The 63,510-nt window shown below is 37.1% G+C and overlaps 1 protein-coding gene across 1 annotated transcript; it reads left to right on the top strand.

Moving 5' to 3' along the window:
• The first annotated feature begins 4,428 nt into the window (after positions 1 to 4,428).
• Positions 4,429 to 51,963, top strand: vegfba (vascular endothelial growth factor Ba). The gene is made up of 8 exons (XM_056472975.1): positions 4,429 to 5,291; positions 18,067 to 18,109; positions 22,119 to 22,315; positions 29,218 to 29,291; positions 35,547 to 35,579; positions 40,534 to 40,617; positions 45,969 to 46,172; positions 48,320 to 51,963. Exons 1-8 carry the CDS (start codon positions 5,208 to 5,210, stop codon positions 48,339 to 48,341), a joined length of 741 nt encoding a protein of 246 aa, XP_056328950.1. The 5' UTR covers positions 4,429 to 5,207; the 3' UTR covers positions 48,342 to 51,963.
• The last annotated feature ends 11,547 nt before the right edge of the window (positions 51,964 to 63,510 follow it).

The raw sequence follows: 63,510 nt of genomic DNA, 5'->3' as shown, positions 1-63,510 counted from the left end.
ATTTGATTGGTAAAGCACAAAAAGTGACGAAATACTGTTTAAACCCAGGCGCCATCATTAGCAGCAGGCTATTGAAACTCTATTAAAAATACTGAGGTAAAATGAATTTCCATATTTTAAAGACATGGCGCGTAAAAATTTTATTTAATGCAGTGCTTCTTGTTAGGTCTGATACCCACTTTATATCGTATCTCAGCCAGGCAGTGAAGATCGCTGTTTTTTTTAAAGAAATTAGATCTTAAACGCTGCGATTTTGTATGGGATGACAAATAAATGGAAGCATGGGCCTGGCTGACTGAAATTAAATATGTGTGCATATAGCTCATTTGGATCAAAGCCTAAAAGGGACAGTTTCAAAGGGTTATACAAATTGATTTGTGGAGTATTTTGCGCTGAAACTTTACATACACACTCCAGGTACATATTGTGACTTATTTTATATAGGGTCCCCTTTAAACTTTGTCATTGAGGTGATAAAAGTGGGCGGTAAACAGACAAAAAGATTCCATTAGTCTTCTTTAATGGTCCACTTTTTAACTTCTCTCATCAAACAAAAATGTCTGTAACGTCAATCCCAATAAGTGATGTACTTTCCTGACATTCTAGAATCCACCGCGGTTTGACACGTCACGGAAACCTCACATTCCCTAACCTTGTTCAGATGTTGATGATCTGGGCTTCTCTGTGACTCCACAGCCAGGGACTCAGTCTGATGTGGTTTCCTGATATCGCGTGGGCCCATATGCAGGTGCTCCTCTCCGCTCAGGACTGATCTTGGAGATACCAGCTTTCAGGAATCAGGGACTATTTCGTTAGTGGTTTTTTTTTCTGCTTGTCTGTCTGTATAAGTGCGCCTTCTTTCATTTTGACATTTAACTAACTAAACCCTTTCGTCTGGGGAGACTTCACAGAAATGCTAACAACATGGGCCACAGTTCAGCAGTATCATGGTGAAATCTTGTGACCTTGGCCTAGTTTGTTTATTTGGATATGCGATGACTGGACCTTCTCTCCTGACCACTCTGGGCTTTCCAGAAACTCTTTAAATGGTTGTATTCTGAAAGGACTCTTTGCGGTTGTCAGCTTTAATGCTGTTAGCAGTCTTTGAGAGATAGAACAGCCCGCATTCCTGCAGCCCACATGATCTTTTTTTTTTTTGGCTCAGTATAACCCAAACATACCTGTGGATGATGTTGAGGGTCTTCACATGCAAGCAAAGTGGGGTGGGTTCAATTGAGCTATGGCGAGCTTGCTAGATTATTTGAACCTTCTAATCAAAATTAAACTACTCTTCAGCTGTTTTGAATGCACTTTTAAAGATAAAGTATCTGTAGTGACTAATGAGGCTATGTTATGTTGAAAATATCGGCATGGTTTTCTGTAGTAGGATCTGCGCCATATTCGTTGTGTTAACCTTACATTGCTGTGGCAAGCATATGGTGTGTGAAACAATCAAATGGGATATATGCACCAGCGCTTTGAAATGAAAACTATCATGGACACCAAATTGAAGTGTCTTTCCAAATCAAAGTGGCCACTTTGAAGGGACCTTCTGAATGAAGATTTTCAAAGGGTGATGGACACTTAACTGATAGACACTCAATCAGACCCCCTAGTTTTTCGCGATTCCGCGATCGCTGAATTCAACTCAAAATCAACAAAAAGTCGCACATTTTTACAATCTTGCAAAATTCCTAATTTAAACAAAAAAAAATCACAAACAAATGTAAATAATATCATAAAACATCTAATTCCAAACCATATAATCAAATTGTATGCATTTCCAGCCTGATCTCACGAGAAAACGTAAGTATTTTACGTTTTGTCAGTTTAGTGGCTAATTTGTGCGAGTTCAGTCGTGCGAAATTGTACGATTTTAAAAAGGAGCCGTGGCACCTAACCCCGCCCCTAAACCCAACCGTCATTGGGGGATGAGCAAATCGTACTGAATTGTACGAATTAGATTGTACGAATTAGCCACTAAATCAAAAAGTTACGAATTGCCATGAGATTGTGTTGGTATTTCTGTTTGCAATTTATTGCGGTTTATTTCGAATGTGGTTGGGTGGGGGTGTGGGGCGGGGTGAGGTGTCTGAATAGGGAGGGCGGGGGGGGGTTGTGAAATTACGGGAGTTTTCCGGGAGAAATAATAAAACGGGAGGGTGGCGGGAGATGGGTCTGAAATACGGGAAACTCCCGGGGAAAAAAGGGAGTGTTGGCAGGTATGAAGTAAGTTCCTGGATAAAAATAAGAGTTATACATCCTTCCTTTGGCTTAATCCCCACCATTTTAGATGCTTTTTAGATTTTGTCTTTACAAGAGACCAAAATAAAGAAGCTTTATTTTCATGATTTATGCATTGTCATTGTGTCAGATTGCACACCTAACAGTAGGCTACCTGATATGGTAAATAAGATATCATGTAATTTTTTATATTTACATATAAATTTTTTATCACAAAATTGTCCGCAAATCTCTGGAAATTATCACCACAAAATCAGTCATTTTTATCGCAAAAAATCACAAAAATATGCTTTACGTAGAGAAGTTTCGTGTTGCATGCTCATCCCTATGCCCTTATCCCTTATAAGAGGTCACTTCGAACAACAAATAGAACGCAGTGAACTTAAAAATTGAGAATTTCCTGAGAGTTATAAATTGTACCACGTGATCACAGTACCACCTGACCACCAACTGATTTAGGCAGATGTTTAAATATTGAAATTACTGTAGTTTAAAAAGGATGTAAATTAAAATGTTACAATGCTTAACAATAATAATAATAATGCCTGAATAATAAGCCCAATGGGCTATATGCACATCTAGTGTTTTTCAGCCAATGATGAACTACAGGTGAAAGGTTTATGTGACTATTTTCGATTTTATGAGATTGCTTTTACAACATAGATGTTATGTAATTCAAATATAATCATCTAAATAGACTTAAGCATACATACAGCGCAGAAATTTCATTGAAAATAATGGGGTAAAATTAATTTCCATATTTTAAAGACATGGCGCGTATAATTTAATGCAGTGTTTGGTTTGATACCCACTTTATATTGCATCTCAGCCAGGCAGTGATGATTTTTTTTTTTTTTGAAGAATTCAGATCTTAAACGCTGCGATTTTTGCATGGAATGACAATCTACCAGACGCCCTGGGGCTGGCTGACTGAAATTAAAAGTCTGTGTGCATATAGCCCATTGGAATTTGTGCCCACAAAACTAAAAAAATAAGATTTCATTGATTCAGTTTTTATATTAATTTGAGCAATATTATTGAATAATAAGCAAATGTTTAGATTATTTATGTATAATTCAGTTTATAAAGTAATATTTTCTGTATTTTAGACGATATATGAAAGACTTACTGCTTTAAGTGGTTCTAATTGGAATTGAAATTAGCATTGAAAACTTGAAATAAAAAGTGATTAGTTTTTATTTTAACGTGTTAAGTTTTTAATTGCTAAACTCTCATTCCAGATCAATCCACAGATTTTTATTTTTTATTTAAGATAATTCTGCAGAGAAATGGAAAGAAAGTAAGCAGATTCTGAATACTTGAAGTGTAGAAGTTTCTCAAAGAAATAGTTGAAAGAAGTTTACTCGTGGTAAAAAGAAAAACCTTTGTCAAATTTGTTTTATGGATTGAAATATAAAAAAATTGTTATAACATTTAATATGTTATTGAAACATGCCTGTTCACATTTACTTTTATCATGAAAATAGCTCTTAATTCGCTAAATTAACTAATTATTATATTATTATTATTATTATTATTTGTAATAAAGAATAAACGTATTTTAAACTACAACTTGAATGAGCTAGGGCAGAATTCTCACTTTTTAGGCGAACTGTCTCTTTAAGTTCCATCCTTCCGCAGGAAAATATAGTCCCTGGGTGACAGTTGGTCTCTATGGGTGATGCGCAGTGAAATGTACAGTAGCTACGTGAACAGGTGTTTCGCGTCATAACCGTTTCTACGCTGCAAATATGTTTTGTCAGGTAACTTCAAGTTGCTTCATGTGGTAACTTGTTTTATAAAATGTAAATATATTATTAAATATTACTATATATAATAGTTAGGAACTACCCAGGTGCTGTATATGATAGGCAATGATAATATAATAGCGCAGTTTCGCTTTTATTTGTGTATCGCCGATACTAACCAATCCGCATCGAGGACCGAAAGTAGATCCGATTTATGATTATCATCTTTAATATTTGTAACAGATAAATTCCTTGAAAAGTGCACGTCTCCTTTAAAAAGGAACCCAAAACACTCTCACAGGGGAAAAGGGAATCAAAATAGTGAGGGGGAGTCGGTTAATAATTGTCCACCTCACTATACGCGATCATTACACCTGTGCGGGTTTGCGCGCGAGCAAAGTCTGCGCGTCAGGAGGAGAAAAAAAAGTTCCACGAGCGCGACGGTGACGCGCACCGAGAGTTGCGGAGCGTGAGTCCTGAAGGGCAAATAAGAGACTGGAGAAAACGACCTTAATCAAATCAAGGTGGATTTCCCTCATCCCTATTTCCACATAGTGGACATGGTAGATTACACAGCGCATGTTGTCAGAATTATGTGTATGGCGAACATGTTAATGAATAAGATCTTGTGTCTGACAAGCATAAGCGTCATCATAGGTTTTGGTGGGCATGATTTCACTGGTGACCTACAGTAGCACGGGATGCGCCGTACAAAGCGGGACTGAAATGCCAGACGGGAGAGGCAGAGACCTTCAGGACGCTCGGGACATCGATTCTTGAGGATATATTTATTTGTTACCGGATATACATCTCTCTGGAGCATAAGGACGTACTCTATTTCCACCGGGAATTCTGCTGCGAGGGAGCCGGTATAAATGAAATGCACGGAATGCGCGGAAAACTCCTATAAAATATCATTTATTAAGGATTAGTTATAGCTAATTAGTAATAAATGCGCCCGATTCTATCCTGAAGGAGCTTTGAAATTTACGATATATATTTTTTTGGTTTTGGCTTTACTTAAACCATGACGGGAATTACAATTGCTTTGTTTTTTGAGAATCTGCTGAGTAAATTGTCCCTGTTTGGATTAAAGATGTTGGATTCGGACGCGAATGTGGAATAATCATTCATAGAGAATTAACAAGGACTGGACGTTGGACCTGGTGTATTATTTACATAACTATTTCAGACTTTTCTTGGCCAACTTAAACAATGGGGATCAAGCTGAGGATTATTCTGGGAATGTTTCAGTTCGTCACGCTTACTAGAATACCCACGCAATGTGCCAGGACACAGGTAAGAACGTTTCGTTATTATTTTCATATTTTAAATATTATTTGAAAACTTAATACTTATTAGCTGCTGTTAATTTCTCATTATACTTTCTTAATCATCCAGTTAAAATTGAAATAACTTCTAATCTAGTCTTTCGCGCACTTGATAAGTATCTTTTATTATGGGAGATTATACAATATTGCTTGTAAAATGCACTTTATAGCTGAGTTAATGCACGGCATTTTTATGTGTTGAAATAACCTGCCGGTCATTGACGTCTGGCAGGATGGGAAAAGGTGCTGCTTTTAAAGATGTAGCTGTAAAACTGATAAAACCCACCGGTTTATTAGTGATCACTACTACGGAGGTGTTTTTGTGTATAGTGTTGTCTGAAGCCACATTTAAGTGAAGTAAGAGTGTTAAAGAGCACATCATGGGGGTGTGGCCTATGATCAATATTAATATGCTAATAACACTACTGCTAAAATATACTTAATTAAAGTTGTTTTACTTAAATTAATATTACATTAATTGATTGTTAACCATCAGTTTGGACATATTTTATGTTATTAATGTTTGTATACATATATGTGTTTATATATTAATGTTAATATATATATATATATATATATATATATATATATATATATATATATATATATATATATATATATATATATATATATATATAAAATAAAAAATTATATATTTAATAATATATATATATACATTCACAGTTGAAGTCAGAATTATTAGCCCCCCTTTGATTATTTTTTTCTTTTTAAATATTTCCCATATGATTGTTAAGAGAGGAAGGAAATTTTCACAATATGTCTGATAATATTTTTTTTTCTATAGAAAGTCTTTGTTTTTGAAAGTATTTGTTTTATTTCGGCTACAATAAAAGCAGTTTAAAATTTTTTTTAAAACAATTTTAAGGTCAATATTATTAGCCCCTTTAAGCTATATTTTTAATAGCCTACAGAACAAAAACCATTGTCATACAATGACTTGCCTAATTACCCTAACCTGCCTAGTTAACCTAATTAGTTAAGCCTTAAAATGTCACTTTAAGCTGAATACTGTTGCCTTAAAAATATCTAGTAAAATATTATGTACTGTCATCATGGCAAAGATTAAATATATCAGTGATATATATATATATATATATATATATATATATATATATATATATATATATATATATATATATATATATATATATATATATATATAGTTTACTGTTTATAGGCCAATCTTTAACACTCCTATTGGTTTTTAAAAGTATTTTGTGTTGAATTCTATTTTAATAGCATCCTATATGCATGTATGTTTATTTACTTCAGACACTATATTGACTATTGTTTTATATTTTTATTTTATTTTTGGCTGGGTCCCAGAAGGATAGACCGTGACGCACGTCTTTTCTTATCGTTATCTTCACTTACCCAAGCCAGTCAGTGTATACCACCTATTGTTAAGCACCATCCCCGTGGCGAGTCGCTGGCAGAACGCACTGAATCTGCGCATGCATCTCCGTTATTCTTAATCACAGCGGTATGTGGTCGGTGTACGTGTGACCGGAGCTCCGCTTTATGGATGCATATCATAAGTCTTCATAATGATGCAGCGCCGCTCGTCGTTTGTCCTGTTGTGTTTAGCCGAAAGTTCCTTTATTTATTTTAGACAGCAGTTTGGCTTGAGTATATTTAATTTGATGATGCTGTGAAATGTAAACCTAGAATGACCGTATTAAATTGCATGCTGCCAGTATTGGTGTTAGGGCACCTTAAATGAATGGTAGTGGATGATTTTTTTACAAGTCTAACCTTGTGACCTTTAGGTTTCACTTTGTCACGTGTACAGTGATGGAGAAGTCACTCTTGGCAGGTGGGCAGTGTGATGACTAGCAATTTTGATTATTTATTTTTTCATTTATTTAGTATTTATGCAGTCCCAAAAGTCTGAGAGCACAAGTGAATAAGCTTTAATTGTGTATGATTCACAATCAGCATAAAAATTTAAAATATACACTCACCGGCCACTTTATTAGGTGCACTGTCCAACTGCTTGTTAACGCAAATTTCTAATCAGCCAATCACATGGCAGCAACTCAATGCATTTAGGCATGTAGACATGGACAAGACGATCTGCTGCAGTTCAAACCGAGCATCAGAATGGGAAAGAAAGGTGATTTAAGTGACTTTAAACATGGCATGGTTGTTGGTGCCAGACGGCTGGTCTGAGTATTTCAGAAAATGCTGATCTACTGGAATTGAGTTTGAGACTATTGGTTTACAGAGAATGGTCTGAAAAAGAGAAAATATCCAGTGACCGGCAGTTCTGTGGGCGTAAATGCCTTGTTGATGCCAGAGGTCAGAGGAGAATGGCCAGACAGGTACCAGCTGATAGAAAGACAACAGTAACTCAAATAACCACTCGATACAACCGAGGTATGCAGAAGGGCATCTCTGAACACACAACACGTCCAACACGTACAGCAGCAGAAGACCACACTGGATGCCACTTCTGTCAGCTAAGAACAAGATACTACAATTCGCACAGGCTCACCAAAATTGGACAATAGAAGATTGGAAAAACGTTTCCTGGTCTGATGAGTCTCGATTTCTGCTGTGACATTCGGATGGTCAGGTCAGAATTTGGCATCAACAACATGAAAGCATGGATTCATTCTGCCTTCTATCAAAGGTTCAGGCTGGTGGTGGTGTAATGGTGTGGGGGATATTTTCTTGGAACACTTTGGGCCCATTAGTACCAATTGAGCATTGTGTCAATGCCACAGCCTACATGAGGGTTGTTGCTGAACATGTCCATCCCTTTATGACCACATTGTACCCATCTTGTGATGTCTACTTCCAACAGGATAAGGCATCATACTGTGCCAATCATTTTTAGAATGGTTTCTTGAACATGACATTGAGTTCACCACAGTCATAAGGCCTCCACAGCAACCAGATCTCAATCCAATAGAGCACCTTTGGGATGTGGTGGAACGGGAGCCAACAAATCTGCAGCAACTGTGTGATGCTATCATGTCAATATGGACCAAAATCTCTGAGGAATATTTCCTGTACCTTGTTGAATCTATGCTGAGAAGGATTAAGGCAATTCTAAAGGCAAAAGAGGGTCCAAACCAGTACTAGTAAGATGTACCTAATAAAGTGGCCAGTAAGTGGATATAGATATATTTTTGTAAATATTTTAACACTTGGTGTGACTCTATTTGGTTTAATAATAAAGCAGTGCAGTTGGCATGAATAAGCATTAATGGTGTAATGGATACAAATCTCACGGTTTGGATCACATTATGGTTTTTTAATCATGGATCAGATCTTTATTTTGGATCAGCCAAAAAGAGACAAATGTAATTTGATTTCCATTTATTACAGAAACAGTACTGCAAGAAACTTTTGGTTTCAACAAACAGAACTTAGAACCTGTTATTTTATTAAAAATAAAATAAATAATCTGCTGTATAAAAATTAACTGTAAAATATTCCGTACTGTGAAAATAATCACTGTTACTACTACTGTTGCTGATAACACTTAATGTATAAATCTAATCTTATTTATTTTGAGTCTCATTTTCAATAAATGATTCAGTGATTCACTCATAAAACTTCCACCAACATCACGGTGGCACAATGGGTAGCACGATCGCCCCACAGCAAGAAGGCCACTGGTTCGAGCCCTGGCTGGGTCAGTTGGCATTTCTGTGTGGTTTGCATGTTCTCCCCATGTTTGCGTGGGTTTCCTTCAGGTGCTCCGCTTTCCCCCACAGTCCGAAGATATGCGCTATAGATGAATTGAATCAGCTTAATTGGCCATAGTGTATGTGTGTGAAAGAGTGTGCATGGGTGTTTCCCGGTGTTGGGCTGCAGCTGGAAGGGCATCCACTGTGTAAAACATATGCTGTTTAGTTGGCGGTTCATTCCGCTGTGGCGACCCCTGATTAATAAAGGGACTAAGCGGAAAAGAAAATGAATGAATGTATAATTTTTAAATTATTCAGTGGCATATTTCTGATGGGTGGTTATCGCCACCTATTGGTTAAAGAATGTATTTGCGGCCTACAACTTTCATTTTTGAGCATCATTAAATGCATATGATGGTTATTTTAATCTTTACCATAAACATCAGTGGTTTTATCTAAACTATAATGCCAGTGCCAGTACTTCTGTGTTATATGACTGTTTGTAACTTTACAACTAACGCAAAAAAAAACGTTTTTCAAACACAGATTTGAATGCAACACTTCGAAGTACCCGATCTTTTACTGATTAATCAAGCAGCTTACACTGAAGGCATTAATGCAGGCTAAACAAGTAGTGACAGAAAACACGTTTAATAACCTAAGAAACCCAACACATCCAGAATAACCTACCACAACTTCTTCCATCATCATTATATTTTACAGCAAAGCCTAAATGCTTTCATACATTTGATTTGAATGGCGTGAGAGGCGACCTCTCTGCGATCGTTAGAAAATTTAGGATTAGTCTACAAGTAAAAACTAATTATTAATACGAGGGTCACGTGTGCTCTGAACCGTGGGTTGTGATCTGTACGAATCACGGATCAACCGTGATCTGTTACCCCACTAATAAGCATGATGTTTCTGCATGAGGTTTCAAAGATTATCTTGTGTTTGTATGTATGATAAGAGCTCAATGTCACTGATTTGGTCACATTAGATAAGTGAACTGTAACATTTGAAGTTATTTTTCACATTTCTTTGTAATTACTTGAGAAATTTACTGGCAAATTCGTTTAAGTGTAAACCTACACCATTCTTTCAGTGTTGTCCAAAGGAATGAATTTGAGTTAGGGTTGTTTACTTGCACACACAAACACACGCACACACACACACACACACACATCTAAACTGGGTGGTAATTTTTCAGAAAGTACACATTTGTACTTAAAGATTCTATATTGCTATCTTACAGGTACATGTTATTAACTAAATGTTACAATAGTGTACCTTTTAAACGTGTTAGTTATTTATTATGTAATAATATTATGTAATATTATTATGTTTAAGGTACATATTTGTACCAATAGTCTCTTTAGATACCCACATGAACCTTTTGAAAAGGCACTGCCCCAGTAGCATGATTTGTACCTTTGCATTACTTGTACCTGAGAGAGTAGCCAGTTGTAATCCACAATGTGGAGGCAAAGAATCATCTCTCCCAGTAAAGTGCATTCATATAATTTAATGCACAGTTTGCTATGGATTATCCTGCTTTTACCATGGTCATTTGACAGTTAAAGCTGTTACTGACTTTTTGACGGAAATCTTCAATTGTTAAAATAATAATTAATAATTCATTACTTTTATATAGCACTTTTTTAGGGGTTAAATCTCCTCATCCACCACCAGTGTGCATCATCCACCTGGATGATGTGACGGCAGCCATATTGCGCCAGGCAGCACACCACACACCAGCTGACTGGTGGAGAGGAAACAGGGTGATGAAGCCAGTTATGATATGGGGATGGTTGTTAGGCCATGATGGACAGAAGCCAGTGGGCAAATTTGGCCAGGATGCCGGGGTTAAACCCATACTCTTTTTCAAAGGACATCCTGGGATTTTTAACGACCACAGAGAGTCAGGACCTTCGGTTTAACGTCTCATCCAAAACACAGCACTCACTGAGCAGTATAAAGTCCCCATCAATACACTGGGGCGTTAGGACCCACAGACTGCAGGTTGAGCACCCCCTGCTGGTCTCACCAACACCACTTCCAGCAGCAACCTAGCCTTCCCATGTGTTCTCCCATTCTGGTATCGACTGGGCGCAGCCCTGCTTATCTTCAGTGGGCGACCATGTGAGAGCTGCAGAGAGCTAGCTGCCGGCACGAATGGCTTTTTACGTCTACCATTTTGTCCATTTTAAAGCGAGATAAAAGCGTTAAGATCCCATTTTAGTACATAAATCATTACAATGAATTCTCTTGAATTAATTATCAATAGAGAGAGAGAGAGAGATATAGATTAAGTAATTACTTGATCTACATCTGTGCATCACTTGGTTTTACATTAACCTGCGATAATGCACATTTTAGAGTATTGTATGAAAAATGAGTGATGGAAATATCAATTTTTAAATAATTCTTAATTAGCAATAAAGTTTTTAACGCTTGTTTGAGGTCATTTTGGACCTGAAAAAGGTTTTATAATGTGATTGAAACACATTTGCTGAATTTGAAGTATAGCGACCATTACACACATGTGACCACTTGCATACTGTTGGTTACTAAAACTACAGTTCGTCACTCTAGCAACTGGAAATGCACCTAATTCATATTTGAGATGTATAAATTTTTTTGTGAACTTTGAAAGGCTTTGCTTAACGTTACGATGGAAACTTGGCTAATGTTTTTTTTTTTTTAAATATTTTATTTAGAGTTTTTCACATTTTAAAGAACAAACCCCAAAATCCCTCCCATGCCAGCAAATAAAAATAAGTAAACATATTTGACATGTAAATACATATGCACATACACGTCCACAACTGTACAGATACTTGGCTAATGTTAACAAACAATGAAGCTGTGAGTTTAGATCCTTCTTCATTGCGGAGAAGTTTATTTTGTATCAAATATATGAATCAAAGAGAGAGATGAAAGTTGTGTCTGGTATTCATCTGGTTTGTCTATATATTTTTTTAACAAACAAATTATTTCAAAACAACAATACTTCATCCCAACTGACAAATATAATGTAGTAAATCAGTATCAAGGTGATTTGATTAATATCCTCAGGGCAGCATTAACTCATTTCTGTGCTCCTGAATGCTCAACAATCTGCTTCCCACACATTGATGTTTCCACGCTCCACTGTCCTATTGATTACAGGTCAAAAAACCTTTTAAAAATGTATACAGAACAGTGATGAAATAACAGGAAATAGCTGTGCAGTAAAAGCATAGTTCACCCAAAAATAAAAAAAATTCTGTCATCATTTACCTCCACTCGCTCCAAACCTGCTTTAGTTTCGTTCTTCTGTTGAACACAAAGGAAGAAAAGCAGCATTGAGTTCCATACAATTTTAGTTCTTACTATTGATATCAATGGCTGTGCCTTCAGAATAAATTTTTTGTGTTCAACAGAATAAAGACATTATTTTAAAGTTTGAATGTAAGTTAATGGTGAGGATAGTTTGTATGGACAAATTACAGCTGATCAGAATTGAGGATGTATAAAAAACGTGTTAACAGAATTAAGAAGCCTTTGTTATTAGTGACACCAGTAAGTGAGCTGGAGACAACACTGTTCTGCTTATGCCAACATCATGCACAAGAGATTGAACATGATTCAACGCTCATATGCACTTACTGGCCACTTTATTAGGTACATCTTACTAGTACCATGTTGGACCCCCTTTTGCCTTCAGAACTGCATTAATCCTTCGTGGCATAGATTCAACAAAATACTGGAAATATTCCTCAGAGATTTTAGTCCATATTGTCATGATAGCATTATGCAGTCGCTGCAGATTTGTTAACTGCTCACCCGTGATGCAAATCTCTCGTTCCACCACATCCCAAAGGTGCTCTATTGAGCAGTGTATATTTGAGGGCGTGCAAGAAGTTTTGTGCACAAACGGAGACAATTAGCATGCAAGCAAAGAGATTCGCATTCTCGTATTACATGTAAGCAATCTCCACTTGTAATACTGTGCTCATGACATTTGTCATTGAAATAATGCCATAGGTAGTTGGAAGATCTGTGTAAAAGGCCTGCCACCACAGCTGGAAAAAAATCATAGAGGAAACACTGACCTTAGTCATTTAGCAGACACTTTTGTCCAGAGCAACTTACAATTGAGGAGGCATTCAGTAATTCAACAAGAAGAGGCAATACACAAAAAAGTGCTAGTTATAAAAAGAAACTGTTTAGAGTTCGATGTTTATATTTTTGTTGCTTATTTTTAGAGAGAGAAGAGTGTTTTTACAGGTGGTTTGTCAAGCCCACTCACCTGTGTGAGGCACACTTCATAAATGAAGTGTTTTTTTATGAGACGTTGAGTGATTGTAAGAACGTGTCAGTTAAAATGACAGAGAGAGGAGAGTAGGCATGGGACGATTGCCATTTTCAAGGTATACCACGGTTTGGAAAAGTCAAGGTTTTAAAACCGCCAACATTTTCTGTAATACCGTTCTCAAGGTATGTGTAAGATTTTTTTATTTACATTTTTTTTTTTTTTTTTAGCACAACAGTATCTTTAGCAGAAAAGTAAATATAAAGAAATCTGTGTTTTTGAAACAGGTGGTTTGTCAAGCCTACTCACCTGTGTCAGGCACACTCAGAATTGCATAATGCAATTGCGTTAATGCATTCATAACAGCATTATTTAGCAGCCTTAATTATAAACCTTAATTTTATGAGTCACATAATGTCTCAATCTGTCAGGCATTTACAGACAACTTAGAAAATCTCATATTTTAAGATTAGTTTATTACAAGCTGTTTATTACGGTGGCTGTGAAATTCAAGACAACATTACAAAGTGTGAAACACTTTTAAGAAGACAAATTTACATTTTGGAAAACATTTTTACCTATCATAAGACACAATTACATAGGAAAAACTATTTTACCAAGGACGAAACAAAATTACATTTCAGAAAAAAAAAATAACAAGACGCAAAACACTTTTACCAGCTCCGAAACAAATTTACAATCACAGATTCTTTACGGTAACGGAATGTACCACACACCAGAAGTGACACGAAATGTACCACACACTGGAAAATATCAGCTCATGTGTGACTTTGTAGACACAGGTAAAAAGGCACAGGTTAACATGAGTTTACAACTATGAAAATCATGATTTGGCCAACTGCGATAACACATCGTTTTGTCATTTGGAGCTCTTCTGAGAAAATATCAGCGTGAGAGTATGTAGAACAGGGGTCACCAATCTCGGTCCTGGAGGGCCAGTGTCCCCGCAGGGTTTAGCTCCAACTTGCCTCAACACACCTGGCTGGGTGTTTCAAGTATACCTAGTAAGACCTTGATTAGCTCATTCAGGTGTGTTTGATTAGGGTTGGAGCTAAAATCTGCAGGACACCGGCCCTCCAGGAACAAGTTTGGTGACCCCTGATGTAGAAACATGTAAACGCGAGTACATGGAAACAAGTTAACACAACGAGTCCACAACCATAGCACAACATATGTTGACTAATATCAAAACTGACCTCAACGAGTAGTCCTGAATAGCTTAGCTAGACAGGTCAGTTGATACTTGTGCTGAACTTTTTGACTTGGATTCGAATCCCATTGATGACATGTAAATCATAATTATTTCTGTACATTAATTTTGATTATAATTAATGTACAGATGTTGTACAGATTAATGTACAGATTATAATGTTCTGCCACACAAATATTAAAATCACTGATGTTTACAATGACACTGACACCAAGTAATAAGAATATTTATTTGGTATAGGTATGTTTTGTTGCTGTGAAAAAGTGACGAATCTGGAAAGGGTCACCAGTTAACACGGAAATCAGTTAAACTATAACACCGGCTTCGTTCAGTTTACTTTTAAGAGTCCTTAAGCAGATGTTTAAACCGTGTAGACTTGAAATCATGTTTACTATTACAGCGTACGAGTGACCCTCGTTAAAATATTGAACACATTGATGCAGTATGTCTGGTGTTTTCGTCTGGTCCGCGTCCTTTATAAACTCCAAACACCGACCACATGTAAAGCAAAACCGCGTTAAGCTGCTCATGTGTTTACCACAAAACGGGAAAAACAACTCTCGACCGCAGTCTATGTGCGGTCACCATAAACTTTATTTAGGCCATGTACTCCACAGCACAAATTTACGGCGCTCCCCACCAACGACAACAACACTTTTCCCTGCATCACTTCTGGTGTCTGGTACCTTCTCTTTCCGTAAAGAATCTGTCACTGTATATCTGTTTCAGGACTGGTAAAAGTGTTTTGCCTCTTGTTATTTTTTTCTAAAATAGAAATTTGTTTCGTTCTCGGTAAAATGGTTTTTCCTATGTAATTTTGTCTTATGATTGGTAAAAAATTTTCCAAAATGTAAATTTGTTTGTTTCGATTTGTTGCAATTAATATGCTATATCCGTATAATGCCGAATGCTCCTTTAAATGTAAAAAAGAAAAAAGAAAATCCCAAATTTTTCATGTGGTCTCAGACTTCTGGATCAGCTATAGCAGTGCCTGATACCCGCTGTTCAGTTTGAAAACCTCAGTTCTTAATGCTCAAGCCCATTCACAGATGCCAGGCTGACCCACACGCTGCAGGTGGAGGGGAATTGTGGGAGAGCGGGGCATCTGAGCTCACGATTGGTGCTCAAACTCAAGGGCTCTTAGAAAGAGAGGGCTGACGCAGCCAAATCCAGCCAACTGCTGCTGCAGAAAAAAAAAACCCTGGCAGAGCTGAGGATTTCAGTGTGTGTGTGTATTTCAGAGACAGAAAGTGAATGTTAATATGTGTGTGAAAATGTGTGTGTGTGCCAGCCTCTTGCCAGCTCTGAACTGGCTGCCGTATTTCACAATGGCACAAAGGCAGGAGGTAGCCGAGGAATTGACTGACTCAACCCTCATATTGCAACACACATGCATAAACCCCACGCCGTATAATGTTTAATTATGTTACATTTAATAGAGGACCCTTACTTTGTAATGCTTCTGTAACCAATAAAGCCACTGATTTTGTAAATGCTTTGAAAATGTACAACTCATGCTGTTATTAACTAAGACTACCATTAACTAAGACTTTTAGCTCAATAATCTACCAATTAGCTGCTTATTAATAGTTAAGTAGTAGTATAGGTATTGGGTAGATTTAGGGATGTAAAATAAGCTCATAAATGCTAATAAACTGACAATATCTTAATAATAGGCCGGTAATAAGCCAGTAGTAGTAAATGTGAATTGTTATTGAAACTAAAATGTTACCAATATTTCTTATCTTATTTCTTAAAACGGTCAACAATGCACATAAACAATCTAGTTTTGTGTATGTATGTGTATATATATATATATATATATATATATATATATATATATATATATATATACATATACAAGTAGAAGTGCGATATGGCTGTATATTGCCACTGGCTCGAGAATGCAGGCCGAGTGCCTTAGTGTCCCACCAGTGACGATATACAGCCATATCGCACTGCTACGAGTGTGATATTGCACTTATACAACAGTTTGATGACATAATTGTGTAAATAAAAAAGAAAATCAAACATGGAGAGTCCCAAAACACTTTTGTACAAGGAACTATTTTCATCAGCCATTCATTCACATCTGCAGCTGACTGTCAGAACAGCAGAAACCGTTGCTTCTTCACAAACGTCACTTTAGAGCTAGTATTTGAATGATTCTCTAGAAAAATGTCTAAAGTGATGATAAAACAGGTGATTTTGCTCACATTTTAAGATTATAAGGCTGAACGGCATGAAATGCCATCAGTCTACAGATATTTCCCAGTATTTCTCTGTTGCAATCAAGAGATCACAATAATTAACTCAGAAAAAAGCCAAAGCAAAGCAAACGCGACCAGATTACTATGGTATAAATACAACAGTACAACATACTAAAGAAAGAGATCGATTTAGAAAGTCACTTACCAGTTTTATAATGATTTGATCAGCTGTAGTTTGAAATTTACACTGAGTTTTTCTCCTCTGACTTACTATGCTGTCTCTGTCGCCATCTTGTGGCGAAACGTCAACCATCTTTGCTCTGCTCAGTATGACAGGGTGATGGCCTCCGATGAGCTGAATCTCTGAAATTATAAATATTTAAAATAGGCACTATCCTTATAAATAAACGGCATAGTTGCAATATAAACAACTACATTCAAAAGTACATTATCTTGTCCAACAGCTGCAATATTTTTTAAACTGTAGTGGGTTTATTGATGTACTGTCAATCTATGTGGGCGGAATAATACACAAGGGTGAAGAGACTGTACAAGTGCTGTTATTGCAGAATATCGCACTGCTATCAGCCAATCAGATTTGATATATATATGTAATTTTTGCTGGTGTCATTTTTATTGTTTTTATAATTTTATTACATAATTTTTATATATATAATAATAATAATAATAATAACAAATTATATAATTGTATAATTTTTTAACTATTTTATTGTTTCATTTTTCACTCATTTTTATACCTTTCTGTCCCCTTGTGTTGATATGTATGTACTGTATATCCACTGAGCTCCTGGAAATCATAATAAATTCCTTGCATGTTTGCACACACTTGATGAAAAAAATCGCATTCTGATTATGTTTCATACTATTGTTTATTGCTTTAATGTCATCATCACAGAATAAACGTTCATTTCCACAGCATGTCTGAATGTGCCTCCTATATCAGTGTGAGATCACCTATAATGCGATTGTCATACACACTAAGTAAAGCTCCCAACACAGTGAGCATTCAGGCTTGGAGCAGGGAAGCTATGTACGTGTGTGTTGTTTGCGCTGCAGTGCAAAGTCTGCTTTCTCCCTCAGCGGTGACCTTGTTTGAGCGCTCGTACCCCACTGTAGGAAGGTCATGTTTGTGTGAATGTATGCTAACGTCTACCTTTATGCTGCTCTGGCACAAATAAACACTAGAAAAAGCAGTACAGTTTTTGTCTTCAGCTGTAAACATACTGGAATCAGCTTTTAAATTCTCGATATATTGTATGCAGGTTTGTTATTTTCACTGCTTAATGTTGTGTCTGATACATTGTCTGTGTCCTTTCCTCTAGTCAGACCACTGGATGCCAACACAGAGCCACAAGTCTGGAGAAGGTACTGAGTTTACTAGCTTTTGTTATCTTATTACATAGGTGTTGTGGGGTTATAAAAGGCAGTATGTAATAAAATGGAGTGCATAATAAAATTGATAGTTTTGCTTGCAAAACAGCTCTTTGCCATGCATAACATGCTAGCTACACTGAAGTGTAAGTGTTTGGGGTCACGAATGTCTTTTAAATCAAATCTGTTCTACTTTTTTTATGGTGAAAACACATTTGATTAATTTTATTTGGAATGACTAATACTAATTAAAGCAACACAACATCCAAATAAACATAAAGAGCCCATGATGTTTCACAGTACAAGCAGTAAATACAACCATTGAGGGTTTTTTTGTGTGTGACCATATTAAAACACTCAGTCAAGTCTGCGCATTGTAGTGAGTAAAAAAAATTAGGGATAGAGATGGCATCGTCTTCTTCATACGTGAAGACTGCCTATTATTGCAGACACAGAACAGTACTTTGCAATTTGTTTAGAGTTTATTTTACTGAGCCCGGCAATTTGTAGACCTCTCACACACAATTTATGAACATGCCTTAGGCTACCGTAGATTAAAACCACTAACTTTGTATTGTAACCACACGCTTTTAAAGCATTTACTAATGGTTGATATTTCAGCATTTTATGGTGTTCACTATAAAAAAGTAGAACAGATTTCTTGGGTTCTGCAGCATGGCTTCTGTATGGCTGAAGAAAAAGAAAACTTTGGAGAGGCCTAGTCAAAGTCCTGACCTGAATTCAATTAAGATGCTTTGGCATGATCTTAAAAAGGTGGTTCATGCTTGAAAACCCTCCAATGTGGCTGAATTACAACAATTCTGCAAATATGAGTGGGCCAAAATTCCTCCACAGTACTGTAACAGACTCATTGCAAGTTATTAAAAATGCTTGATTGATTTTTTGGCTGGTAGGGGTGGCCCAACCACTTTGTATTTATCCGGTTTTGTATTTTGTTTATCCCCTCATCATATAAACCATCATTTCAAAACTTCATGTTGTTTTTACTCGTGTTATTTTCGACTAATACTTATAATAAAGTGTGACAAACATGCAAAAAAAAATATGTAAGGGGCAAACTGTTTAGTTTCAGTTTCTTAAAGTACTAATACATTGGTGCTTAATATTTAGGTGAATGTTCTATGTTAAATAAGTACAGATTACAGTCTATAAACAGCATGAAAAAATTATTTTACGGTTTGTAAAAAAGAAATCTTGTGAACTTATAATGCACTTACATTCTGAGTCTATTCTTCAAGGCTTTTAACCAGGATAATGTTAAAAAATACATGATGTTTTGAAAGCACAGCCACTAGATGTTAACATCAAGTGCTAGAGTAAGAGAATCCCTTGTAATGATCGTAAAGCTCTTTGCACACAGATAACCAGGAAAGGACTGAGAAAAATTTACCAGAACGCATCTGCATACTGTAGAATAGATATAGGGTCAATAATTCACATCCTTGGCACAATATTTAAGTGTGCATATAATATATAAAATCTATATATGTTAGTACACATATGTTATTTTCAATTATTACATGCATGGCTTCCATGAATCCTTGATTCTGATTGGTCAATTGTGATATTTCAGGATATGTTATTTTTAGTTATTACATGGCTGTCTGAAAAACCTGATTCAGTTTGTTCAGTCAAGGTATGATATGTTAGAGATAAATTACATTCAGGTGGTTGTTATCGCAGAATAAAGCCCGACAGGCTTATCGGCAGCCTTATGTGAAGCAGAGCACTGTTGTATAAGACCAAAAGGCTTTATTCTGTAAAAATAACCATTCGGCTGTGCTTTATCCGTCCTATTACACAGCTACTTGGCACAAAACAAAAAAAATAGACACAAAATATTGTTCTGAAATATAATAGTTTATTAATACATTAAATAAGACTAAAGCTGACAAAAACGACAACCGCTAACCTGTGCATTATTGATTCACAAGATGACGCCAAACAGTCAAAAATGGTTGACAGACAAGCAGATACATATGAACATAGATATAAGTATATGAATTTCAATGTATTCATTGAAGGTCAAGGTGATTTGAAGTTTCCGGCTGAGCTTGAGTTGTTTAGCAGTACCTTGGAATATCACGACTGACCAATCATGTTTGAGTATTCTAGACAGCCTTGTTATAATCTTAGATAACAAATATAACAAACGCTGAAACTAATAACACAAGCTCATCTGGTTACTTAACCAGAAACTTGCTTGTATGGCTCAGAACAATGTTTTCTGTTTAATTTTTTTGTTATGTGGAAAGTAGCCTTGTAAAAAAAACAGAATAAAGTACATCCAGGCAGTTGTTTTTACAGGACAAAGCCCTTCAGTCTTATACAACTGCCAATAAGGCAGTTCCCAAAAAGCCTGTCTTGCTTTATTATGCGATAACAACCGCCTGGATGTATCTTTATCCATTACATAACAACCACAGAAACCAATAAAACAGGCTCACCTGGGTCCTTCTAATCATCTATGCTTATAGGTGCCATTTTGCAACTGAATAATAATGCAAGTAGGTTAGCATAGGCTGCATTCAACTATTTTTCCTTCTTAAAGCTTTAAGTTTATTATAGAGTTAGAGAATTATTACAAGCCAGATCAGTATTTTGGGGCTAATGGTTTACATTTGCAGCTAGTAGTCATGTAGTGGGATAATGTACATCTAGCCGGTTGTTTACACCCTTCAGAATTATACCATGTTCTAGCTACATGCGACGCAACAAGATTAAAGCGACAAGCAGTTTGGCACCAAACCCGACATGACACAAAAGAAACATTTAAATACCAGCCATTCATAACAAATATCAGCCACTGCACTCCCAATGAAATGGCAAAGGTTGTAATCTAATTAATACGTAATAAATCAATTTAACATTATTAAATGTACATAGTCACTAACTTTCATTTTCAAATCATTTGCTATTTTAGTTTCAAGATCAAGGGTCAACTATCTGCTGCTGCTTTCAGTATTTGGCAACAAATGTCACGTAAAATGGCATTCAAACTCACATTGGTAGCAATCACTGAATAAAGCACATAATCAGTACCTGAGGTGATAATTGTCTTTGTAGTTTATGTTGTTGTTATGCCGCAATGTCATGGAAATAGAAATTTTGCGTTTCACCGTCAGACATGCTTGAATGACAAAATGAAAATGACAAAAATATATGTCACAGTGCCACATCGCATATAGTTAGGACACAATGACAACATTAATTTTTTTGGAACTGAAAACACATCAATTTGAAGTTACGTATGGCATGTCATCACCTCCCAACAGTGATGGGAAGTGAACAACTAACTGGGTGACAGTGTAAAATACTGGCCTAGCATACATAATACAGCATTTTGGGAATTTTCATGAATGTGTAAATGTGCCATGGATCATTTTGAAAATGTTGTAAGTGTGAAACGTTTTTTAAAACGCAAGGAAAAAGTAATCTATTTTCAGTCTATTTTCAGTTCTACACATCATTGTAAATGTGAGAACATCCAGCTAGATTTACATTATCCCTTACTTGCTGTAGCTTTCAGCTACTACGCCCCCTACTGCTGGAATCAGCTTTCAGAAATGATCAGATGTGCTCCAACATTAAGCACATTCAAATCAAGACTTAAAACAAATCTGTTTAGCTGTGCCTTTACTGAATGAGCACTCTGCTACGTCCGACAGATTACACTTTCTTTTTACCTGTTTTAACACATTTTTAAATGTTTTAAATAATTTTTGTTCTGTTTTTTTTCTATTGTTGTTTATGTAAAGCACTTTGAATTACCATTGTGTAAGAAATGTGCTATATAAATAAACTTGCCTTGCCTTGTCTCACAATAAAGCAGATCTAATTGTCTAATTTCTAATTCATGCCTTGTCCCATAGACTTCTATTAAAAGCACAGTCATGCAGACACAACACTGATTCTCTCTCGCTCTCTCTCTCTCTCTCTCTCTCTCTCTCGCTCTCTCTCTCTCTCTCTCTCTGTCTCTCAGTGGTGAGGTGGCTGGATGTGTTTCAGAGAAGCGGATGTCACCCCAGAGAGACGCTGGTGGAGGTTTGGCAGGAGTTTCCGTGGGAGACGAATCACCTCTTTCTGCCATCGTGTGTAACACTGCGCCGCTGCGGAGGCTGCTGCTCTGATGAGGCCCTGGAGTGTGTGCCTTCACAAACACACACACTTGTCATGGAGGTAGACACTAATGCAGCACACGCAGGTCACACAGGTGTCCATTTATCACGTTAACTGAGGTCAGGGTTCATGAACGTTTGACATCAAGTGTCACAGTGCTTAAAAACAGAATATAGATTGTGTTAATGTTTATAAGGCAGCAAACATCTGTTGGAGAAATGGTTTGCTTGAAAATTGTGTGTGAGGTGTGTGAGTCAAAGACAAAAGTAAAATATGTCCTGTTAAATTGTTTAATTTATCAATTAGTTCATAAGCAAAAAGTAGTGGCTATAAAAATACCCTGATTAATTAAAGATGCAAGCTAAAATGCAGTATTATGATAATAAAACTGCCATATTTAGAACAAGAATCATTTTATAACTTATTTAAGTGCAGTCCTAAAATATTCATTGAATAATTGATTGATTCATTTTAAATCTTAATAACTAACTTTTATGTGTCTGCAAGTTTTAAATGATTAAATCATTGTAATAAAATTTAGTTCACTTTTTTATCTTTTATATACAGGTCAGATCAAGTAGAGTTGTTAGATTTTTAGGTTTAATTATTATTTAATACATTTTTGATCTATATATCTTTAAAATAAATGCCATTTGTTTTAATATTTCATCATTTTCTCTCTAATGCAGTGGCTTTCAGTCACTCTTAAATTTGTATACTTTTAGGGACCTTTGTATAAGTTTGCAATAGTAAAAAGTTGCAATGAAGTATATTTGAATGGTCAGAAATACAGCAATATTGCTAGTTATGTTATTATTATTATTATTATTAATATTATCATTATTATAAATAAATAATTATTAATATTATTATTATTATTATTAATAATAATAATAATAGTAGTAGTAGTAATAATGATAATATATAACTATTAATAATAATAATAAAATAATTCTCTTCTCTTTATAAGTATTTTAAAATGTAAATAATACCTGAGATGAGAAAAATTTATTTCTAGTTATCAGTGTCACATAATTCTTCAGAAATCTATAATAATAATAATAATAATAAGAAGAAGAAGAAGAAGAAGAAGAAGAAGAAGAAGATTGATATTAATAACTTTTATTATAATCAATTTAGATAACACTTTCACTGCTTTTTATATACAGTTGGTCAAAATTATTAGCTTGGGTTTTTTTTTTCTTTTTGAAATATTTCCCAAATGATGTTTAACAGAGCAAGGACAGCAAGAGCAAGTCTTATTTGTTTTATTTTGGCTAGAATAAAAGCAGTTTTTAAATAAAAAAAAAAATTTAAGGTCAAAATTATTAGCCCCTTTAAGCTATATATTTTTTTCGATAGTCTACAGAACAAACCACCGTTATACAATAACTTGCCTAATTACCCTAACCTGCCTAGTTATCCTAATTAACCTAGTTAAGAAATTAAATGTCACTTAAGCTGTATAAAATTGTCTTGAAAAATATCTAGTCAAATATTATTTATTGTCATCATGGCAAAGATAAAATAAATCAGTTATTAGAAATTAGTTATTGAAACTATTATGTTTTGAAATGTGCTGAAAAAAATCTTCAGGGGGGGGCTAATAATTCTGACTTCAACTGTATATTTTTTCTTTTGCTCAGTCCCTTAGGGTGCTTTCACACTAGCACCTTTGGTTCGCTCCCGGGTTAATTTGACGTATAGTACATTTAGCTAGTGTGAACATGTCTTCTTCAGCAACTCGGGGGCGCGCCCACAAACCGTACCGAGTTCGCCCGAAAGAAGTGGTCTGCGGTACAGTTCACGCAAACTCTAGTCCAAATCACTTCCGTGTGAATGCAATCGTATCAAATAACGGAAGTGAACCGGCAACAGTACAACAAACTATTGTTTTCAGGTCGGTCATTCGTGTGTGTCTGTGTATCACGTACTGTATCTTGGTGACAAGCAGGACTGAGCCAGGGCAAACACAGGGATAATGTCTGCTTGACTCCAGCAAAAACAGCTTCTGCAGACATTGCGTGATGTTCTGAACGTTTATAATATTTTTGTGGCAGATAGACGCAAGTCTCTTTCTGTATATTAAAAACCTAAATATTTAGTAAAAGCTGAACGACCGCCATGTGTGTACGTACGTCTTTCCATTTTGACAAAAAAGCAGCTCGATGGCGCAAGCATACCGGGGTTCAGAAGGAAAAGAGACAGTGTGAACACAAACCAGCCAAGAAGGTGGCAAGGGTGGACAATCGAACTTGGGTACGGTCCAGGCAATTGAACCAAGTGTGCACCCTTAGTCATCAGAGGTCGCCACAATGGAATGAACCGCCAACTATTCTAGCATATGTTTTGCGTAGTGGATGCCCTTCCAGCCGCAACCTAGTACTGGGAAACATTCTATTTATATATATATATATATACACACATTTTAAATATATATAAAAAAAAATTTAAAACTTGCTGTCCCCTGCCTTTTAAATGGTAATATATACTGTGCTATTTATAGAGTACATATATCTCTGACATTAAATCACAGAAGACTGGTTCCCTCAAGATTTAACCATGGGTTTTTATAATAAGGTATTTGCAATTCATGAGCAAAATAAGGTATGTGGTAAATGTAATTGATGATACTTGGATATTTTGTATTTGAATTGCAAATTCCACATACTCAGGCCATGTCCACATTAAAGCCTGGTTTATACTTCTGCGTTGAGTGATCGGCGTGACCCACAGCACATGCCTTGCTCGTTGTCGTGCATTTATACTCCTGTGCGCTGTTTGTGTTGCTCTGCAATAACACTTCCTAAACGCTAGCTGACAGTGAGGTTTTTATGTTCCTCTGTGTTGAGTTTCTTCTCTGGTGTTTTGTTTTTTTGAACGCTACCTTTATGTAGAAGTAGCTCAAACTCGCTCATTTTAAGGTGGGAACTGGCAGACGTGCAACAACTTTAATCATAAGATAAACAAAAAAAAACTTTCCATCTGGACCTTGTTCACGGGACTCCACACTTGTAAACACTCGCTCCATTGGTCCCGCGCACACCTTTCAGCGATACCAAGCAGACCAATCACAGAGCTTGCGCTATGCGTCGTTGCGTCGTATAGTTACATTTTTTGAGAAGTGCGCGCCAGAGTCAGCTACTGCGAGGGCTATGCATCAACACGCAAGCTGCGCCAGAGCATACGATTGCGCTTGATGCAGAAGTATAAAACATCCTTAATACGTTTTCATTAAAAAAAATTCCCTCTGTTTGATAACACACTAAGACGCCATTTTTAGCCAACCAAAAAATTTACTTTTTGACAATGCTCTCCAAAGTGGATGAATTTAAAGTGGTTTTCAGCTTTCTTCAAAATATCTTCTTCTGTGTTCAACAGAAGAAAGAAACTCAAAAGTTTGGATCCACTTGAGGGCAAGTAAATAGTGAGTAAATTTTTATTTTTGGGTGAACTATCCTTTTCAAAATTAATACGACACCATACAGTACATGCTCCAGATTGTTTTGCTTTAAAGAACATGGAATTTTTACTCAGATCTGTTCTTTTGACACATCCCCCAAGTCTGTATTCTCGCTCACGTTTGCAACTTTATATTTATATACTCCTGTGTTACTCGCAGCAACAACTCCACCTCACTGTCTGTCCATTAAAAAAGTTAGCTTTTTCTTACTATATAGCCACAATGTTTTAAAGAGCCACCGCAGTTCTATCGTCTTCAGTGTGGATGAACAACTTTTGGGAAATTAATGAAAATGTGAATGTGGAGCATTTTTAGAAGAAAACGCCATTTTTAAATTCATCTGGATTAATGTAGACATTAGACTCTATTTTAACAATCTAGGCACAAAGTCTAAAGCGTATGGCGCAAAAGCATTAAGTGCAAGTCTGAATCCCCTTTTGCTATTTTAAGAATGGAAAAATACGGTCTGTACCCCAGTGCATGGTCTAACAGGGTTGTGCTTATTCTCTATTCTCTTAAGGCAGGGGTGTCCAAACTCGGTCCTGGAGGGCCGGTGTCCTGCAGATTTTAGCTCCAACTTGCCTTAACACACCTGCACGGATGTTTCTAGAAAGCCTAGTAAGTGCTTGATTAGCTAGCCCAGGTGTGTCTGATTGGGGTTGGAACTAAACTTTGCAGGACACCGGCCCTCCAGGACCGAGCTTGGACATGCCTTTCTTAAGGGGTACCAAGGTTACCCCTTTTTTTCAAATTTAAGATAAGTGTTTTGTGTCCCCAGAATGTGTCTGTAAAGTTTCAGCTCAAAACAACCATCAGAGTATTTGTTATAGCTGTCTGAATTGTCTGTATTATAGCCGTTTTTTTGTACTGGGCCTTTAAGGCTAGTCCTCCCCGCCCACCGTTCCCACGTGCCTGTCAGCAACATGCCTCAGTCGCTGCCCTCGGCTGCCTCAGGAAGCAGATCTCGCTTCGCATTTGTGAAAAATACTACATTAAGAACTTTACCAATCAGTATTTGATGCATTTTTTGTGAGATGCAACCATGAGTCACACACAAAGTCGTTACAAAGTTCACGCGCACACACAGCGAGGACGCGCACACACACCCATAGTGCAGACACCCACACACACACAGAGAGAGAGAGCACGCGGTTTAGCTTCACACTCTGTTTGCACGCATATGTGACAGGATACAGGTTAATCCTCACTGCTGTATGGATATCTGTCATGTTAATGTACAAAATAAACCTGATTTAACGTCCACAAACCGGGATTGAAGCATCTTTCTTTATAATTGTTCTGACATGCGACTGTGCTGATGAAGTAAAGCTAAGCTAAATCTCTGCAATTCATTACACACATGCACTGTTTTAAAACATTTTAAACATGTGAAACTCACTCTTGATCACATTTGATGATGATTGATGATCCTAGCAAACTGAACACACCTTTTATTCCCGGTTGCTTTGCGCACGTCTGGTCTTGTTGATATGATTATACACGTGACTACCGGACATGTTAATGCGCACAGCTGTCAATCAATTTGGTGGGCGGGGGGACCGCACTCCTACGTAAAGTTGTGATCGATCTGAAAACCGCTCCAATTGGTCCACCATTTTTATGTTGTTAAATTTGAAAAAAAAAAAGGACTGGGTGAGTTTATATCACCCCAATATGACTGTCTGTACACTACATCTACACACATGTCTGTCCAAACAGCTTTAAAAGTTGATTTTTCACCATAGGTGCTCTTTAATGAGTTATGGGTGTGTTTTGAGCATAACTTGCATTAAATCAGAGTCTCATCTCCCATTCCCTTTAAGAATCAGTTGTGTCGAATCATGGCGCATTTGCTATTTACATGGAGGACTTTGTAAGTGGAAAAACGGAACGCTTCTCTAGTGAGAAAACAGTTAAACAGATAATCTGCAGCGCGAATAAAGAACAAGCCTCCTCCATTCGACCTCTTTCTTCTTACTTTTACTTTTTACTTTACTCTTTACTTTTGTGGATAAGGAAATGGTGTTGTACGCACTCCACTGAAGACATCCATTAGCTTTCATATTTAATTTTGTTTGTTAAGCACAAATAATAATTTTAAAACTATTTCTAAATTCAGTTCTAATTTCCAGCAAACAAATAAATGAACAATAATAAAATGAAGTGTGGTCAGAAAACTGAGTTATATCCAAACACGCATCCTATTGTTAAGCCCGATATGGTAATGCATACGTCTACAAAACCCAACAGGTGGACAAATCTAAACTTGTTTTTATTAAAACAAATATTAAAATGCATATAATAAATAATACTGCTAATAATAATAACATTATACAAAATCAAGTTGTCGTGAATAAAATGAAAAAAGCCCCCGAGATGAGGCGTGAAGTTTGTGGTTTTTATATTTATATAGTTTTTTTATATTATAATTTTTGTAATATTTTAATCCTTTAATTTTTGTTTTCATATGTAAAGATATTTGTGTAACGCTGTACATCCTGTGTGTATTAAACGTTTGTATCTGCATGGCCGCATAACTAACGTACTCTGCGCTGGACTTAAGACCAGATTTAGTTGGTCAATGGCGCGGCCTATTTCAATTCCTCAAAATGTCAACGCGCCAACAATGCACCTTAACACACCTCCTTTTCAGACCAGCACACCCATAAGGCTACAAAGTGGTGCAAATGGATTTGCTATTTAAACGTGGCGCAAAACATAAAAATTAGGGCTGCGCTGGTCTAAAATTAGCAACAAATCATGCCTATCACGTCTTGCGCCTTATTGCGCCGGGTGTATGATAGGGCCCATTGTCTCACACTCCAAACATTCTTACAATGCTTATTAGAAACATATGAATGTCTGTTTTTGTTTAGAACTATTTGAATTGTGGATAAAATGTTTACAGCATCATGTTTACCACAGAATGTATTTTACTCTTATTCTACAAAACAGCCAATAAGTTCCGGGTGCAGCACTCTTTCACCTCTCATACAAAATTTCACAGAATCCTTTCACACATACATGTACAATTTTACATTCACATGCTCAATGTACCAGAATGCAACGCTCAAATTACTCACCTGCAGATCAGGTTGTTTTAAAGTGCTCAAACACAGACATGTTTGATATTACATTTGTCTAAAATAACAATACTTGCAATATATGCCAATAATGCAGATTTTAGAGGGCAAAATAACTCCATACAAACAAACTGTGTATAATGTGACATATCAAACCTCCTATCTAAGCTAAGACAGGCTTGAAAAAAGAAACACACACACACACACACACACACAGAGGACACACAGCATGAGTTCATCATACATATTCAGCGTGTGGAGATGAAGTCTCTAGTGTAATGCATCAGGCTGGATCCTGGTCACGTACTGTATAGAAAGATCGAAAGATAAAAGATGAAGACATTACTATGCAGAACAGACTGTGTGTGTGTTTGTGTGTGGACAAACTCTGACTCCTGCTCTGTTAAACCCCACAGCTCATGAAGACATCGTACATGAAGCATGAACTTGTGCAACTGCCTTTCATTGAACACAACCAGTGTGAGTGCAGGTGAGATACACAATCACACAAACACATTTGCGACACAGTTTTGCATGCAAAATATCATGTTTTGAGCATGTAAAATGACTTGTTGCACATGCGTTAACAATTTTGTGCAAACAGGATCATGTTTTAAGAGCCAAAATGAAGTTGCATGTGTATTAACAATTCTGTGCACAAAATATCATGTTTTGAGTGCACAAAATGACTTGTTGTATTTGCATTAACAATTCTGTGCACAAAAGATCATGTTTTGAACACACAAAATGGCTTTTTGCATGTACATTAACAATTTTTCAGATTAAAGATTATGTTTTGAGTGTGCAAAATGACTTGCTGAAAATGCGCTAGCAAATCTGCTAACAAAAGATCATGTTTAGAGCATGTAAAATAGCTTGTTGCGTGTGTGTTAATTCGATGCAAAAAAGATCATGTTTTGAGCACATAAAATTCCTTGCTGCACTTGTATGAACTCAGTTTTGTGGTGAAAATTGTTTGTTTCAAAAAGATGACCACATATTGAGCAAGCAAAAATCTATTTTGCATTTAAAGTCTGTTTTTGGATTTGCGCAGTTGCCCTGAAATGATTAGCTGGCTTGACAACCAATAACAACATTCTTTGCATTACAGATGGCTTCTGATTAGAAATATAAAACACAGCGTAGAATCATTACCACTTGTTAGACTTTCTTAATTGACTATACTTAGACTTAATTAATTGACTATTATATACAGTGGGAAAATAAGTATTGAACATGTTACCATTTTTCTCTGAAAACATATTTCTAAAGGTGCTGTTGACTTGAAATTGGTGTTGGTAACAATGAAAGAAATCCATGTATTTGTAAATAAAACAAATCTAATTAGTTTACAAATGAAGTTATGCGTAATAAAATGAAATGACGCAGGAAAAAAGTATTGAACACATGAAGAAAGGGGGGTGTAGAAAGGCAGTGAAAGCCCAGACAGCAGCTGAAATCTCTAAGTAGTTCTTCAGCAACCCTCTGCCCTTCCTCATTGTAAATGAATATTAGCTGCTTCAGTCCAACATCTACATTAACAGGATGATGAAGATGAAACCAAGGTGGACATTTCAGCAAGACAGTGATCCAAAATACAATCTAGGAAACTCTCAAATGCCTTCAGAGAAAGAAAATCAAGCTGTGGAATGACCCAGCCAATCACCTGACTTGAATCCAATAGAAAATACAAATTATAGATCAGATTTGATAGACGAGACCCACAGAACCATCAAGATTTTTACAGTCTGTGAAAAGCTCACACCTGAGCTATTCATGTTACTTCATTCTTCATATGAGAGGCGTCTTTAAGCTGCCATTACCAAAAAAGCCTTTTATATGAAGTATTAAATGTGTTTCTGTAGTTCAGTACTTTCTCATTTCCTTGTTGTAACACATAACTCATTTTTCAGATTTGTTTTGTTTATGTTTGTATTGTTTGGGTTTTTACCAACATCTGGTTCAATTCCATGTCAACAACTCCTTTAGAAATCCTTTAGCACCCGGAGGAAACCCACGTGAACACGGGAAGAACATGCAAACTCCACACAGAAAACTGCCCCAGCCAGGACTCGAACCCGTGGCCTTCTTGCTGTGAGGCGACAGTGCTAACCACTGAGCCAGTTTCGAAAGAAAAATAGCCCCCCCTCACAATTTTTAAATGTATTATCTGAATTCTTAAAGAATAAAATTTTTTTACCCAATATGTCACAGCATCCACAAAAATATGAAACTTTTTTTTATTGCTAACAATAAAAAAGTTACTTGACCATCAAACCAGCCTAACAGAATAACTTGTGAAGAATCACATGATTCTGAAGATGTAATGATGCTAAATCTCAGCTTTGTTATCACAGGAATAAAAACTGAAATCTGCATTTTAATATGATTCACAGTATTAATGTAACTTTGATTAAACAACGCAGTCTGAAGGTGGCACAGTGGCCCAGGGGTTAGCACTGTCGCCTCACAGCAAGAAGGTTACTGGTTTAGGCCAGATGGTGTTTCAGTGGAGTTTGCATGTTCTCCCAGTGTTCGCGTGGGTTTCTTCCCAGTGCTCTGGTTTCCCCACTGTCCAAAAACATGCACCACAGGTGAATTGGATAAGCTAAATTGGCCATAGTGAATTAGTGTGTAGGTGAATGCAAGAGTGTTTGGGTGTTTCCCAGTACTGGATTGTAGCTGGAATAGTTGGCGGTTCATTCCGCTGTGGTGACCACTGAAAAATCAAAGGCTAAGCCGTAGGAGAATCTATGAATGAATGAACAACGTAGCCTTGGTGAACATAAGTAACTGTCAAATACAATAAAAACAACTTTTGAACAGTTGTGAAACATCATCAAAAATATTATAGGACACAATCTATAAGAGATAGTTCACCTAAAAATAAAAATTACCTCACCACTACTCTCCCTTATCTGGTTTTATACCTTTAAGAGTCACAAATAAATATTATGAAAAATCCTGGTTGATGGAACCAATTGACTTCCTTAATAGAAGTCAACAGGTACCATCAACCAGCGTTCTTCATAATAACTTCTATTGTTAGTTAACAGAATTTAAATAGGTTTTAAACAAGTAAAGTGTGAGATAAGGGACATTTTTTGGATGAACTATGCCTTTAGTCAATGTCAGGTTATTACGCATGATGTGTTTCCAATAAAATCTAAATTTATTAACAGTTTTTACCTTTGAAAAACACTCGAAAAGCAGCTTTTGCCACATTTTGACAACTTGTGGGAGGAATTTTGTCCCCAAAGAATGGTTAAGTAAATCCACCCACACACACACCCAATCCAAAGCCTATCTGAAATTCAGATCCTCCCCCCCACACACACACACACAAATGCACTTCCACCCTGTTTGTCACATGAGAGATTGACCCTTTTCTCCCCACGGAGTACTTCCCGAACCCGGTCTCAGAAAGTTGTCACCCCTGAAACACTAATTCTGGCCCGTCTCCGAGCTGTCAACATCAGCTCTTTATCAGGTCATTGTGAGGTTCTCCTCAAAAGCCCTTTCAGAGGTTGTGGGGTTGGGATTAAGGCCACGGGTGGAGCGGAGCGTTCGGTCTGAGCATTTACATGTGCTCCCCTTTCTATCCTCCCTTTGTAATACTGATCTGCCCCATTCAAATCTCAACTCAACAGTTTTAACCAAGCCCGAGTTACTTCAACCGTACAGGCAACCAGCCAGCCTTATTAACTGTGTTTACACTCATTCTGACTGATTGCTCCGCTAATGCTCACATTATCATGCGATAACACATTTATCTCACTGATAATGGTTACACTTTCACACGCTGAAACCATTATCCTATATGCACAATAGAAGACTAATGAATTAAGGCAATTCTGATGTACAATATCTTATGGGGAAGTTCCCAGGTTAATAAATTATTCCTAAAAAGACTAACTATATAGTTTTGGATGTTGTCTTGATGTTGCTTTAAGGGATAGTTCACCCAAAACTCACTATTTACTCTCAATGAGTTTCTTTATTCTGTTATATACAGTAAGATGTTTTGACGAAAGCTGAAAACTTGTTACCATTGATGTCCATACACTGAAATCAATTGGATTTACTATTTTTTAAGGTAACTGGTTGCAAACTATTTATATGGGATGAATTTACTCAAACAAATGAAGTTGAACATTGCTAGATTTTTGTTTTGTTTTGTTTAAAGTCGACCTAAAACCTTAAAAAAAAATGAAATCCAATTAATCTTTTTTTTTTCAGCGTAGTTGGAAAAACAAATACTATGGAAGTAAATGGTTACAGGTTTTCACCATTTTTTAAAATATCTTCTTTTGTGTTCAACAAAGGGTTGAATAAATGATGACAGAATTTGTATTTTGGGGGGGAACTATCCCTTTAAGCGTGTTTTAGGAGGTTGCTTACAGCATCAGTTTTCAATCCTGGTCCTGCTTATTTTGTGTGTCTCTTTTGTTTAACACTGCTGATTTCGATAAGCAGCTCATTAGATGAACACTCAAGGAAGCAACTGTGTTGAGATCATAGACTGTAAAAAGTATGGACAAAGTATCCGTGACGTCACTCATACGTTTCTAAAGAACTCAAATAAAGCTACAAGTAGGCGTGGCCAACCGTTGCCATATTGTTCACGCGTCATCGCACCGACCGGGGATGACCAAATAAGGGCAAAGAGGCGGGGCGTGAGTGGAGCAACAGACGCCTGCTAGCATTTTGCTTAGATGGGCTGTTGTAACAAATTGAGCAGCTCAGGATTGAAAACCGCTGGCTTATCCTATATACATCGAGTTTAGTCTCTTTTCGACTTTAGTTTCTTTATGTCATGTTTTGGAAATTTTTATAAATTTGTGATCTTATTTTTGTTTGTTTTTTTGGTGAAAAAAAAGAGTTCTTGAAGCTTTGTAAGATTACAGTTGAATCACTGAAATCACATGGAATGGTTTGACAATGTTTTTCAGTGTTTCCTCTAGGATTTTTCCCAGTTGTGGCGGCAGGCCTTTTTTACACAGATCTACCAACTACCTGTGGTGTTATTTCAATGACAAATGTCGTAAGCGCAATACAAGTCAAGATCGCATTTATGTAATAGCATACAAGCATGCGAATCTCTTTGCTTGCGCGCCGATATTCTCTGCTCGTGCACAAAACTTCTTGCACGCCCCCTCAAATATAAGCTGCTCAAGTGCATTTTCTTGTGCGCTCTCAAATAAACGCTGCTGAAGTGTGATTTAGTGCGTTTATGTAACAAGTATGTCTCCAACATTTATTAGATTTGCTAGGAATATTTATAAATATCTCCAATAGACCTTCTTGAGCGGTATTAATGCGTCCTGAAGTAAAGTGAAACTGCTATACGTCATGTTTGCTGGCCTCACGCATCACGCACCTGTCAGTCAGTCAGCACGTAACCTTAAAGGGGTAAACAAATAACGCACAGCACTACTACGGTTACAAAAAAGTTTGCGCTGTTATAATTCACTTACCTTTTAATAAGTTTTGGTGTGATTATAACCCTCTATTAAAAAAAACCACGACTGTTTTGAATGAGAAGCTGTAATGTAGCTGTGGCGGGATCAATTTTGGCGTGACGCCCCCGCCATGGAAGAATGAATGTAGCGGAAACCATGGTTTTTGTTTCCTTTTCTTCGCTTTTAATGTCTCAGGATCGAGAAAGCTCCAAGAACACTTTTTTCTACCCCCCAAAAAAACTGAAAGGATTTTGCCGGGCAAAATGGTACTTGCTTGTTGTGCTGATTACCCAATAAATTCAGTTTTACACTTTTAAACTGCAGCAACAGAACTAACAAAAGTAAAGTGGTTCAACTGTATGCACTTAGAATTTCTTGCTTCGTACATCTGTTTAGGGTAGAAATCATTTCAGCTCTTTTTTTATTCAGTATTGCAGAATGAGTTCTGTATTCGAGTTACGTTTAATACGTCGGGTTCTGGGTGGATTTTAAATGATAACATATCTCTAATCTCTTAATATCCCTCTGCATAGTAAAAGAAATTCTTGCTGTCTAACATTTTTTAAATGAATCAAATGAACTTTTCTAGTCATCTCAACTTACATCAATCAAACTGACAAAAAAAATTAAGTTAAACTTTGGATAATTTTTTAATGCAAGGCATGGTCGTGGCTAAAAGACTAGTGCTTAACAATTGGAAATCTCTTTTACCCTCTTCATTCTAGAACATTCCAGAGTTTCCTAAATAATATCTATTTTTCAGATGGAGAGATTCCTTTTTAAGGACTAGCTCCATAAGAAAATCTTTGGCTACTTTGGGTCAATTTCTTGATTTATTTAACGAATTTATATCTCAAGAGCAATTCAGTGACCCCTCTAAGATTTAGGTTATATACCCTCTCTATTTTTGATTGAATGTTTTTTGACTATGATTTTTTGTTTGTTTGTTTGTTTGTTTGTTTGTTTGTTGTTGCTTTTCTTTTTTGTTTTCCTTTATTGTCCTTTGTATGTCTACAGCATGAGCCAATGTTTGTTCTTGTTCGCTCTCTCTCTCTCTCTCTCTCTCTCTCTCTCTCTCTCTCTCTCTCTCTCTCTCTCTCTCTCTCCTCTCTCTCTCTCTCTCTCTCTCTCTCTCTCTCTCTCTCTCTCTCTCTCGCTATCTCTCTCTCTCTCTCTCCCTCTCCCTCTGTGTGTGTTTATATATATATATATATATTATGAATCATATTTCTTTTAATTGTGAACGTCATTATTCTGTTTTAACTGTTTTCTTTTCCTTTCAGGCTAAAAGCAAACCTTTATGCAGAGCCAACCAGGTAAATAGTTTTTTTTGTGTGTGTGATTTTGTGTGTGGAAAAGAATGAGAGTGAAAGAGATGTTTCGGTTCACAAGTAGTGTGAACAGCATTTGCCCTCTCTTCCCTTTGCCCCGCTGTACACACACACCACACACACACATTAACTCCATAGAGATGGTTGCTTGCTGAGTTAATTGTGTGTGAAAGGCAGAAGTGGTTCAGTCTGTTCTGCTCCAATACTAGTTTACTCTGACCCTGATGTTATAGAGAACAGCTACTGCTTTTTTATGAAATCTGCACAGAATCATATAGATGAAAAACACAAGTCAAATTGTTGCACAAGAAGTGTAGCATAAAGGTTTATACTCTTAAAGGAATAGTTCACCCAAAACTGAAAAATTCTGTCATCATTTACTTACTCACAAGTCAAGTCTGTTTGAGTTTCTATCTTCTGTTTCTGTTATTCTGAAGAAAGCTGAAAAACCATTGACTTTCATAGTATTTGTCTTTCCTGCTCTAGAAGTCATTGATTACAGGTTTGCGGCTTTCTTCAAAATATCTTCTTTTGTGTTCAAAAGAAAAAGGCAAGTAATTCGGAACCACTTGAGGGTAATTTTTCATTTTTGGGTGCACTGTAACTTTAAAAAATGAGCAATATTGAAGATACTTTTACACTACTGCTTTTGACTGGATTGGAAAAATTGGGCAGCTTTCAAGAGTTTCCTGATATCAGTGTATGCTAATTGTAATCAGTAGTGGAATTAGACCTGAGATAAAAGCAGGCGGTAATTAACTTAAAAAATGTATTTAAGTGGGACATAATGTGTGAACTTGGCATTGAACCTCAGGTTCACACTTCTCTTTGCTGTGAAATTCAGTTTTTACAAGTAGTTCTCCCCCTTTTTTGCCAATTTGCAGCCGGTCTGTTCTTTTAATGTGGAATTTATTCATATGGGAAAGGATAATTTGAATAAGAATAAGGCTAACTTGGGACAAAATTAGTTTTTTAATATTTGCTGTTCATTCCTTAGAAAATCAGTGAATTTGTCATTTGCATTTGTAAAAAGAAAAAATCCCTCTAAAAGCTTTGTTTTGGTGTGTGTGTGGGGGGGGGGTGTTTGTGTCCAGCTGGCGTGCGTCTTGCACTTCTGGAAGGGAGTCAGAAACCTAGAACCCTCCTTTTGTTGGGAAACGGAACAGAACATTCATTTTATTGCTTAATTAGGCCACTGGCCCCTGAGGAGCCTCAAAGAGAGACAGAGGCTAAAGAATCACAAGAATTAAGACATGACAAAGTCATTTGAAGATCTCACTGAATAAAATCTCTGAATTAAAAATATAAATGGGATAGTTCAACATTGAAGTCCGATATTTTCGTTTGTTTTTTTGTATTCATATGCGCAAAATTCGTCACATAAACAAACCTTGCACACTGAGGCCGATGCACATAAATGAATCAATTACGAAAAAACTAAACATTTCAGAGTCAAGCAGTGATGTGATCTGAGTCAAGTGTTCTCCTCTCTTAAGTAGATAAACAAAGAGGAATGGGCAACATATTGTGTTCATCCAATACTGCATAGAAAGGAAGAAGAGTTCAGCTCATTATCAAAGAGCTGCGCTGGATTATCCCCAAATGCAAAGTTTATTTCAGAAAATCTGAAAATCCATTGCTTTTGATACTTCGCACATTTATGTATATAAACTAACCCTGAACACAGACTGACAGTACCATAGACATTATAATAGATAGCGGCGACGTTGATGTGTCGAAGCAACTGACTGGAAGCGGACCATGCTTTCTATTATAATGTCTATGGGCAGTCAAATGTATGGACACACACAAAATCAAACAACAGCAGGGCAGAGGTGCACCAGTCACTGAATCCAGTCACGGGTTCTCAACTGTCCGCCACATCTTGTCTTTATTTTATACACTGTGTTTTTCATAAAGTTATCTGTGGCTCAAGCCATGGCATTCTGTATGTAGCTTTTCACTTGTACGGTGACTCTGAACTGTCAAAACACCTCTCAAAGAGCTTTTTCGGATGCAAAAAGCTGAAAAAAATTTTACCTGAAAGTTCAGAGGACGAAAGTTTTAGAGAAATTGTGTCAATACGATTGACACAATGCACGATTTATTTATTTTTTAACGTGCGAAAATTACAGACGAAAAGTTTGGATTTAGTGTGCGATAACCTTTTAGTAGATCAAAACCTTCATGATTTCCTTTCTTCTTTTGAACACAAAAAAGATACTTCAAAAATTCTAGTAGCTGGCACCCAGTGACTTCCAGAAATTGCTGCATGTTCAGACTATTTATTTAAAATGAGCTGAATCAACACAATTCTTGAGTGTTTTGGGGGACAACTTAATTGTTTTATATTCAATAAACTTAAATTTGTAAAAACATTTAAGTGGAATTGTGTGCAACCAAGATTTTTTTTACTGTGGAGTACCTTTACTACTATGGAAGTCAATGGCTGTTTCTCAATACAAAGTACGCAAAGTTCGTCCTTGGAAGTTCAGACTTGCCAAGTTTAGACTTGGAAGAACGAACTCGCGAGGACACAAGTCGGGTACTTCTTCAAATGGAACGGCAGTGTACTTTATAACGTCACTTACCTCACAACGGATTCATGGGTTTCACTGTACATTAAAAAATAAAATGATTTAATTATATAAAGCACGGCCTTATAATTAATATTATATTAATATTATAAATCACTATTCAATTCAATTCAATTCACCTTTATTTGTATAGCGCTTATACAATGTAGATTGTGTCAAAGCAGCTTCACATAAAAGGTAACAGTAAATAGGAACAGTGTAGTTCAGTTTGTAGTGTTTAAGTTCAGTTCAGTTTAGCTCAGTTCAGTGTGGTTTAATAATCACTACTGAGAGTCCAAATACTGAAGAGCAAATTCAACGATGCGCAGCTCTACAGATCCCGAACCATGCAAGCCAGTGGCGACAGCGGAGAGGGAAAAAAAAACTTCACTAAAGGCGGAAGTGAAGAAAAAAAACCTTGAGAGAAACCAGGCTCAGTTGGGCACGACCATTTTAATTTCTCCGCTGGCCAAACGTCTTGTGCAGAGCTGCAGTCTCAGTGGCGGAGGCTGGAAGTTGGCCTCAGCGAAGACTCGTCTGTCTCTGGAGCGTCACAGGAATCAGTCTCATGTTCTCCACTCCTCCATGACCACCACAGTAGCTGCTCAGGATTCGGCCAGGTCCAGGATATGGAAACCTTGGGATCATCTCGTCGTTGGTCTTGGATCGAATCAGTGACTCTGCATAGTCTGAGGGCCTCGGGAAGAGTATCCCCAGGTGGAAATGGAGAATAAAGAAAATAATATACTATATATACTATACTATATAAGTCTTATAAACTATATAAATCTATTTTTTATTTAAGAAAATGTAAACATAAATCACTATAAAAGTGAAGTAAATTAAGTTACTATACACAGACTCGTGTCTTTTATTATAAGATTTAATAAACTACAATGGACATTATACAAGTATAAAGTACAAGACATACACAATAAGAAATAAAGATAACGTTAAGCAATTTGGTAAACAAAGACAAACCTCGTACTACAAGGTAATATAATTAAAAACAATCATAAAACAAAACAAAATAACACTGACAAAAAATACACCTAATAACAAATAATAGAATCATAAGACCAAAAAATTTCCATTAGATATGCACAAAATGCATTAATATCATGTATAACTACAATGGACAGATGCAATCCAGCAGTATATTCACCGATGTAAAGCTGCTCTCGGCGGGGGAGGTGATGACAAAGCTCCCGCTGACAGGCTGGGGGTCAGAATCCGCATAAGCTGACGCATATCGCCCATGACGCGCTATCTTTATAAATAAACTAGGATTCGAGTTTAAAACACCTACATTCTCGCCTGAAAAACTCTTAAAACTTTCATTTGTAACACGACAGAGGAGTATTTTTAAAACCGTGCAGGTTTTCTCCTCCGCCATTAGCTTTCGCTGGTTACGCTGCAATGCGTTCTGGTATGCCTGTGCTTTGTACAACTACATTCTCGCCTGAAAAACTCTTAAAACTTTCATTTGTAACACGACAGAGGAGTATTTTTAAAACCGTGCAGGTTTTCTCCTCCGCCATTAGCTTTCGCTGGTTACGCTGCAATGCGTTCTGGTATGCCTGTGCTTTGTACAACTACATTCTCGCCTGAAAAACTCTTAAAACTTTCATTTGTAACACGACAGAGGAGTATTTTTAAAACCGTGCAGGTTTTCTCCTCCGCCATTAGCTTTCGCTTGTTACGCTGCAATGCATTCTGGTATACCTGTGCTTTGTAAGTTCGCACAAGTCACCTCTCGAAGCATCTTTGGCAAACGAGGCGGGCAAGTACACATCTGGGAATTTTTTCTGTACTTGGCAAGATGTGAACTTTGAATTGGAACAGTACTTCGGCGACGGTTGATGACGTTTCACGAGGACACAAGAACGAAGTACAGACAAGAAAGTATATTGAGAAACAGCCAATGTTACCATCAACCAGCATTCTTCAAAATATCTTCTTTTGAGAATCTCATAAAGGTTTAAAACTAGAGGCCCTATCATACACCTGGTGCAACAAGGCGTGTGTGGCGCGATTTGTTGCTATTTTCAGACCAGCGCAATTGAGTATATATCAGTTTTTTTTTTTTACCACACTTTGTTATTATTCTTCATTTATTCGTTTGCTGGAAATAAGAACTGAATTTAGAAATAGTTTTGAAACAAATCTTTGCTCTTAACAAACTAAATTAAATATGTAGGCTAATGGATGTCTATAGTGGAGTGAGTTGCCACTGTTTCCTTAGTCACGAAAGTAAAAGAGTAAAGTAAAGAGTAAAATAAAGTAATGAGATTTTACTTTAAATGTGCTTATTTATGTTTATGTAAATATAATATATTTTTTACCCTGTGTTTTATTTTCAGGCAAGGCCCTCAGACAACAAGAAGAGGCCGAAAGCGACAAAGAGGGAAACCAAAGCGAAAGAAACACATGGGAAAAAATTCAATGTATGTACATAATGCTTTATTACTAAAATCTTATGTGATGTTATGCAAAAATCATCTTATTTTCCCTTAAAAATAACAGCTTGTAAGGCAGCAGTGTTTAAAATTATGACCCGTTTTCACTCACGCTTATGGGCAGCATTTTCAGTCAACACGAAAAAGAAGGTAAGATCATCTTTTTTTTCGCGGTCATCCTATATCTGATCTAAATGGTTTCTTAAACATAAGGTGGTGCTTGATTTTGTCCACAGTGCTTTTAAAACAGTGCATGTGTGTGATGAATTACAACGATTTACTTCAGCTTTACTTTATCAGCACAGCCGCGTGTCAGGACAATTATAAAAGAAGATGCTTCAATCCCGGTTTGTGGACGTTAAATCAGGTTTATTTTGTACATTAACATGACAGATGTCCATACAGCAGTGGAGATTAACCTGTATCCTATCACATCTGCGTGGAAAAAGAGTGCAAAGTTAAACAAGCGTGCTGTCTGTGTGTGTGCGTGTCTGAGCTGTGTATGTGTGTATCTGTGTGTGTGACTCATCGTTGCAAATCCACAATAAATGCATCAAATACTGATTGGTAAAGTTCTTACTGTAGTATTTCTCACAAACGCTACGTGAGATCTGCTTCCTTTATGCCTGTCTGTTGTCTGCACGCAGAAAGGCACGTAGAAACGGTGGGCGGGGAGGACTAGCCTTAAAGGCGCAGTACAGCAAAACCGCTACCTGATTTAAAAAGGTATAAAAAAGAAACGTATAAAAGGTAAAATAAAAAATCTGCTGGGTGTTTTGAGCTGAAACTTTACAGACGCATTCTGGAGACACAAAAGACTTATATTAAATCTGAAAAAAGGGGTAATCTAGGTGCCCTTTAAAATACACGGTTGTTTTCAGTGACAGGCTTCAATCACCGTTTAAACTCGTCTTTCTCCAACCAGCCGTATGCAAACTTACGATTTCCCATTTTGCTGTCTGTTTCGCTACATGTGGAGAGCGTCACATCACCTTCCCGCTTTTGTCGCAAATTATATGACATCACCTGGCCAGACGTGCCCCAGCCCGAACCAAACGCGTGGATCGAGCACGTCTTTGTTAATATTAGGAGCAAAATAAATATGTTAATTTTTTTTTTGACCTTGTAAAAACGCTATTAAGACTTTTTAATACCTTTTAATGGCCTTAATTTTCTCATAATTGATTTATTAACTTTTAATACTTTTTAAGACTCCGCGGACACCCTGTCTTTGGACTGTGGGGGAAACTGGAGCACCCAGAGGAAACCCATGCCAACACGGGGAGAACATGCAAACTCCCTTGAGGCACTGATATGTACCTTTCTATACAAATGTGTACATTTTAAAAGCTGTATTTTGTAACTTTATTTCAGAGAGTGAATATACTATTAAGAACATCATCATACATGTTTTTGTCATTGTAGAAATGACTATTGATATACATAATAAACACAATTCTTAAAAAGAAAGTTCAACTACGGAACTACGGAAGTCAATGGCTGCTTTTTCCAACATTCTTCAGTATATCTTCCTTTGTGTTCAACAGAAAAAAGAAACTCAAAATCAACAGAATCTTCATTTGTGGGTGGACTATCGCTTAAAACATTTGTCTTTGTCTTTATTAATAGCACCATCATTATTATTAAATATTAAAACCAGTTTGAAAGTGAAAGAGTTTCTGGTCAATTTCATACGTGCCTTATTACACATTTACTGATGCAACATTGACTTTCACTCAGACAACAATTAATCAACTCTATTTGACGGGAGAGGATTCAACAGCTCCTCTCCTTCCTTTTCTACTTTCTCTTCTTCGTCACTGGTTTTGGTGAGGGCAAATGGAGGCCGCTTCTTTTAGGCCATCGTTTTCCCTCCCTGCTATCCATCATTCACTCCTCCATGGATGGAGTCATTGGCAAGTGTGAAATCAGGCTAATTTGCCAGCCAGAACGGCCCTCCCTTTTCCTCAGCCTCCCCTTCCTTACGCTCTATCAGCCTCTCAACCCACTTCCACACAAAGATTGATTTGCTTCCTTAATGAACTCTCAGCTATACACATCCCTTCAGTTTTGATTTAGTTAAGAAAAGGGGGGGGGATCCGCATCCCATCAGACATGTCACAAATGAGACATCAATGAACCAGCGAACCTCAGACACTAACCAGAGTGTATCAGCGGTGCTGTCCGAAGAACCGCTGCATGCTCAGAATGCATTATGGGTCTTTTTGTGTCGGCTACTGAATTCAATTTCAACTCCATAATGTGGAGATGCAGGCTTAGGTTAATGATTGCAAGGGCCGACATGCTCTTTGTCCATTTTTACATTATTCTCTTGGAGACGGATTTGTCCAAAAAAGAATTATAATAAGAATTGCTCTACTCAATCACTTGGAGAAAGCCTTGCTTACTATTTTAACATTTCTCATAACCTTCAGACCTCTGTGTTTGCTAATTTTGAAATAATCATCAAATAATTCTTGTTCTAAACATGTCTGATGAGATTTTTCGATTTATAAACTACTGCTGCATTAAAATACATTTTTGTAGTTAGTTTTATACAGATATATAGATATATAGTCAAATTAAAAACAGGTCACTGAAAAAAATAAAGTTGTTGCTGCCTAAAATGTTTTAGTCGACTCAAATCAAATTTTCTAGTCATCTTAACTTAATCAATAAAACCGACTAAAATTATTAAGTTAAACTTTGTATAAAAGTTTCAATTCAAACCTGATTCAATTATTAAAATAAGTAACATGAAAACAAGACTTTCTGTCATATATATGTACTGTAAAACCCCAATAAGTGAAGGTAACTCAAACCATTTAAGTTCAAAAACTAATCCTAATGAGTACTGTGAACTTTATGCATTTTAATACACAAAACCATTTTGAGCACAGTAAAAGAGTCTGCGGACTGCAAGACAGGGGCGTAGTAAATTAGAGGCATAATTTGAAGTTATGTAGACCCACATGTCAAAACTATGTTGTCGGCAAGATACCGATGTACATCAGTTATTAACATCTACAACTACTTTTCAACTAAACCCAACCATCATAATTATTAATGTCTATATCTACCCCAACCCTAAACCCAACCATCAGAGTTATTAATATTTACACCTTCCCCCAACCATCACAGTTATTAACATCTACACCTTCCCCCAACCATTACAGTTATTAATATCTACACCTTCCCCCAACCATTACAGTTATTAATATCTACACCTTCCCCAACTATCAGTTATTAATATCTACACCTTCCCCCAACCATTACAGTTATTAATATCTACACCTTCCCCCAACCATTACAGTTATTAATATCTACACCTTCCCCAACTATCAGTTATTAATATCTACACCTTCCCCCAACCATTACAGTAATTAATATCTACACCTTCCCCAACTATCACAGTTATTAATATCTACACCTTCCCCCAACCATCACAGTTATTAATATCTACACCTTCCCCAACCATCACAGTTATTAATATCTACACCTTCCCCAACCATTAGTTATTAATATCTACACCTTCCCCCAACCATCACAGTTATTAACATCTACACCTTCCCCCAACCATCACAGTTATTAATATCTACACCTTCCCCCAACCATCACAGTTATTAATATCTACACCTTCCCCCAACCATCACAGTTATTAATATCTACACCTTCCCCCAACCATCACAGTTATTAACATCTACACCTACCCCAACCATCACAGTTATTAATATCTACACCTTCCCCCAACCATCACACTTATTAACATCTGCACCTTCCCCAACCATTACAGTTATTAATACCTACACCTTCCCCCAACCATCACAATTATTAACATCTACACCTACCCCAACTATCACAGTTATTAACGTCTACACCATCTACGTCTAATGTCTACACCGATAAATTCTAGTTGTGACATGTCGCATGGTTCAATGGGATCTCGATAACTGCAAGTTACTCCTCTCTAACTTACAAGTTACGCTTCTTCATATTACGTCCCCGTCTTGCAGTCTGCAGACAGAAACACTAGCAGTAAAACCCAATAAATTAAGAGAACTCATACCAATTAAGTACTGTAAAACCCAATAAGTTAAGGCAACTCAAACTGTTTTGAGGAAACCGATATATACAAAACTCTTTGTACTGTACTTCAAACCTCTTTTTGAATGAGTAAAATTAACTTCCTGTAAGATTTAAGTTAGCTACACTCATTACATTTGGTAAATTTGGCTATTAGGTTTTACAGTGTGTGTATGTGTGTGTGTATATATATATATATATGTGTGTATATATTTACAAGTCAGTTTGTAAGTAAAATGTATGTGCTTATTACTGATGCTTTATTTACATTGTAAAATTAACAGTTTCTGTATTTCAGGTTATTTACGGTTGTGAATTACATTATGGGATGTTGATCTCCGCTCTGTTGACTTTTGATGTTGAAAATTCAACTTTACAGTTTACCACTTTTATTGACATTTTAGTCTAAAATAATATGATGTATTAGAAATAATATATAGAAAATAAGTCTGTAAAATAACAGAAAATGTACTGTCAGTTTATTACAAGGTTTATGTACCATCATATACAACACCAACCCAGATATATATCACTTTACACTAGGGTTGTCATGATACTGGAATTCGGTACAAATCGATACTGAAATTTTAAAAACGTCCATTTCCTGCTAACATTTGAGCGTGGTTGAGCAAGTTCTTAAACAGCACTGATTTGCCAGATTTTCAGTCACGTTGATCAGCTGGTTGGTCTATAAGCTAACATACGAGTGATCGGCTGATGAATCGAAGCTTTAAAACACTCCAGTGTCCCTGTATCTGAGGTTACACTCAGTAAAAATCGGTGAGTTCGGTGAACTGATGACCTTTACGGTGAATGACTGTCATTCACCGTAAAGGTCATCAGTTCACCGAACTCACCGAACACAATGGCAAATCAGTGCTGTTTAAGAACGTGCTCAACAGCACTAAAATCTTAATGGGAAATGGACGTTTTTAAAATGTAAGTATGGATTTGTACCGAATTCCAGTATCGTGACAACCCTACTTTAAACTATTAAAAATGTTAATAAAAGTTACTCTTTCAAACTTTTCTAGGTGAAAAGTTGTTGTTGGAAGTAAGATTGTGGTCCCTTAATGCAATTTAAAAGCATAAATAAACTATTGGAAATAAAAACATGAATCACAAAATACCGAAATCTGCTAATTTACGGATATTTTTACAGTGTAAATTTTTGAGTTATCTTTACAGAATATCAAGGTCATCAGTCACTTTCATTTCTCACATACTATTTCTTTCTTACCTTCTCATGCCAACAGGATTTTTGTGCCAACGACACCCCCTCCACCACCTCCTCCTACCCTGCCGCCAAGCTCCGCCCCTCCCACACCTGCCAGAGAGGCGTGTCCTCCATGCCCCATCCGCAAGATGACATCACATCCTCCCTCCTGTGAATGCAGGTGCAATTTGAGGGAGGTGAGCTGTACAAAAAGAGGGAAGACACTCAACCAGAGCAGCTGCCGGTAAACATACACACACACGCGCACACGCTTACAGTACAGAGCCAAACAACTTATTCAAATGCAGCTTGCTGTGCTAAAAATAGACCCTTACACACAATGGCATGCCCTCCATTTGGGATTTTGTTACACAGTGTTTCTGTGAACGAAAGAGCAAAGTATTTTCAAAGAACCCATGAAATAAACATAGGAGTTTATGTTCCTTTTAGACATTAATTAATTATTAATAGTTTCAATTGTTCTTCTTTAATTTTTGGGGAAATAAACCAATAATATATCTAAGAGGTATGAATTAATGCCGTCCCATTGCGCCTCTTTTTATCATCACATGAGCTTCATTCATTCATTCATTTTCTTTCGGCTTAATCCCTTTATTCATGAGGAGTCGCCACAGCGGTATGAACCGCCAACCTATCCAGCATATGTTTTACACAGTGGATGCCCTTCCAGCTGCAACCCAGTACTGGGAAACACCCATACACACTCATTCACACACATACACTACGGCCAGTTTAGTTTGTTCAATTCACCTGTACTGCATGTCCTTGGACTGTGGGGGAAACCGGAGCACCCGGAGGAAACCCACGCAAACACAGGGAGAACATGCAAACTCCACACAGAAACGCCAAATGGTCCAACTGGGGATCGAACCAGCAACCGTCTTGCTGTGAGGCAACAGTGCTAAACACTGAGCCACCGTGTCCCCCTTGTAGGAGCCATTTGGCAACTGTTCATTGTTCCACTAGGTAGTGCTCTTTAAACAGGTTTTATAAGTGGGAACATATATTCAGGTGGCAGGTGTTGCTAGACGGAGGGGAGCACATACAGTTTTGACCACACACACATTCACTCACGCTTTAGCATGACGGTTTGTTTCGTTGGTTTGTAAGTCACGATACGTGGCAGTGTTTTATGTATATGAACGGAAACTCACTTGAAGGAAACTTGTGAACTACTGGAGTTCGCAACTGCAATAAACTTAAATATCGATGGAAACAAGTTAGACTGTTCATTGCATTTACGTGTCATCGTGAAAGGGCAATGTGCGTCATCTGGGTGTCTGTCTAACAACATGTCAGGGACTTCAAGCAATAGGCTTAGCCTCTACACCTCTTAGAATAATAATACAAATAATTATAATAATGTTTCCAGAGCAACAAATCAGAATATTAGAATGATTTCTGAAAGATCGTGTAACAGTAATTCGCTGTTAAAAGTTAAACCTAAAAAATAAGTTACATTTTAAAAATGCATTCAAATAGAAAACAGTTATTTTAGATTGTAAAAATATTTCGGCGGCTGAAAATTATTGTCCAGAAATTGTGTTTTTGGTATTCAGCCAAAAGTTTTTCAGTTTTTCTCAATATTCCGCTGCAGCAAAGTTCGCTCAAATAATGCACCAACAGGACATTTCTAAGTAGTATACCTGTCCCTGCTGCTACAACAGCAGTACTGTGCTCTCATGGCAACGCTGAAAAAATGACACCTCTCGACTTGGTCACTGTCCGTAAAATTTCACAGTCAACAAAATGTGGTTATTTTATTGGCTTTTGGCTTTTAAAATCAGTATAATTTAAGCAGTTTCCTTCGGCTTAGTCCCTTTATTCATCAGGTTTGCCACAGCAGAATGAACCGCCAGCTATTTCAGCATATGTTTTACACAGCAGATGCCCTTCCAGCTGCAACCCAGTACTGGGAAACATCCATACTCACTCATTCTCACATACTCATACACTATGGCCAATTTAGTTTATTCAATTCACCTACAGCGCATGTAGGGTTTCCCCCACAGTCCATAGACATGACACGTTATAGGTGAATTGAATAAACTAAACTGGCCGTAGTGTATGTGTGTGAATGATTGTGTATAGATGTTTTCCAGTACTCGGTTTGCAGCTGGAAGGGCATTCGCTGTGTAAAAAATATGCTGGATAAGTTGGCGGTTCATTCCGCTGTGGAAACCCCTGATTAATAAAGAGACCAAGCTGAAGGAAAAGGAATGAATGAATGAATTTTAGGGTTTAAAGAAGTGTACCAACCCAAAATCTCAGATCAGTGTTGTACTTGAATGCTTTACAATGGTAACAATTATTTCGGAAAGACTTGAAATTATGACAGTTAACGTGAGTAATCTCTTGATTCTCTTTCAGATGTGAAACCCAAAGCGAATAGCGAAATCAAGCCAGCCATTTAATCCACCGATCCAACTTTGAGGAGCTTTGAGGAGGTCAAAGGTTTGCTTATTCTTTTGTCATGGACTCTGAAGTTTGGGTCTCGCCCAGAAAGAGGGTTCATCTTCTGGAATAAACCACAGCCCCACCCCTGGCTCATCACACACACACACACACACACACACACACACACTCACACACACAAACACTATCACAGCAGTATTAGATGCATTTACATTCAGTTTGCACTGTATCCCCCCCGCATGTGCCCAGAAAAGGAAGCTTTCTGCCACTACGATCCAGATCTCCTTTAATCATTTGACACTGTGGACTCAATGGGTCAAGCGTACCATTGGAATATTCCGCGCTCAAGAGGTGGACTATTGAGCTTAACCAAAACAGATTGTGGGATTTTCTTCAGTTCAGTGTGATGTTAAGGATAACAAGTGTGCGGGAAACTCTCAAAGGGAAAACAGAGTGTGTGTTTTTTTTTTCAACCAAACTACTTAAAGCCTCGAGTGGAGCGTTTTTGATGGGATGGATGTTGACAGACCTTCAATGTTGAGAGAACTCAAGTGTCTCTCTCCGCAAATAGAGCAGCTCATCCTGAGAACATCTCCTCTGACCCTGGGCTTGAGTTAAATGGATGGATGGGTCGATTAGACGGATGGACGGGTGTCTGTGTGGTCTGAGATGGGAATAATAAGGATCTGTGCGTCTATCCTAATTTATTCCTGGCCTCTATAAGTCCATAATGTGGCTTCACAGACTGTATCAATGAGTCTTTTTGTGTTTGTTTGATTTGCTTTTTGTTCGGCGCCTTCCTTTTGGGAATTGAAAGCTTTTCCCACTGGCTAGCCAGTGAGAGGAATGCCAATAGTATAGAAACCTGGCTATATTCCATTGGTGCTCACCAAACACACGTCTTCTCTCTCCCACACCCCCTAATCACACTCATTTTTCCTCTCTTTCTTTATACCTTTCACTTCTCGTCTCATTTTTCCCCCCATTCTTTCTCCCTCATGCGTACACATACAAATGCAAGCAGGTAAATATAAGCTTTTCTGTGTCGATACGGAAAGAAGAATTTATTTTATCTATCTTAGTCCTTTTGTAAAGAATACTAATGTTATTGTAGTCCGCTTTGTTTTAAGGAATGTTTCTTTGTGTGTCTCTGTTAATCCAACTTTAGAATCCGGCTGGGTGGCCGACCAAATTCACAGTCTTTTCAGCTGTGTTTGATTTGATTAAAGAAGAGAGACTTCGGAAAAAGGGAAATGCCCCGTTCTGTGGGTGTTAAGTCAGTCTTAATCATCTCACAGGACCGGGATTGTGACGTATTTATTTTTTATATCGAGATGCATTTTGTATTATGCTTTGCCATGTTTCGTTTGGGACATATAATCTGCTGCGCCTGTGATGATTGGAGCTTGGATGATGTAGCTGTTAAGTCAATGTTGAGGACCACGAGACCATGAAAGAATCACTTTTTTTTTTAAAGGTGGTCAATTAACCAAACACTTCTTTCCACCTTATATGTAGCATTATTGACTGAAATATGATTTTCAACAGCAAGGACCTGAGGCCGACCTCACCTTAGATGATATCTCAGATTATTTTTGTTTAGTTACTATCTGCAATAATGTAAATTATTAAGATCCTTTCACCCTCCAGACTACCTAGATATAGGATGTGTTGTCAGCATTCCCGAACTACTGATCTTCGTTAAAGTTACCATGAAATCATTTGCAACCCATTTTACTTCCGCAGTGGGATGTAGTTTGAGAAATACAGGGTAGCACTTCATTTTCGTATTGGGAGATGGTTAGTGAAAAGTTTGTGTTCCAAAACCTGAATGTTAGTTTGCCTGAACCCGATTTCTGAAGTAAAAATTACATTTATTTTCTCCATAAGGAAATAGATGCTTTCAATAGTATCTGATTAACCTGTGAAGACAGAGCTGTTGTCCTGTTTTAATGTTATAAATCTACTCAAATGTGGTTGGTTTGATTTATAACTTACTTCTGCTGGTTCATATTTTCCTATATGGATTTAATGTATTAAGAAGTGTTAGCTATAAACCAAACCAATCAGCATTTAGTAGATTCATAACATTAAAACAGAACTTTAAACTTAAAAACAGAACTCATAACTTTAGCAGCTAAATATTTCATCTGTTTCAGATGTCTTTTTTTCTTTTCTTAAAGGCACAGTATGTAATTTTGACTACACAAGGGCACATTTTCGCAATAAACATAGGCTTAGTTTGATGACGGTGGAGTGTGGAATCATAGACGTTGTGGTCTTCATTAAAATATTTAAAGCTTCAAATAATAGTAATATGAAGCAGAGTAAGCCAGAGAGTGCTGAAGCAATTGTTAATGAGAGTTGAGTAAATGCAGCATGAAAGCAGCTGAGCTTTTATTATGCCACAGTAGGCATTGGATGATAATTAGATTCAAGGTTTACAGCAGATTGCAAAAGTCAAGGTTCTAAAACTGCAAAAAAATTTCTGTTATACCATACCAAAGGTATATGTAAATTTTTTAATGCTTAGTGTTGTAAAGAAATCTGTTTTTGAAACTAATGAAGAGAGCAGAAGTCAATGATTTATTGGAATTATTTAGCCTGACATGTTTACTGTTTCAAAATTTTATAAATGTTTCCTAATATAAAAAGTATTTTGTTCAATGGGGGAAAACGTGTTTTTTTTTTACCCCGACATATAATAAGAACTTATTACAGAGCAGTAAATACAATACCGTGATACTGCTTTGCGTCCCGGTGCATGGTCTAACAGGGTTGTGCTTATTCTCTTAATGAGTTATGGGTGTGTTTTCAGAATAACGTGCATTAAACCAATCAGAGTCTCATCTCTTATTCCCTTTAAGAGTCAGTTGCGTCACACCATAGTGCATTTGCTATTTACATGGCGAACTTTGTAAGTGGAAAAACTGAGCGCTTCACACAAGTGAGAAAACAGTTTACCAGACCATATGACGATAAAGAACGAGCCTCCTCCTTTCGGCCTTTTTACTTTCTCTCTACTTTACTCCTTTACTTTCGTGGATAAGGAAACGGTGTTGTACGCACTCCAGTGAAGACATCCATTCGCCTACATATTTAATTTAGTTTGTTGAGAGCAACTATTTCTATTTCTATAACTATTTCTAAATTCAGTTCTAATTTCCAGAAGAAAAAAAAATGAACAATAATCACGAAGTGTGGTCAAAGGGTTATATCCAAACACACATCCAAAACTCGTCAGGTGGACGAATCAAAGCTTGTTTATTATAAATATGCATATAATAAATAGTACTAATAATAACATTATACTAATGCAAATTGTCATGAATAAACTGAAAAAACACCCCTGAGATGAGGCGTAGAGGCAGTGGTTTTTATATTTATGTCGAAAATAGTAATTTTTGTAACATTTTAATCCTTTATTTTTTTCATATGTAAAGAAAATTAGGGTTGCGTTGTTCTGAAAATAGCAACACATCAGGCCAAACACGTCTTGCTCCTTATTGCGCCGGGTGTATGATAGGGCCCTATGTATGAATTATACACATTTCAACAATAACAATACTGAAATTGGATGAAGGAATTTCCTTGCCTCGCATTTCCTCTGCGGTTTTATGCTGCGTTCACACCAGACGTGGATAAAGCTTCAATCGCAAGTGATTTACATGTTAAATCAATGCAAAGATGCAAATAGATATCCTGCTGCGCGAATGATGTGATTTGTGCAAATGAATCGATTGAATTGAAAAATCTGATCTCTTTAGCAGACATTCGCACCCCGTTAACCAATCAGGAGCTTGCTCTTGTAGGAGTGTGATTATGACATAGCACCTGTTGTTGGTGTCTCGAGGAGAAATCCTCTTGCTGACACCAGACAACAGTACATCAAACTGGGCTCGGCTCAGTCTGAAGCACCGCTGAAATCCTCCAGTATCCAGGTATATTTTCTGGAGGAGTTGATAAACTCACAGAGCTGGGTGTACCTCTGTGAGGATTTAGTGGACTCAGACACAGCGGCGAATGAATATTCGCTGGGGGTTTTTTTACGCAGCGGATGCCCTTCCAGCCTCAACCCATCACTGAGAAACATTCATACACACTCATTCACACACAAACACTCATACTCTATGGTCAATTTTAGCATACCCAATTCACCTGTACCACATCTTTGGACTTGTGGGGTAACCAGAGCACCCGGAGGAAACCCTCAAGAACATGCAAGCTCCACACAGAAATGCCAACTGACCCAGCCCAGTATCGAACAAGTGACCTTCTTGCTGTGCGAACCTGTTACACACTGCGCCACCGCGTCGCCATGACGCGAATCAATAAAAGGAATTTGATGCATAAATGAAGCGAGTAAACTCAAAATGTGCAAAAATATCGTGATTTATTCGTGCTTTCCGCGGTGTGAACAGCCAACACAATCTCACGGCAATTCGTAACTTTTTGAATTAGTGGCTAATTCGTATCTATTGGTACGATCTAATTCGTACAATTTAGTATGATTTGCTCATCACCCAATGACAGTTTGGTTTAGGGGTGGAGTTGGGTGCCACGCCTCCTTTTTTAAAATCTTACATTTTCGTACGATTGAACTTGTACAAATTTATACGAATTACCACAAACAAATGCAGAGCACCCAAACACTGCAGCTTTTTTCAACTAAAAATAAAAATAATACTTGTATCAGAGCTGCAGCAAGGATTTGTCAGTGGTGGTTTCTCAGACTGTGCGTTTGATGATAGGTTAGCAATGATAGACGCCACACAAGCTCAGTTGCGCACCTCACATTTCTTAAGTGGTTTTAGAAACAATATGTGAAGTTAGCAAAATATACAGCAATGTTCTATTGGTTTTTGGATTGTTTTTTAATGGAAAAGAATAACATTCTGTGCCTTTAAGTTTTGTTATTTTTTTAATCCCTATGGAAAAAATAAATCTGAAAAATCCTACCGGAAAAAGTGGACACTAATGCAATCTACAGCTGTTAGATTATTGGTTAGCATTATGGACATCGACGTCAATGACTTTTTTTGTATTCTAAAGAAAGATATGCACGTACAATAAGACTATGAATGTGATATTAAAAGTAAATGGGTCTGATTTTGATTTCATGTTGACTTTAAGGTCTTCTCCGTGTAAACTGGTCAATATGTTGTCCTGTTTCCTCGTCTATGATTGGCTTTCCTTCAGATCTAACGCTGCTGTGAAATGTTCTGTGTGAAATCTCCTGTGCTCTAAACGTAGCAGATTCTCTCTCTATCTCTCAACAGTAACATGTATCAACTACCTCTGTGTCTGTACAGTTAACGTAACTATCGCAGTAATATAGAACCATGAAAATATATCAAATCAAAAATACACAATATGAATGTACTGACAGAACTTCAGTGTTTCCGTTTCTCTTCTGTGTAAAGATAATCCCAGAATCCTGTCGTTATGTAGACCTGTACCTGTCTCATGTGTATCCAGGACCTGACAGAACCCAATCTGTACCACAGTCTGTACACAATATAAGCTTTGAGTGTTTGACCGTAATTATTAATAATGGTTATTGCTGCTATACCATCTGTGCCCGATTCTCATATGTGTGAACGTGTGTGTGTGTGTGTGTGTGTGTGCGAGTATATTTGTTACAGAGAGCCATAATCTGCTCTGCTTTATGTCTACAGTGTATAAACGTACAGTAGGTCTGATCACACACATACAGTATATATATATATATATATATATATATATATATATATATAAAACACACAACAGCCATAAAGCAATGTGCTATATATTAATATAAATAAAGTGAAATGTCTTATTTTTGAGATAGACCTGTGATGATTTGGTAATTCTGAAACATTTGTGTGAGAGTACTACAGTATTGTTGGACAAAAAAACCTGTGAAAACATTATAATACTGATGTTATCACTAGTCTCTCACAGACAACACTACACAGCAAAATCTTCAGAGTAAAGTTTATTCAGGTCAGTGTATTTGGTCCCTCTCTAAATTGAGTAAAAGTTACTCGGCAGCAGAGTTAAATTTAATGAGACAATGAAAGGACTAATTAAGCGATGATTGAGTACTGATAATGAATAAATGTTGCTAATAAGCAGAAACAGAGGAGAAACACAAAACTACATCTACTTTCAGTCGCAGCCTTAGACGAAATAAACTGAAATAAAACACATTAAATCTCTCAAAATCTCAGCAGAGGATCATTCAGCAATTCCACAAACAGCAGCTTTACTTATTACCAACCTGTTTGGCCTTATTTCTGCCAGACTTTACAAAATTCCATATAGTGATAATAATGAGAATTAACTGATTAAGTAATTCTTAACAACAACAATAAAAAACGCAACTTTTTGTGTTTCACCATTGAAGAGAACAGTAGTTGCGTTACTTGGGCTCTTTGACTCAATCGCTAATGTTTGTCTTTTTGCCTGCCAAATGATATGTATATGACAAGTACTGCATAAAGAGACCAAATGTGACTAGGATAATTGATTCTTGGTGATTTAGTTACTGGTCAAACCAGTAAGATTAATTTAGATCTATTAAGTTTGAATGATTTTTCATCATGAAAGTAAAGCTGTGCACCAAGAGAATGGAACTCAGTAATAGTTTTATCAAGTTATAAAACACACTGAACATCTGAAACTCTCAAAACACAGACATACTGTATCACATATGGATTTTTGTGGACATCCGAGTCAAAGAGGTTAGTCAAACAGGTTAGTAATAAGTGAATCTGCTACTGCTGTTTGAAGTCAGTTGTAATTTAGTTTCTCTTCTTTCTGCTTATTAACAGCAGGTGTTCCTCATCAGTGCTCAATCATCACTTAATTAATCCTTTCACTGGCTCATTAACTTTAACTCTACTGCTGAGAAACTTTTACTCAATTTAAGCTGCGGTCACACCAGAGTTTGTGTGTACGAAATTCTGTCGCGCGGAGCTGCGAAAAGGGGCGGGATTAAACAAGATGATTAGACATTTTAAAAAGCCAGTGATTGCTCCTCCCATAGACTTCCATTCATACGCACGCGAATGCGTCAGACCGGAAACGCAAGGTCATGCGTCAAATTTCGCATGTTGCTGCGGTGCAAAGTTCAACTTGGTGAACTCTGACCTGCAAAATCGCATCACTTGACTGCGTGAGACCGATCGAGGATCAAAACATGACCTCTCTGGACAGAAATTTAAAACATGGAGCAATCGCTGGCTTTTTTAATGTCTAATCATCTTGTTTAATCCCGCCCCTTTTCGCAGCGCAGTACGACAGAATTTCGCACACACAAAGCCCGGTGTGACCGCAGCTTTAGAGAGGGACAAAATACACTCTGAACAGAGTAAATTTTACTCAGAGGATTTTACAACCCCAAATCAGATAAAGTTGAGAGTACGGAAAACACAAATAAAAAAAGAAAATAGTACTAAATTTGACTTGTATTTCATTGCAGACAAATCAACAAACAGTATTTAATGTGTTCCTCATGTTTTTTTTTTGTGTGTGTGTTTTTTTTTTAATAAATGTATACCGATTTTGGTTCTTGCAACGCATTTCAAAAAAGTTGGAACAGTAAAGCATTTACCACTTTGTAATGTTGTCATTCATTTTGACAAAATGTTTAGGGACTGAAGACACCAAGTGATAAAGTGTTTCGATGTAATTTTGTCCTATTCTTCCTGCAAACAGGTCTTAAGATGGGCAACAATACGGGGGTCTTCATTGTTACATTTTGTTCTTCAAAATGAACCGCACATTCTCTATTGGAGACAGTTCGGGACTGCAGGCAGGCCAGTCAAGTACCTGTATTTTCTTCGCAGCCAGGACTTTGTAATGTATGCAGAATGTGGTTCTGTATTGTCTTGTTGAAATATCCATGGGCGTCCCTAGAAAAGAAGGCAGCATATTGTGCTCCAGAATCTCTACTTTTCAACATTAATAGTGCCATCACAGAAGTGCAAGTTACCTTTGTCAAGGGCACTGACACTACCCCATACCATGACAGACACTGGCTTTTCTGGATGATTCTTTTCTTCCAATTAAGTACATCCAATTAAGCTGTTGTCAGTTAGCTCACAAAATGAGACACAAACCGTGAGGAGACGCATGCTTTTATAGTTTACAAGGTTAAAATGCAAATAAATAAACAGTAATTTAATGCCCTGCTACAGTACATTTGTTATTCATAATTTCTTATACACACAACCACAATTTGTAAAATCATCATGAAGATAAACACTATAAATAAGGAGGACTTCTCTCCTCCTCAATCCCCAGGTCTGAATGCAGACACAGTGGATAGCAGTGCAGCAGGGGCCTCATGTACAAAGACTTGCGTTGAATTCATACTAAAACATTGCGTACGGACAAAGCTGTAAATGTGCATACGCAGTAAAAAATTCAGATGTATGAAACACTGCGTACCTGTGTCCCATGCATATTCTCTTTGTACATCCGAATTAACGTGAAACTGAGCGTACGTGCACAAGTGCAAAACCCCTCCCTGCCTTCTCCCCTAATAACTATGGTAATGACTCGACTTTGGCAAAACCAAATGAAAAAGCAATGGCAAAAGCAAGCAAGAGGAGAAACTTTGAACAGAATGTGAATTGGAGGTCCTCCTTTTGATGGTAGACCGGAGATAAACCATGTTATTTGGAAGTTTGTCCTCCAGAATTAATAACAAAAGAAAAAAATACAGTGGGAGAGTTTAGCTGACGCGGTTAGCACAGTGGGGTCTGAACAGCGCACTGTGAAGGAATTAAAAAAGAAATAGTGCGATGTAAAGGTGTCAAATTTTGTAGTGTCCCGTTTTATTGACAGAGATAAAATAACTAAAGAGAGCGGATATCAGCAGCGTGAGTGGCGTAGCCTGTAATTGATCATGAACCCAGTTCGAATCTAGCGTCTGATGAACTCAATCTTCTTTTTTTCCCCATTACATATCAGATTTTGCCTACTCTTTATCACGAGGAAGACAAGTAGGAATCATTAATAAGTGTGTGTATTGTGTTAAGCGCATTTGAGCATCACATATTATTTGCACATTTATTGAATGGAAATGTTTCTGATTCACATATGCAAATTCATCTTCAGATGGCGCCTTTATAGCAATGTGCGTGCAGTCGATCGCTCCGATTACATCGATTACATGCGATTGCTGTAAATTGCGCTTTAATGTTTGGCTGGTCAACTGTATGGTATAGAAACCTTATATACCTGCTAGACATGCGGATGATCCCGTCCCATACAGCTGCCATTGTGCAGCTCAAAGATACTTTGTAGTGTGCAATTTAACACAATTGCCTCTAGGAGTCGCCAATGGAAATAAAACAAACACACACACGAAATGCACGTACATGCCAAGGTAATGCCAGACATGAAGTTGGCATGGACCAACGCACATTCTCACGTTCATTTCATCGTTAGTAAATCCAAACGTGAGCGTGAAATCTGGCAAACGCAAAGTTTTTGTGCGTACTCAGCATTGATACATGAGGCCCCAGGTCTCTTTCCCTGTCTAATTCAACCATTAACTGCCGGTAATCTGGAGGATTTTAAACATAGGCGAACACAGCAGCACGGATAGGCAATGTTTCTCAATGGTCATAAACTCCACTGATAAAAGACAAAGTCCGCCATTTTCATACAGCTCCCCCGACAAAAATGCTTGCTGCAAACCAACATTGTCTTAACTGATGCTCAACATACACAAATCTGTGATGTCAACTCCCTGACTAAGGCTCTTCTCCCCTGATCACTCAGCTTAGATGGCCGGCCAGCTCTAGGAAGGTGGTTCCAAACATCTTCCACTTACGGATGATGAAGGCTACTGTGCTCATTGGAACTTTCAGAGCAGCAGAAAATTTTCTTTAACCTTTCCCAGCCTTGTGACTCAAGACAATCCTGTCTCGGAGGTCTACAGACAATTCCTTTGTCTTCATGCTTGGTTTGTGCTTTGAAATGCACTGTCAACCCTGAGACCTTATATAGACAGGTGTATGCCTTTTCAAATCATGTCCAATCAACTGAATTTACCACAGGCGAACTCCAATTAAGCTACCGAAACATCTCAAGAATGATTAGTGGAAACGGAATGTACTTGTGCTCACGTTTCACGGCAAAGGCTGTGAATACTTATGTACATGTGATTTTTTAGGTTTTTATTTTGAATAAATTTGCAAATATTTCAAAAATAAATACTTGATAAATGACTAAATGAATACTATAAATACTTTCCAGATGCACTGTAACTCTTGTATAGTGTTGTATAAGTAACTATCTTAGGAGTGTTGTTTTAACTCTGAAAATATTGGAGACAGAATGTTCAATCATTCTGAGTTGATTTTAACTTTGTCTTTGCTCCTGAAAGACTAGACCTTTCTTGGATGCTGCTTTTGTACCAAATTATAATAATTACAATTACATGTTGACATCACCAGTTTCAAATCACATCATTATTTATCTGATTACTAGCCCAAAACTGCACCTGTGCCAACTTTTTTTTAAAATGTGTTGTGGGGATGTGCACATCGATGCTCGTGTATCGATATATCGATACTCAGAAGCTTTTAATTTGGTATCGGTATATATTGGAATGTGACATGAGCGATAATGTGCCTTTCAGATAACTTACGTATATAACACACGCAGTCGCACACTTCTGCATCACAAAATAATGATGTTACAATGTGTGTTACAATGGCAGAGACGTAACACAGTGTGTTGTGGTGCTCATCAGCTGAAAAGCATTGCACAAGCAATATTTGTGATAAGAAAGTCGTACACAGCAACAATACAAGCAGCCTTTAAAAACACTTACAGACAACACATCCTGAAATTTATAAGGCGGAACAAAAACAAGCTGCCAGTGACAAAAGACAGAGTTTTAAAAGAGGCAACCCCCCCCCCCCCCCCCCCCCCCTCAATTCAATTCAATTCAATTCACTTCACTTCACTTCACTTCACTTCACTTCACTTCAATTCAATTCAATAATTGCTTTATTAGCATGACAAATGTTACAAATGTTTTGCTAAAGCATTTCTAAAAGTTTACAATAAAAAGAACACACACACATACACGCACACGTATATATAAACATATATATATATATATATATATATATATATATATATATACATATATACATATATATATATATATATATATATATATATATATATATAAGAAAATATATATATATATAAATATATATTTAAACATAGTAAACACAGCAAATAGTCGTATAGTATTATAATATATAGTATAATATTAAAAATAAGTAAAATAATATATCAGAATAATAAGTCAGCTCTCTCTCGTTACCATTAGGTGAATAAGAATAAATATAAGTGTGTGTGTGTGGGTGTATATCTGTGCAGTGTGTATATACAGTATATATGTGTATGTATATGCAGTGTGTATTTATAATATGGATGTGTGTGCGTTTATGTATATATCACACACATACACTACAGTATATATATATATATATATATATATATATATATATATATATATATATATATATATATATATATATATATATATATATATATATATATATATATATATATACACACACACACACACACACACACATACATGATTTTTTTCTTAACATTATTTTGAAAAATTACATGAACATTTTAAATAATAAGTGGTATCAATATCGGTATCGTAAAAATGAACAAAAAGTATCGGTATCTTATCATATAAAAATATTTGGTTATTGCCCATCCCTAATGTTTTGCAAGAACTGAAATTGGAATACACATTTATTTTGAAAAATAAAAATGATGAGGAGCACATTAAATAATGTTTGTTAAATATTCTGCAATGAAATACAAGTCAAAGTAAATGTAGAAATCACTACTTTCTTTTTTATTTGTGTTTTCCTTATTGTCTCAACTTTCTCTGATTTGAGGTTGCAAGGTTTTTATATAATGACTCAGAATACATTTAACTCATGCTTACAAACTACTATTTTTACTCCTTTTAGGATAAATGTATTACAAGATCACACTCAAAAGAATCTGCTACTGAGGTAAAGTTGGTTTTATATTTGCACATTCAGACTTTCTCCTTACAAATATATTTTGAGAAAAGTATTCTTTGCAAATTCCATATAGGAAATCATTTTGTCATCCAACGACTATCAAAGTACAACACTGTTTACAGTCAATTAAATAGTGCTAATGTTGTTTTGAAGTATTTACACGCTATTTGAGACCCAATATTCAAAGTAACGTTAGAGTGGGAGTGTGTCACAAGTTGTCATTGTTCAAAACCGAAAGAATGTGCGAATATCAAACCAACTTTACCTCAGTGAATCAGCTAACAGAATATGAACATTGCTATAAAAATCACGTTTACAATGCAAAAGCAAGCTTAACCATCATAAAAATATGCCTTGTTTTCATGTGAAATTCAATCTACTGTGTTCCATCGATGAACACGTAACATGACTCGAAGAAGACCTTGACCTTGTGCTATGTAAATATCATGGTATATGAAAATGCTAATCTTTCAGTACCATGGTATATTCATATCGAACCATCTGATACCATCATAAACAGATTTGTCTGTAGGTAATGCACATTTTGCTTTGTTTTATCCTCAATTCAGCCTCCTTGTCTACGGTCGTCCAGCTCTCCCTCTCTTATCTTGCCGTTTATCGCTAATGAAAGACAAACATTGTGATAATTATCACCTGGGACTGGGAGTCTTGTGCTGGGGCCGCCAGTGCTGTAATGATGTGAAAATAATATTATCATTCCCTCCTCTGGCCTGACTGCTGCTGCTGAGTCAGACACACACACGCACACATACAGTACACACACTCGTCAGGAGGCTGCTCGTTATTAATGCTAATGGCTCCCATCATGCGCCTCTGGAACAACACAGACTTTACCACATGCCTGAAATCCCAGTTTGCTGATTCACCGAGTCTTGTTTTGTTGTGTCTTTGTGTTTTCTAGGTGTTTAACAAGCGTGATCCCAGCAGTCGCACAATGTCATAACATTTTAATATAAGGTTAGATTTAGGTCGTGACATCAGGTGACCAAAATTCACGTCCAATAACAATGTCAAATGACGTCGATATTTGGTTGATTTTAGGTTGTGTTGGAAAGTGACCAAACTCCAACATCGAGCCAACAACTTAAACCGACGTCAAATACTGACATTTATTGGTCAGGTATGGCAAACAAAATCCAATGTCTGATAGACGTCAAAGTTGTACCGTCCACACAACGTCAAGCTGTAACATCATTAGATGTTGATATTTGGTTGATTTTCGGTTGGACGTTGGACTTTGACGTCGGTCTGACATTGGGTTCTGATGTCAACCCGTGTTTATTTCCAAACAAAATGCAACATCCCAAGTGTACAACGTCAATCTGATGTCATGTTGATGTCCTGTGCCTGCTGGGAAGAAACAGCATAGATCAGGCATGGGCAAACTCGATCCTGGAGGGCCGGTGTCCCTGCAGAGTTTTGCTCCAACACTAATCAAACACACCTGAACACCCTAATTAGTGTCTTTAAGATCACTAGAAAGCTACAAGCAGGTGTGTTTGATTAGGGTTGGAGCAAAACTATGCAGGGACACCGGCTCTCCAGGATCGAGTTTGCCCATCCCTGGCATAGATGTTAGATGTGTGAACCTACACTGGTCTCACGGTTCGGTTCGGTTACGATTATCATGCCATCGATTTGGTTCAATTCAATATCTCGGTGCATCACGGTGCATTGACGATGATTTCCATACACAATTTTATATTTTCTTCACAGCACACAACAATTCTTATATTACAATGTATAAATATATTTATATTTGTATACTATTTGTGATACAATTTTGTCCTTTACTACAAACAGTCAGATATATAAACTGTACCTTTAAACAACACAAGCATTTATAGCAAATAAACAAATATAAATATCCCGCTCACTCTCTGAGCCTTATGTTGGTCACGCGCTCAACAGAAAGGGCTGCAATTGGCCCTGGCGCTCTTCACAGATGAGTGACACTGATAAACGTCAAGACATGACAAATGGAGAAAACTCTGCAGACACACGCTCATGTCTGTATCCAGAAGTATCGCTATAACAGCCGAGAGGAGAGGAAAAGTCCCGCCCAGCAGGTCAAATGTACCACAGTGAGATAAAGAGAGAAATGGAGTTTACTTTCATTCTCTCATTCGCAGTGAAACAGGTGCTTCTGCTGTGAGTGTCAGTGAAAGACTGTCCAGCAAACACACGCAGTGAAGTTGTGCAGAGTGTTGTAAATACTCACGCTCGTCTGCCTTGCCATAGTGAGCTATCGTGACATAGCGCAAATGAGATAAATGACGTCAGTACATAATAGCTGGTTATGATTATTACTGAACCGATACCCAATTGTCCGCGTCTGCATCGCGGTGCACTGAAGAAACAATTAATTTTGACACCCCTAATAGATGTGCTGTTAAAACAGAAATGTCTGGTTCATGTTACACCAAAAACAGTTTTAGGTCTATTGGGATTTCTATTTTGTTTACATTAAAATGTATTGTATTGTAAGGCGACGCAGTGGCGCAGAAGGTAGTGCTGTCACCTCACAGCAAGAAGGTCGCTGGTTCGAGCCTCGGCTGGGTCAGTTGGCGTTTCAGTGTGGAGTTTGCATAGAACTCATTGTCATGTTCTAGAAACCAGTGTGAGATTGCACTTTATGGTACACTGTGGTCATAAAGGGATGTACATGGTCAGCAACAACACTTAGGTAGACTATGGCATTGACACAATACTTAAAGAGCCGCTTTTGTGGGTTTTTGAAAATGACCTTCCATGTAGTGTGTAACACAGCTCTAAGTGAAGTGAAATATCCAGCTAAGGCTTAAATCTGACAGTTGACCGTTTTTAAAACTAATGATTCATCTAATAAAGGAGTCGACTCATAGTGGTTAGAATGAATCGTCTTCAAAACGAGTCTTTAGCCGTTTCGGTGTGACGTGGCTACGAAACATAAACCCCGCCCAATTCTTGCATGTGCAAACCCGGGAAAATTTAAACCTGCAGCCCCGCCCACTAACCCAGCAGCAAATACAAACAGATCCTGAAGTCATCATGAGTCATGAAGACGCTGTGCTT

This window comes from Danio aesculapii, chromosome 14, assembly GCF_903798145.1.
Source record: "Danio aesculapii chromosome 14, fDanAes4.1, whole genome shotgun sequence".
Classification (NCBI taxonomy): domain Eukaryota; kingdom Metazoa; phylum Chordata; class Actinopteri; order Cypriniformes; family Danionidae; genus Danio; species Danio aesculapii.
This window is presented reverse-complemented; position numbering and strand designations above follow the sequence as displayed.

What these genes read in the sequence shown, in the direction of transcription:
- vegfba (XM_056472975.1), top strand. Translation starts at nt 5,208, where the DNA reads ATGGGGATCAAGCTGAGGATTATTCTGGGAATGTTTCAGTTCGTCACG. An exon ending in CGCAATGTGCCAGGACACAG is followed by an intron (nt 5,292 to 18,066) that starts GTAAGAACGTTT and finishes CCTTTCCTCTAG; the next exon opens with TCAGACCACTGGATGCCAAC. An exon ending in GAGCCACAAGTCTGGAGAAG is followed by an intron (nt 18,110 to 22,118) that starts GTACTGAGTTTA and finishes TCTGTCTCTCAG; the next exon opens with TGGTGAGGTGGCTGGATGTG.